The sequence below is a fragment of the Pinus tabuliformis genome, chromosome 8, assembly GCF_031772625.1.
Source record: "Pinus tabuliformis cultivar Carrire ecotype Pingquan chromosome 8, CPIR1, whole genome shotgun sequence".
Lineage (NCBI taxonomy): Eukaryota > Viridiplantae > Streptophyta > Pinopsida > Pinales > Pinaceae > Pinus > Pinus tabuliformis.
Genome location: NC_142294.1, coordinates 1,358,880,165 through 1,358,952,253, shown reverse-complemented (window position 1 = coordinate 1,358,952,253; position 72,089 = coordinate 1,358,880,165). Strand labels below are relative to the sequence as shown.

At 37.5% G+C, this 72,089-nt stretch overlaps 1 protein-coding gene across 1 annotated transcript; it reads right to left on the bottom strand.

Annotated features, from left to right (window-relative positions):
* Window positions 1-34,585: 34,585 nt before the first annotated feature.
* On the bottom strand, window positions 34,586-53,142 carry LOC149240531 (uncharacterized). Its single transcript, XM_089370202.1, has 3 exons — window positions 52,939-53,142; window positions 36,501-36,710; window positions 34,586-34,933 (listed from the first exon to the last, which is right to left on the bottom strand). Exons 1-3 carry the CDS (start codon window positions 53,140-53,142, stop codon window positions 34,736-34,738), a joined length of 612 nt encoding a protein of 203 aa, XP_089226328.1. The 3' UTR covers window positions 34,586-34,735.
* Between the last annotated feature and the right edge of the window lie 18,947 nt (window positions 53,143-72,089).

Sequence of the window (72,089 nt, the reverse complement as noted above, 5' to 3'; positions counted from 1 at the left end):
TTGAAGCAAAACATAGACATCAAAGGTTTATATGGCTTTTATCGACTGCTAAAAAATATTTTGAATGGGTACAACAATCCAAACCCAAAATATCCTCTAAGCTTATAGATGATAGGTAGACCAATGTTGTAGATGACATATCCACTAAAAATAACCCACACCAGAGACATCTCCACCAATATCAAATGTCATTATCACCTCCTCTTAGCATATTTCAAATACGCATATCGATATGGATACACTCTAATGTGATTCCTAATAATGGTAATATTTATCTGCATAGATACATGTTTGTTGTTTCATTCCAATAATACAATTTTATTCATGTTATTTATCTTTCGAATTGCAGATAATATAAATGCATTTTCCTTCATCACACCAACAAAATGTTTTTTATATACCCTAAGTTTCCCTTCACATACATGATTAACTTGTCCCCCTTGCAAATTCACACTTACACATCCACTTTTGAAAAATTTCCTTGCTTGATTAGCTATGCAATCCACTCTAAAGAATAATGCAAAGAAGGCATGTCAACAAAGGTGCTATGCACTTAATAATGACAAAATTAATGCACGTCAGTTCTTGCTCTATGATAGTCAACGACATAACCTTCCTTCTCAACCCAGCTCCAACCAAATAAGCCCAACTTTCGGAATCCATCTTTCTCCCTTTCCATGCACATGTTCACTATCGTCCTCCCATCCATTCCCACCTGCCATCCACACGCCTCTTGAGCATGCACTTTCTTCATGGCCTACCCTCCCTATCCAACCATCCCCCAACATTTCCTCTACTCCAAATCCCCATAATTCCAAGAACAACCCTCTCCAACATGCAGATTGTTGTTTCCATGAAAACGCTGATGCACTTAGCCCCTTACAAGTTTGTTCCTTTTGTAGTGAATCTTACCCATCAATGAAAACAAAACCTCACAATGATCTTCTCACCTACTGTAATTGTGCCTCAGAACGATCTATCAACCTCTTCTCCTTATTGAACAACATGGATCCAGAAAAGCAACCACATGTCCTCTCATGCCTAACCCAAGTTGAGGAGATGCTAATTGCACGTGTCAACCTAGTTCTCCAAGTGGCCCATGCACATGGAGGCTAGTACAAGTACTTTGACCATACCATCATCTTTCCTCAAGATATAACTAATATTGTCACCTCCCTTCCTTGCATGCTCTCAGATATATATATCCTTGATGTCAGGAAATGTAGCTTTGATCACAAAACCTATGAATTATTTGTCAACAGATCACGCGTTCTAGCAGCTTTGCAGTACAAACTAGCAAATAATTTGTACTACAAGGATGCCCATCTTAACCCATCTGCATTATCTGCTTTTCCCGTTCTCCCTACAGATGTCTCCCCCCTTATACATCATGTCACAACTACTTCCCCTGAACCCCAACAATGTCCTTTTGATCTTTTTGACCTTGACCTTATCCACCATTGCCCATCTGACCTCCAACCATCCTCTTTCGTATCAACACTGCCAAATACTCAAACCGAAATTGATGAGATATTTTCCTACGTGGAGTCCTTCAATTCGACACCCACCCATTCACTTCAATGGCCCATTGTTGGCCTCTCACTAGTCAATGAATACAACACTGAGGGCCTCTTCTCCATGGCCTTCCCCACCCTCTTCCCCATAGGTTCTGCCATGATAAACCAACCAAGAGTTGCAAAGGTTGAAATGCAAGAATACACTTTACACCTAATGCACTACCATGATAATAGATTTGGAAAACATCCCATATTTCACTATTACATGTACAACCTTATCATGTACCATCGTAGCCAAGCAAGAACTTCTATCTTTGTTAGTTTTTATAACATCAAAGCTGTTCTAGTCTCAAAATTTTGTGGAGAGGCTAAAACAAAGGAGTTCTCCAAAACCCAGAAACTGTTTATGGAAATTCCACCTAGAGATGGCTCAATTAGATCATTAGCCTATTTTCAATACTTCCTAAGTCTAAACTTAGGAAAAGTGGTAAATTAACCAATATTAATTGAGATAAGGTGTGAATCATCTAAAAACTCACACGGATCGACATTGATATGATCTTAGCCCTTGATTAAGTTTTAATATTGGTTGTTGGAGGTCCAATAGAAAATTATTAGAAGAAGTTGATGGGTAGACGAAGAACATAAACATACAGGGATCGATTTCCTTAGAGAGTTCAATTTTCTAGAGAGTAGCAATAGTTGCTGAAAGAGTTTAAGCTAGAGAAGGAAGTAGAGATAGAGAGGGGCAGGGACAGTGAAGCTGGATGAAGATTTCCAGATCCGGTGAGTACTTTGCAGAGAGGTCGATATTTTCTTGAGGAGGCTGCATAGAGGTAATGCAAAAGCCTCAAAGGGCAGTTTGATTTTGTTGGAGGAGAAGACATTTTCAGTTCCAAAGGCTAGGAAAAGGTTCCAAAGGGCCAGAGAAGCGTTTTCCTAGCCAGGGGCAGGTAGGACGGCTAGATTGGCAGTTAATTTAGGCAGCACGTGTGGTAGGCAAGTCTAGAGTGACGCAGAGCCTACATAGGCCAAGTTGGACGACTAGATTTTCAAGGGTAGTCAAGTGATGAGATTGCTTGGAGTGGGGGTAATTTCCCTCAGATAAATTTTGCTAGTATTTTCTCTGCAGGATTGTCAATTTTGAACATCTAGATTGTACTCAAATGATTTCACTGCTGCATAATAATTAAAACCATCGGTTGTTGCACTTGTTTTCCTAAGGTGGGTTTTTTTGGAGACATTTGTCAAAAAATAATTGTGCCAATTTTTATGTGTGTGTTAGCATATTTCTCAGTTTCCAACGCTATCATTTTTTGAAGTATTTTTGTGAAGAATGCAGTGTGTTTATTTCATTGTTGTCGTAGCAATAAACTGTTAATTTAATTAATAGTTAGAAGAAATAATACCAGTTGTTGCAATAGAATTTTAGTAGTGAATTTTTCACATGGTATTAGAGCGAGATTGATCAGGCAGGAAGCTTAGAAGTGAAGGGAAGAAATCGTCCAGATTCAGAGGGAGTATGGCAGCACGATTTCTAGATTTGCGCAGAAGTTGGCTTAACAGTTCGAACTGTTGGGTAGAGGGTTTGATTTTCCCATGGAGGTGATAAGAAAAAATCGCAAAGCCTAGGTGAAGTTCCAACAGGTAGTAGCAAAGCCGAAAAGTAGTTCTGGTGAGTCAGATCATATTTTCGCTGAGCAGATTCCTTGCTTTGACACAAAAGCGTTTTGCTGCAGCATAATAAAGATCGGGCAGAAGAGAAAGAGTACACACAAAGGGAAATTTCTCTTAGGGGATATCAAGTTTTAGAGATATGAATTTTCGAGTTGTATATTGGCAGTAGTTGTGAGAAGATTTTCTCATTCTATAAGGGAGTGCGAGTAGCAAATTTAACAACCGAGCAGAGGGAAAGGGGGATATTTTCGACCAGAATTAGAGATGGCCATTGTTGGGCTTAGAGATTAGGATAGGTTTGAGGGAGCCTCCAACTTTGTCATTTGGAAGGCAAAGATGACCTTCTTATTGGATGAACATGACTTGAAAGCCTATGTGAACAATGTGGTAGTAGTATCCTAGGATGTTGATCAACTCAAGGAGTAGAAGAAGGAGATGGTCCTAGATGGAGTTTGGGACCATGTAGTCTCACATGTGGCAAAAAAAGGAACAACCAAGGAAATGTGTGATGCTGTAATAGACTCGGGTTAAAAATTCATGTAATAAAAGTTAATAAAGGCAAAATAAGACCACGGTTAAGGGACACTTATTCAAAGCTGAATGTTGGGAAAAACATTCTAGTGTGGGTGTTCATTCGGTTTATTATGGCTAAGTAAATTGGTAAAGGCAATCGTAAAGGATTTGAAAATGAAAAAAAGGTATTTTGGCACATTATTTATGAAAATAAAGGAAATTAGGAGAAAAGGAAGGTGAAAGGTCACATGTTGCATGTGAGGAGGAAAATGAAGGAAAATAATGGAATATTGAAGAAATTAGAGGCATGAATGATTCAAAGGATTCAGAGCATCAATTTGTATCCTTTTGTTTGTTCAGTTTTTGAGTTAGTATCAAAGAGGAGAAGAGCACCAAGAGGAGAAGGAAAGAAAGAAAGCAAAGGAAGGACAAGGAAAGTTAGGGAAGGATAAGGAAAGCAAGGAAAAGTTGGATCAAGTAGCTTCAGCAGGAATACTTGTAGGTAACAGGTTTCATGTATGATTTCCTATTTGGTTTTGATATGCATGGTATGTGCATGTTGGTATTTGGTTCTTTTATTAGCATGATTTTTTTTCGAGTTTCGACAATGGATTTTAGCTTATCCTTGTCATTTTCGGATAGCCATGGTGTGATGGGACTTTTCTCGGTTTGAGCTTTGGATTGCCAGAATATTTTGGATCCGGATAAGGTGATCTCGAGAAAATTCCCAAAGGCCGAGGAATCCCTTGACTGCTAATGGCGGGATACATGGTAAATCTTAATGGTGGAGATGGGAAAATTCCTCAAGTTATTGGAGAAGAAATTTAGAGGCATCCAAGCTTGGTTTGGTTTTGTGATCTCGGGGTTGGTTTAGGTGAGATCATAGGATGGTAAGGGTGGAGGTGGTTTAACCTCTAGATTCCCTTGGTTGTTTAAGGATTGGTTTATCCCATGAGATCCCACATTCATGCTTGGAATATGGCAGGGGGGGTGATTGGATGAAAGAAAGATTTGGCCCATCCAATCTATGGTCGGGTGGTTCGTGGAAGTCCTGGACCTAGTTGGATATTTCCTATGTTTAATAAAAGATAAATTTCTCTTTCTTTGACCAGTAAATGTACTTGTTATTATGTGGCTTTAATGGTTGTTCTCTCATTGTTATTTATCTAGTTATATGCTAGTTATAAGAATGATTATATGACAGTTCTTAGTCATGGCTCTTTTCATGTTTTTACTTGTAACTAAATAAATAATGGATGTAAGACCTAATTGATGTTATGATAGCTAATGTGAGAAGGTAGAGACCCTTCTTGTTAAACCTCAGATAAGTTTTCAGTCCCTTATGTTCAGACTTGCATTCATGACCTGTAGGTTGCATATCTACCAAGTGTTTGAAATAATGTCAATCCCGGTTGGGGATGGTCAGGTCAAGTCTTGGTTCTAGTTTTTGGTTTACAAGAATTGTCTTCATGTCTTTTATGAGTTCTGGAAGTTTCATAGTTTTCTGGGTAGAGGCTAAGCCCCAGCCCTAGAAAATAACCTTAATTCTCATAGTCGTTGGCACAACACTGGTAGAAAAATGGCACAACCACACTGATACAGGCCTATGGGAGAAATTGAGAACCCATAGTCGCATGGAGGCCTTGGAAAGGGAGCGACTGGGACTCTAGGTCAGGGAAAAAGTGAGTTGTCTCAAGGGTTGGACACCTGGAGGGGTTGGGTTACTCTTGGAGGTCCTGTGGCACATGAGGGAAGGCAATAAGGTCTTGTTGTGTCGAATCCATTTGCTTAAGGTTATATAAGAGGTTGAGTTATATCATAGTGGCCCATCATCTTATATTTACCTCGGGTAAGTCGGTGAAAGTGGGTAGATGTGAGAGGAGGTGGTTACAAGGTGGTATAAGAGCGGGTTCAATTCTCTTTGGGGAATGTGTGGTTTTCATTCTCTTTGGGTGGTGTCTGGTTTCTGTTCTCCTCGTGTGATATGATTTGATACCACAGAGTGGTATCAGATCATGGTTCAACACTTGGACGAGATGCGCTGAATGCATGTTGTTATTCATGGATTGTCATGGTTAAGGTTTTCATGCATGAGTTTATGATATGAAGGATATGTCATTATGACGCTATTGGTATGTTAAGACGCTGACATTTTTCTGAGATAGAGCAGGAGATGCAGATCACCAGAGCAAGGTTGTAGCACTAAACTTTGAGGTAAGAGCAGATCATCATACAAGTATTGTATGTTTGGCATGCAAGTATGTTGGTTAATGATTGTTATAAGCATTAGGGTTGTGTACATGTATGTTAGTGTATGTTTGTTGTGCTTACATGTATGATAGATGTTAGTTAATCAGTGTGATCATATGCACCTGTGTTGTTTTTTCATGAAGGAAAATAACTTATTATTATATGCATTGTGGTCGTATGCATGATGGTTATGGTCATTGTATTTAGGATCTTGAATTTATATGTATCATGCTAATTTGGATTGGCCTATGCAGATGGTTAGGTTTATGACATTATGGTATGGGTTGATATGCATGTGATATTGTGTCATAATAATCTAGACTGGCTGTGCATACATGATTGTTATGCATGAATGACAATTGTTTATGATAGCTAATTACTGTTATGGATATCATGACCTTAATTATGTTTGGGTTGATATGTTGTGAAGTTATATTGTGCTAATCTAGATTGACTATGCAGACAAGATAACATCTCCAAAGATACATTGAGATATGAGTTTGATTATATCATCTATTTGGCGGTTAAGTGTTTGATAATGTCACCTATTCGGTATGAGTTTGATTATGTCGTCTACTTGGTGCTTGAATGTTTGATTCTGTCGTCTATTTGTTGTTTGAGTGTTTGACTAGTTGCATGATATGAGTCTATATCTATAAGATTTCATGAAGGAATGATCTTATATGAGATGTTTTCACTAACACGTATGTGCTGAGAACAACTGATATGTACTTGAGTGTAAGTAGGTGATAGTTGTAGCATTATGTATTATGACTAATGAATATGAGTTGACTGTTGATTATGACATGGTTGTTAGACTTGGTAAAGGTTTATTTCAAATTAATATATATGATACCTTGATCTTTGGAACATGTGGTTGACATGTGTGCTCAGTTACAAGGCATCGTGCTTGGCACAACATGGCAAGATAACTGGTATATTGTTATATTTATTTATACACTGACAATTATGTCTTTATGGTAGTATGATAGAGCAAATTGCATGGCAAAGAGACTTCCATGAAATCTTGGAGAAGGCATAGGTTGAGCTTTCCTTTGGAAGTATTGGGAAGCCATGGGGATTGAGTCATGGTGTTTGTTGCTAGTCTTATGCTTTTGGTCTTTTGTGATTTGTTGTGCTTGATTGCAGTTTTGTTTATGTCTAGTGTATGGCCATACCACTTTGTTTGTGGTGTTGTATTGTTATTGATTTTCATCCATTTCCATTGGTTTCTTCTTGGTTGCTTTTGGTTCTTTCCTTTTATGTTTTGAGGGTCTTAGGGATTGGTTGGGGAAAGAGGAATGTTAGTGGAGATGGGGAGAGATGATTGAATTCCAACATGTAATATAAGACCTAGATGAAGCCTGGTGCATGTATAAGGGTAGCTGAAGGCAAGAGTACCACAACCAGTTGGATTAGTGGGGTCCATTGGGGTAAATGGACAGTGGTAGGACAATCATGAGAAAGGTAACATGAAAGGTAAGGTAAATGGATTTGAGGTGTCAAATGCCTTAAATATTCTAGGAACTATTGTTGTTAATGTTGTGCATGAATTGCACAAATAAATGGAGTTCTCTTAACGTAGACCTTATGATATCTGGTAATTATGTGGTGATAATGATTATGCAAATGTGTGTGTGTGTGTGTGTATCTATATCTATATCTATATCTATATGTCGTTGTATGACATGGTCTGTTAGGTCCCTATACTACTAGTATAACCCCTTATTGTTATTAGTACAACCCCCTTATTATATTGTTGTGTCCATGTAGTCCCCATATTGTTATTATTGTACCCCATAGAATCCCACTATTGTTATTATTGTGCCCTTACAGTATTATTGTTATGTCGGCTTTGATTATATTATGACCCCTTAGACTCATATATATAGAAAGGAGGTCTTGTCATTTGTATCATAAAAGAATTGTTCATTTGTGTAATGTAAAGGAGGTTTCCCCCTTGAAGAGGCTTATTTTGAAGGCTTTTATCTATCTTTTCTATCTTTTTGTGAGCTAGTTTCATAACATTTGGTATTAGAGCTTTGGATTCTAGGGTTTCGCTGCTCCAAATAGGCCATCGTGGAACGTTCGCTATAACGTTTTCACTACAAAATTTTAGAAGCTAAAACAAAAACTCATTTGAGAAGAAATCGGTCTGAATCTTGGGTCCAAATTTCAGATCTTGTCCCACTATATTTTCGGAGATATGATTTGAGGAAGTTAGGGTTTTTGCAAACTCCAGAATTCCATCTCAAATAGGTCATCGTGGAATTTTCACTATACTTGTTTTTCTGTAAAGTTACAGACTCTGAAATTAAAACTTATTTTGAGCCGCAATTTTGGTGAAGCTCAGGGCCTGAATTTTAGATCTTGGTTTGCTATATGTTCGGAGATATAGTACAAGACATTTAGGGTTTTTGCAAGCTCCCGAATTACATCCTAAACAAGCGACCTTGGGAAAATCGTCATAACTTTCTCTCTGAGCATCAAATTGAAATTTCGTAAGAATTTTCAGAAAGAGGACTGACTGTAGTGTTCTGTGTATAGGTTTTAGGTCCTAAGGTTGAAACAATGACACGTGGAACTTTGTACAAGTTCGCTCTACTCAACTAGTCTATAATCAGGTCACCATAGGAGATTTGACATAAATCTTCCTTGCAGAATCTAATATTGAATAGACTTGCGGGTTAGAAAGAGGACTCAGCGGGCTACTGCAGGACACAATTTCAGAACTTGGAGATCTAAAATTATAGAGTTACAATCGTTTCAAGATCGAGCTCCTAAAATCAAGAAAAGATAATATGAAGAAGTTTGATGGAAAGGATCCGGTAGATTGGATACTACAGATGGAGAAATATTTTTATCTACATGAGGTGCAACTCTTACAAAAGGTATGTATTGCATCTTCATATTTAAAACCAGATCAATTTTTATGGTATAAAGGGCTTTGTTCTCATAAACCACTTGTTACGTGGTCAATTCTCACAAAGGAAATGATAGCACATTATGAAGATACAAAGAGAAACACCTTCTTTAGCCAATTAATAAATCTCAAACAAAAGTGTTCAATGGTAGAACTTATTGAGGACTTTCAAAAATTGAATATAAGGGAAAATGATATTCCAGAGAAGCAAAGGATTGATGTCTCCATGGGGACTTTAAAGGATAACATTCAACATGAGGTTCGTCTTTGGGAACCTGATTCATTGGAGAAGGCATTCAGGTTGGCAAGAAAAGTGGAAATAAAAATTATGGAAACAAGGAAGTCTACCCCTCACAACTATAAAGATGAAAGTGTTGTTTCTCTTATCCTTCCACAACCTACAAGGTTGACACCACAAGAATTGGAAGAAAAAAGAGCAAAAGGGCTTTGTTACAATTGTGATAACAAATACATTAAAGGTCATAAGTGTGCTGAGAAGAAATTATTCTACATTGATTGTGGACATGAGGAAGAAAAGGATCAAGAAACATCAAAAGAAGAGGATATACACTAGGAACCAACTCTAGAGAAAGAAGAAATTAATCTGACCATATCTTGTAAAGCATTGGCAAGAATTACCACTCCTCAAACTCTCAACATAGAAGGACATATCAAGAAGAAAAATGTTCAAGAAGTGAAAGATCACATCGATAAAGAAGAAATGAATCCAACAATATCTTGTAATGCATTGGCCAGAATTACCACTCCTCAAACTATTAGGATAGAAGGACATATCAAGAAGAAAAATGTTCAAGAAGTGAAAGATTACATCGAGCATCAAGAAATGAATCCGACCATATCTTGTAATGCATAAGAAGAAATTACCACTCCTCAAACTCTCAATATAGAAGGACATATCAAGAAGAAAAAGATTCAAGCAGTGAAAGATCACATCGATCATCAACAACAAGTTCCCCAACTTTTAAAGGATAACACCACTTTGGTGTATAATCAAATGAAACAACAGGAAAATCAACATCGTAGTGAAAGAAGTTTTGATGTAGACGATTGGGTATTTTTATGGCTACATCTCAAGAAAGCTATTTATGAGAAGAAAACTTTGGCAATACTACGTGCACTTAAGAAATGGCGACCTTACCTAATGGGAAGACACTTCAATGTAAAAATGGATCATGATAGTATTAAATACTTTTTAGAACAAACATTATCTTTAGAAGAACAAAAAAAATGGGTCCCAAATATGTTGGGATATGACTTTGAAATCATCTACAAAAAAGGGAAGCAAAATGTTGTTGCAGATGCACTCTCAAGAAATGATGAGGATGTGGAAGCATTGTTTTGTGTTATTGCTATTATCCAACCAGATTGGATAAAGGGAGCAATGGATGAATGGAAGAAGGATGAAGAAGTGTGGCCACTCATTCAAAAGTTGCAGAAGATCCTAGTTCAAACAATATTGCCAGAACTTGATGAGGAAGGAAAAATCATATTGGAACCTGGAGCAGCCACAAAAACAAGAACCCGATAGCTACAAAATCAATCAATTTCAGAGTATCTCATGAAGTGGAAGAACTTACCCGCTGAAGATTCCACATGGGAAGAAAAAAATTTGATACAGAAGCATCAAGAACTACTAAAGTGTTGAGTACAACACTTTTTGAAGGAGAGGGGCATTTTAGGTCCCTATACTACTAGTTTAACCCCTTATTGTTATTAGCACAACCCCCTTATTATGTCGTTGTGCCCATGTAGTCCCCATATTGTTATTATTGTACCCCATAGAATCCCACTATTGTTATTATTGTGCCCTTACATTACTATTGTTATGTATTATGACCCATTAGACCCCTATATAGAAAGGAGGTCTTGTCATTTGTATCATCAAAGAATTGTTCATTTGTGTAATGTAAAGGAGGTTTCCCCCTCAAAAAGGCTTATTTTGAAGGCGTTTATCTATCTTTTCTATCTTTTTGTGAGTTGGTTTCATAACAGGGTCATCAAGGATCATGATTGCTTTATGATAATTATTATATATATGTATGTATGTATGCCATTTTTGTAGGTTTTAACCCTGTACAAAAATTACCTACAAACTAATTCTTAAAAAACAGAAAATAAACAATGGTGAGAGCATAAAACATAAAATATATATACACGAAGATTTTCCCCTAGATCCCAAAACCAGGACTACCATATTGATTTTTCATTATATTCATTTCAATGTTACAATACATATATATACATGTCAAAGCATCCATTAACCCTAGATTAGAACATAATCGTAGTTCCCTTGACCGGATATACAAGATACCATGGGTAGAAAACCATCATGCCCAAAACCACGTGCAAAACTCTTGTAAAAAACTATACGTAGGTCTTCCCACCTAATATAGGGTAAAAAAAAAAATTATGGGGCGCTGACCCAGACCCGGTAGAGGGGGGTTATCGCCCCCCTCAAACCCCTCAACAAAAGGTGCTACCACCCTGCCTGTGAACCCCCTTCTATGCCCGACACAACAAAAGGGTGCCTGCTCACCCCCCAAACCCCCCGACTTTGTGCTTGGGGCTAGTCATGGAAAGAATATAACACACACCCAATATTCTCTAACTTGTTGTTTTATTTTCCACACAAGGGGTCCCAAGAGAGCTTACTCATTGGTTCAGCCCTGCAACACCCATTATTTATCTACACTAAGAAAACTTTGAAGTACTCATAGAATTTGTCAATGCATCTGCAATATTCTTCAAAGTGTCCACCTTTACCAACAACACCATTTTGTCCTCAACAACATCCCTCCCAAAGTGATACTGAACATCAATGCACTTCGTCTTTGAATAATAAGCACGGTTCTTTGCCAATAAAGTTGCACTTTAGATGTCATAGACTATCCTTATAGCTCACTGTACTAACCCTATACTTGAACACAATCTCTGCAACCAAACTGCTCCCTTGCTTGCATGAGTGGCTGCCATATATTCTACCACTATAGTTGAAAGTGCCACTACAGACAGTCTCTTACTCATCCAACTGACTGCGCCTCTAGATAGGTTAAACACATACACACTTATGGATCTTCTCTGCTCTACATCTCCAGCCTAGTCTACATCAACAAAGCCACATATGTCCAAAACTTTGTCCAAAGATGGTCTTCCTTGGTAGCACAAACCATAATCCCTAGTGCCACACAAATAACTAAAAATGCTCCTTCCCTGGTTTTGACATAAACTTGCTCAATACTCCCACTGCATGTGCAATGTCTGGTCTAGTATAAACTATTGCATACATTAGGCTACCGACTGCACTTGGGTATGGAACACGGGGCATGTGCTCTTCCTTTTCTTGTGTCTTAGAACACTGTTCAATAGATAACTTTACACCTACAGGGATAGGAACCTTCACTGGTTTACTATCCTGCATATTAAACCTCTACAATATTATCTTGACATACTTCTTTTGGTTTAACCAGAGCTTCCTCTTTTCCCGGTCTCGTTTAATTTCCATGCCCAAAATATAGTTTGCAGCACCAAGATCTTTCATGTCAAATTTGGAAGACAATTGGGTCTTCAATTCATGGACAATTCCTTTGTCATTTCCAATCAACAACGTATCATCCACATACAAGACCAGATAAATAACACGGTCACCAATAAATTTAAAATACACACAGTGATCTGCTTTTCTTCTGGTGAAGCCAGGTCCCCATATAAATGTATCAAATTTATGATACCACATCCTTGGTAACTGTTTTAACCCATACAAAGACTTTTTTAACCTGCATACTAGTTCTTTCTTACCCTTCACTGCAAAGCTTTCATGTTGCTTCGTGTAGATCTCTTCTTCCAGATCCCCATGAAGAAATGCTGTCTTCACATCCATCTATTCTACCTCAAAATCAAAAGCAACATCAATAGATAAAAATAATCTAATAGAAGCTACCTTAGAAACAGGAGAAAAAAATATCACCAAAATCAATTCCTGGCACCTCGGAATAACCTTTTGCTACTAACCGATCTTTGTATTTCTCCACCTTTCCTTCTACATTCATCTTCTTCTTAAACACCCATTTGCTTCCAATGGGCTTCCTTCCAACCTATAACTCCACTAGATCCCAAGCCTCATTTTTGTCCAAAGATTCCATTTCATCAACCATGGCCTCTTTCCAGAGTTTACCATCCTCTGAATCTATTACCTCCCTGACAGTTTTGGGATTATCATCAGTAATTGATAAAACAAAATTTGAACAAAAAGTAGATGGACTATACCTTTATGGTTGCCTTCTTTCTCAAACTGACCTTCTCATGGTTGGATTTTGTGGCTCTTCATCTTCCGATTCTTCTTCTATTGTGGAGTCTGATTCTTCCTCCTTTAGCTCAAACTCTATCTTCTTAGGTTCATTTTGTAGGAGTTCATGTTTAATAACATCTTTCACCTCTCCAAACACCACATATAGGTTGTGTACAACCTTTCTTATTTCTAGGTTCCAAATCTTATAACCTTTTAAACCATCATTGTACCCAATAAATATGCACCTTTCAGATTTACTATCCAACTTGGTTCTTTTCTCCTTTGGAATATGTACATATGCATCACAAATAAATACCCTCAGATGTGAAAGAGAGGGTTTCTTACTAGTCCATACCTCTTGTGGAGACTTATCCTCTAACACTGATGAAGGTGATCTACTAACCAGGTAATACGCAGTCTCCACCGCCTCTACCTAGAATTCCTGTCCTAACCCGACACCACTGAGCATGCTTCTTGCCTTTTCCATCAACGTCATGTTCATTCTTTTTGAAACTCCATTTTGCAAAGGTGTGTATGCAGTAGTCTTTTTCTGTGCTATACCACACTTCTTATAGAACTCTTCAAATTCCTTCTTGTAGAACTCTCCACCATTATCTGTCCTCAACACCTTTATCTTCTTCTTTGTATGGTTTTCCACCAGAGCCTTAAATTCTTTAAACCTGTCAAAGAATTCAGATTTCTTCCTAAGGAAATATATCCATGTATTTCTTACGAAGTCATCTATAGATGATACATAGTACATAGAATTACGCAATGATGGAACTGACACAGGTCCAAACACATCACTGTGCACAAGCTCTAACATCCCTTTCGCACTCTTAGCACCATAGGGGAAACTCACCTGATTTTGTTTCCCATATACACAATGTTCATAGAAATCGAAATCTAGAGAGAAATTAGACATACCTTCTACCATACCATTACCATGAAGTATTCGAAGTCCCTTCTCTCCAATATTTCCAAGCCTTTGATTCCATAACATGGTCTTTTCTCAAGAGACCACAAGGTTTTCTATTCTAATTTCAAAAACCACAAAACTGTTGCACCCATTAATAACAATGCCACCCAGAAGCTTGTACAGAGTTCCAATCCAAACTCCCTGCATCAATACCAGTGCTTACCGAACCATCTTGTAGGTATCTTTCTCGAACACTGTTTTAACATCTGCATCATCCATCTTTCTTACATAAATAAGACTTCTGGCAAATGCAAGAATACGTAGAACACCTGGAGGTGTTCTAATCCTTCCACCTAAGAACTTCAACTTGAATTTTCTACAACTGACGATTCTAGCCTTCCTATTGTTATCACTCAGGTTTCTTCCTTAGAAGTTATCAAAGAAGGAATGGGCTGAGGTAACCACAAACCTAATCTTTTTGACTTAGGTTCTAGCCAACCTAAGTCCAGAGAGGGCTCTCTCTTTATGATTTAACTTGGTTTAAACAAGATTTCATGCTAGTTCTTAGTGTTCAAGGTTGTTTTGTTTTGATTGGTTGGTGGAATTAAGAAAACAGATGGGCAGAGCAAGTATTTAGGCCATTGGGCTATGGAGTCAATCAATAAAAGTTTAATTGGATTTGATCTATTAGTGAGGTAAGAGTCCACAGGGAAGGCTATCACAACTAGAGAAAATCTGTAGGTTAAATGGATGAAAATCCTAACCATGGCTACGGGCAATGAAGAATCCTTAAGAGGATTAAGATGAAGAAAGGAAGGATGGCCAATAGCAAAGGGGAATGAAGAATCCTATACTATGGGCCGAAGGGGGGATAAACTACGGAAGTAAGGAGGCAATTAAGAATCCTTAGACCAAGACAGTTTAGTAGAAAACATAAATAAAAACAGTTCAAACAAAGAGCATTTAAGCTAATTCTGATGATATCATTCCTTGTTTGCTTTTAAGATTTTATAAGAAACACATGTAAATATTTCATAACATAAAGAGAAAACGGTATTTAAACATGATAAAATAATACTTATTTGTTCCAACTGTGCACAAGAATCTAGTGAAATGTCCTCAGCTTTATTTCATTTCCAACAAAACCAGTGCAGTGTCGAGTACAATAGCTCCTTGGCTCAAAATAATATGTCTACAGAAATGTATTTTAATCCACCCTAATTACTTCAATTTGTGAAGTAGTTATACAAAATTTGATACAAAATATCTCATAACTATATGAGAATTATTTTAGGAAACAAAAGATATCTTTAACATGAAGATAGAGATAGATAGAGAACTGTTTGTTTGCTGTCCCTTTAATTGTGACTGTGTTGGCTGTTGTTGCTCTGATTTGGCTCTTACAGTTTGCCTTGTAGTTATGTGCTGGAATCACTTTTATCTTTGACCTACTGATACTCTTTACCTGTGCTGTTTCATCCTATCTTACTTGTTTTACCTGACAATTATCTTTCAACTTATGGATTTACTATGTTAACTTATAGTAAATCAGTCAAACTTGTCCACCATTCACTGTCAGGTAACTTTATTCTTATCATCTTCCTGTAAATTTCATCAACTTCTGTGTACTTCTCAAAACTTGGTTTTCTTGTGAATAAGTGCTTGATTTCATGTTCTATGTAGAACAGATTCTCAAAGCTGTCATAAATCACTCTTCCAGTGGGCAAAGATTTCACCTCTGAAGTACTAGCTTGGCTTATGGCCAGCTTGTTTATTTTATCAGTGTAATCTTCTTGGGTCATCAACTTATCATGTATTACCATAGGACTGGGAAGTCCTTTTTCTCTTAAGATGCCATAGTTCAGCATGAAGCTGTCAATGTCTACTTGGATGCTCTGACATCTTTTCTCCAGGTTTAGCATTAAATTCCTTTTAGTGAGGACCTTTTTTTATTTCTATGATTGTTGCAGTTCTATCCTTTATTTCCAATTCATCCAGTTCATAACTATTTTTGTTGTTCAAAAAGGTGATCAACTGATTAGCTTCTTCTGGTTTATTTCCTAATTCTTCCACTGTCTTATGGATTGCCTCTATAGCCATCTTGAACAATTTAGTTTGCTAAAAAATAATCTGAATAGAAGGCCAAACATCATTGATGGAATCAATGATGTTGGCCCAAAGGATTTCTCTCATGTTTCCGGATGGTTCTTGCAGTGTTAAATCCTTTTCTAAGGCTTTAATCCTTTCTGCCATCCTTAATTTCCTTTGAGTTTCTTCTTTGTTATGTATCTGTACAAGTTTACAGTTGGTTTCTAAATCAGACACTTTTTCTCTGAGCTTCTTAAGCTCAGTGGCCTGTGTTAGTGCCTAATTCTGCCTTAGGCTGAAGGAAGGCAAAATTCAGGGTAACCACAAACCACACTCAGTCTGGTAGCTAGCCTTACCAGAACAGGAGAGGGCTCTCTCCGGGTCACACTCAGGAAAATAAACAATAGGGTCTGAGATGACTCAAAAATGAATACGGATTTTAGGCTAGGTAAATAAATATGATGGAGGTATTTTGACAAATGACTGAGTTTTCTAGGATGTGTGGGGGCCAAGGAACATCATGAGCAGATAATTTAACTCAAAGACGCAGGTTATTTCGTGAGGCAAGATAGGTGGAAAGTCTAGCAATTAGATTTGAAATAATATGAAGTGGAGAGATTGTTTGAGAGTGTGAAAAGGGCATAAATACATGAATCCTTTTCAACAGAAGAAAACATAGAACGTGAAAACTATCCCAAGGCAGAGCAGTACACTGAAGTCTACCTTTTTTACTTAGAAAGCTTTCACTGGAAATGAATATGAATGAAAATACGAAACATAATGAAATACATATGAAACATAAAGAAGATACATTTTCTAAACTCACGCCACAGGAATCTCATGAACCAGAGTTGCAATCTTTCATTAATTCTCTGTCAAAAGGTACAGTGAGTGACTGCGTTTCTCTCACACAGTTTCCCAGAAATTCCAACCCTTTACAAAATGACTCTCAATACAATAAATAAGCTTTTCCATGAGAAATTTGATCAACCCAGGAAATGAAGAGCCAACAATCAGCAGTTACATTTAATTTTATATGAAGACCAATTAGAAAAAAGCAAATATGAGCGTAGATTTTTTGGGTGGTTGTTCGCCTTCATTTGGCCACTTGAATAGAAGCCAAAAATGTTTTTTAAACTTTGCCTTTGATGCTGGGAAAAATATATTATAAATGAGGGGGCCCACTTGGAGAAAATTGCGAATCGAAATTTTACGAAGCGGGAGTGATTTTTGCCTTTGGGTCCCTGTGCGCCGCGCCAAAAACTGTATGCGTCACGCTACTTTGGAGCTGGTTTTGAGGCACATTCTGAAGTCCAAATTCAGCCCAAGTGTTCTTGTGGAAAGCCCTACCTGTCTACTCTCCAACCCAAGTGAAATTTCTGAATTTGGTGCCCATTGGCCCCTCCAAAACTACAATCTCCCAAGACAGCTTCCTGTGTGTCAAAATAGGGGCAGAGAGGTCATTTTTTGGGCGTTTTTGACATCCTGAGGACTAAAAATTGGCCCAAACTTCTTGGCCATGCACCAACAGTCATGATTTTCCATGGAAAATCCAAAAATGTAAACCTTTTGTCATTTGGAGCTTCCTATTGTAAGCGCGTGCCATGTGGCGCGACGCACAGGGAGAAAAACCCTGTTTTTTGCACAAAAATTTCCAAAAATACCAAAAATGCCCCAAATTTCTTGAAATTTGGGCTGGAGCTTCCTTATCAAGTGTTGTGCTGGGCTAAAGAGGCTTCGGCCAATATCTGAAGTTGATCAAGCTCCCTTTGCCTCTTTTGCTTCTTGATTGCCTTCCTCAATTTCACCTTCAAATTCCTGATGCGGGCCTTGCACACTTTGTTTCGCGCCATGTAGTGGAAAGCCATGTGTCTTAGCAATGCATGGTCCTTGTCAGCCTTGTCTAGTAGCCTCTCTAAGTGCATGTTAACTCTTTCGAGATTGGCCTCCCGATCCTCATTAATCTCTTGCTCCAATGACGTGAGCTCAACTCTTATCCTTTGCGCAGCTTGGCGATTCTCGCGAATGTTTTGTAGCTCCATGATAGCTTGCTGATCCTCAAGCTATTTGTTCCTCTGCTCTAGATATTTCATGTTCCACTTAGCCCTCTCCAAGTCAAGGGATAAGGCTTCGATATCTGATTGCTGCTCCTGGATGATCTCTCTAATTTTGGCGCTCTTTGGACCCGTATCTGTATCATCATCATGAAGGAGAATGAAGTCGGTCTCTCATTCACCTGATGGCTCACCTGAAGCCCCCTCGTCCTGCATTGGATCCTTGCCTTTGTCCTGTTCCTGTGATGCGGATGGAGGAAGTGAGGCCCCTTCCACCCCGGGTGGAGATAACACTCGCTTTGCCGCTGCAAACAAACATTTGGTGCCTTTCTGATACGTGATGAAAACCGGCACACTAGCAGTCTCATGTCGTTCATACCGATGAGAAGGTTAACCCTCATGCTTAACCTCTGATACTCCTCGTGAATCTCTGAAGAAATCACGCAAGATGAAATCATCCCAAGTGATGCCCTGCAATCCAAGTTGATGAACCACCAAAATCTTAATAAGAGCAAAATGATAGACACTGTTAAGTTGCTGCTGAGGTGTTTTGCGCTGTATAAAGGTGGTCATCCTCTCTATGTTGCGGAAAATGAAATACAGAATGTTCATCATCCGTACCCTGGTGAAATGCATGAGCAACCTGATTTGATAAGCATAAAGATGAGAGAATCGCCCCTCACAGCTGAAATATTTCATAATCAATCTCATTAGTGGAGCATATTCGTCTTTCAGATACCGGAATGGAAACACTCTCTTGAGTTGCCTTAAGAAACTGGTTTTGATGTATGGCTCATAATGTTGCCGGTCAATCTTCTGTTTCTTGTGCCATGGTTCACCAATGTTCGGTATACCGGTTGCTAATGAGACAGATTTTGGTGTAAGTGTGAAGGTGACGCCAGCCAAGATAACTTGATCTCCATGCAAGTGCAGAACAAAAAGACGAGCCAACTCATGATGAAATTGGACACTAGCCACCTTTTAACAAAACTCATAGCATGACTGATGCTGAAAACATGACATAGCAAGAGGGTAGGCCTGCAATTCTGTAAGGGTGGTCGGTTATTCTCTAACATGTCTGCCACTTTTATGAGGCCTCTGGGGTGCCTATTCTTCCAAGGGAGAGTCACTTTGGGTTTCCACCTCATAGTCCGATGAATGCTCAGATGCCATGAATGCTATACAAAATACCTTGAAGACAAGATGACTTCTGTGTATGAACTGTGCTTGAATTGCTCTTTTTGGTGTTGTATTTCAATTTCTGCCACCAAGGGAAAAAACATATGCAACAGGGACTGTTAGGGATTGTTAGGAAGGGGAAACAATATTGAGGAATGAGAATTATTGGGATAATTTTAATTAGGGAGAGGAGGGAGATTCTATATATGGGAATAAGGTTTAGGGTTTGGGATTAGTTATATAGGGTTGAGGATATTTTAATAAGGGCTAGGGTTTTGGGATGTTGAATGTAATGTAGGATTGATCAACTTGGTGGGGGGGGGGGGGGGTAGGCAATGAGGCAACAAGGTAGGATGGTGAAGGAGGAGAGTCCTTGGTGGCAAAACTGTGAGCTCCGAAACCCTGGCAGCAAATTTGTTTGTGTTGGGTATGAATTTTTGTTTCAACCTTTATTCACCCTTACACCACCATCTCTTATCATAAAATCTGAGGCAATGTCAAAATAGAAGGCCCTACTTGACAACTCCACGCAAGGGATGAGCAATTTGAAAAGATTTGACACAATTTCGGGCTCTGAACTGTGTGCGCCGTGCCCTCTATGTGTGTCGCGCCCGTTCAAATTAACATTGGGCGGAAATCCCTAGTGCGCCGCGCTCCTCCACCTGTGCACCGTGCTCCAACCTTTAACACAGTCACGGCCTTTCAAACTGCGGTTTGTTCTTCAACCTCCAAATTCGACTTTGCTGTAAGATTTCATGAATATAACTTGGTACAAATGATTTATATACTTGGAGAAATATCTTGCAAGAGTTGGATTTGATTTTTTCTTTCTCCAAAACCCATTTTGTAATGTTTTCACTTTGGCACTTTTTCACAATTAATACAACTCTGCTTTTCACACTTCCTTTTGATTTCTTTGACTAATGATGAAATTTTTGGCAATTTTTTGCAGAGGTAACCGACATGGAATTTGGCTAAGGAGACCAGGGCTGCGCTTGGAGAAATCCACTGAGAAACTTTTGAAAATTATTACAAATGACAAACTGTTGACTTTTCTTCAAAACAGAGTTTTGAAGAACAGTCGTAATCTATCGATATGACGATGAAAATATTTGAATCACAACTTTATAAGAGCCTCCCTCTGGCCTTGCTGGCTTTATTGGACATTGTTTGAAGACCAAATGACTAATCCTTAGACTTAATGACCAAAATTACTCTCGTCCATTAAAAGATAAAACATCGACTGTCATGGACTTTAATACACATTAATGAAAAGACCTAAGCCAGCAGGTACAAGACATGAGGGGAATGAATGATAAGGCCGTTCCGTCAGCTAATGGCATGCCCCTAGTGGAATGCAACTGAGTGAATGGAGCGAGACACCTAAAAATGAAATGCAGAAGGAGTTTTGATCTCTGACGGAGGACTGACAAGACCGACTCTAACATTGACTCCAATGGGGGATGGTAGCTCCTTGGAGGTACCAAGAACGACAGATCTTTGGGAGAGCAGACAATGCCTTCATCCATTGGGCTATGGAGTCATTATTTCGACAAACAACACTAGACTCTGACTCATTTATTGACTAAAACCTGACTCAAACCAACTCGATTATGAAACCAAAATGACTGAAAAACTGACTCAAATTTGATCTTAAAATGACATTGAAGACTAACTTGACAAACTCTAACCAAAACTGAACTAAAATGGTATTTACAGTGACAATGGAGATAGTAGAAACAACTCAGAAGTGGTACCGCTTGAGCAGCTGACCATTGATCGGCCCTCCTGGACAATCTTCCCCGTTCATTTCCTTCAGAAGAAAGGCATTCTGACCCCGATATGCTGCAATCTTGAAGGGACCTTTCCAGAGATTCTCGAACTTACCGTGCTTACCCTTCTCCTCATTCCTTGCATCCCACTTCAGCACTACATCATCCAGCTGAAATTTGTCCGCCTTTGCTTTTCTGTCATAAATTTTCTTAATCTTCTCCTGCAACTTGGATGTGTTTTGGAAAATTTCTTCTCTGGTCTACTGCAAATAGATCATTTGATTCAATCTTCTTTGCGTAGGATCATCTTCATTGCCGGCTTCCTGAAGAAGTTTGACTACCGGGGCTACGAGAGAGGTAGGAAACAAGGTATCAACTCCATACACAAGCTCAAAGTGGGACATACCAATGGATTTCTTCTGACTGACCCGATCTGCCCAAAGTGCATTGACCAACTTCTTATGCCAGCTCTTCTTGTTGATTTCCAGCAGCTTTTTAATGATGTTGACCAAAGATTTGTTAGAAGACTCCGCCAATCCATTGCCTTGCGGATGATAGGTAGTTGAGTGACCCAAAATGATGTGATATTTATGACAAAACTCTACCATCCTTTTCGATTTGAAATCTGTTGCGTTATACGTGATTAATTTATTCAGGAAACCAAAGCGAGACAAGATGCTATTTCAAGGAATGAAATAATTACCGTATCTGTAGCTTGTCTGGTGGGAATTGCTTCGATCCATTTCGTGAAGTAATCTATTGCCGTGAGAATCCATCGATGCTGACCGGAAGAAGCGTGATGAATTTCACCAATGAAATCCAACCCCCATTGCTGAAAAGGGGCACTCACCTCAATGGGCTTAAGCGGCAAAGGCTGTAATTTCTGCCTTCCTTCAAAAATCTGGCATTTATGACAGCTCTTGACAACCTTATATACATCAGCAAACAATGTTGGCCAATAGTATCCCGCTCTCAGAACTTTATTTGCTGTTGTTTTCTAAAAAGGTGACTACCACAATCTCCTTCGTGGAAATCCTCCATGACCTGCTTTGCTTCTTCTTCCACCAAACAATTCAAAAGAACGCCACCGGGATCTTTCCAATAAAGTGCAGAATTTAGAATGCAAAACTTGGCAGCCTTTAATTTGAGAGTTCTAGCTTTGTTTCTAGTCATGTCGGGTGGTGGTGACAAATTTTGAAGCACATATATGATGTCTGAATACCACGGAGAAAGAGCAAACATTTCATATACCTGATTTGACGAACCTTCCTCATTCTCATCGGACATAGCAGCGATGAGATTTATGTCTAAGGCGTGCAAGTTTGATTCGGCCATTAACTTTTCCAATCCCTGTCCTTTAACCAGCTTTCCGGGCTTTATCTCCACATCATATTCCAACAAAGCTTCAATCCACTTGCCTCGTCTTCCTTTCGGATCGGTCTGCATTAAAACATCTTTGACAGCAGCGTTAGGAACATAAGCCAAAATATGAGAATGCAGAATGTATACCCGAAAATCTTTCAATGCTTTCACAAGTGTGAGGGCTTGCTTCTCAATGATGTTGTACTTTAAGACTGCATCTCTTATAGTTCGGCTGAATAAAGCAATTGGTCTTTCGTGATCATCCCTTTTCTGCATCAACACTGCTGCCATAGTATGCTCCGAAGCCAATGAAAACAATATAAAATCTTGAGTGTATTCTGGGTTGATTAGAATTGGAGCTGAAGAAAGAGCCAATTTGACTAAATTGAAAGATTTTACAGCCTCTTCCGTCGACTTCACTTGGTTGTCCTTCTTAAGCATGTTTGTGATATCTCTTAGGTGCTCAGCAAGATTAGGTACAAAGCGGTGTAAAAAATTCATTTTACCATTGAAGGACTGACTCTCCTTCTTATTTCGGGGCAGATCGATTTGCTGAATAGCTTGTACACGTGTAGGATCGATACGAATGCCATCTTTTGAGATAATGTGCCCAAGTAGTTTGCCCTCCTCCATGGTAAACAAGCTCTTTTTCGGATTCAGTGATAGACCATATTTTCTGCACTTTTTAAAGACAATTTTCAGATGATACATGTGTTCTTCATCGGATTTGGAAAACACCGTCAGATCATCAAGGTATACAACCAGAAAGACATCCTTCTCATTTGCGAAAGCCAAATCCATTTCCTGCTGAAAGGTGGCACCCGCATTCTTTAAACCAAAAGGCATTTTAGCGTAATGAAAAGTTCTCCACAGAGTGGTGAATGCTGTCTTGTCTCGGTCATCTTCATGGACAAAAATTTGGTTATATCCAGAATAACCATCAAGTAGTGACATACGAGATGCCCCAACTACTCGCTGAAGTATATGATCCATTTTGGGCAATGGATAGTTATCTTTCAATGAAACTTTATTGAGATTCCTAAAATCAATGCACAAGCGAATCTCACTTGTCTTCTTCCGCACGGGCACCAAATTGGAGATCCAATCCGAAAATCTGATGGGAACAATGATTCCTGATTTGTACAACCTGTTTATCTCCTTTTCAATTGATGGCAGCAGTTTTGGATTTAGCCTTCTCAACTTCTGTCTAAAAGGTTTCTGATTAGGCTTAATGGGTATAGTGTGCTGAATTATATTGGTATCATATGTCTTCAAGTCAGAATAGTCCCAAGCAAACACGTCAGCAAATGAAGACAGCAAACTGATATATTTGGCTTTCATCTTTTGTGGCAATGCTTTAGACAGTTTTACCATTTTAGGATTAGCAGCTGTTCCGATATTGACCTCTTCAACACCCTTCTCTGTTGGTTGCAATGTTGGTTTGCAGGCTACGTCATCTTGATCAAAGAGTTCTTATAAAAGTATCAAGCCTTTGGGAATAATGTTATCCTTTAGCTGCAACACGTCCATTTGATTGATCTGCACCTCATCTTTTCCATCATCATTTTCTTCATCAATTGAGGTCTCTTTGAACTTACCTTTGTTTTGCAGAAAATCATTAATCTCTTCATCATCTTGGAAAACTTGCCAATATCTCTGATTGTTGGGGACAGTCGGACGATGCTTGACATGGATTTCGAATTTATTACTGGAGTTCATTGGAATCTTCAAACTACTGGCTGCCTTAGCAAGAGCATCAGCAATGCTGTTTTGAACATGAGGCACACATGTCAAGGTATATTCTGAAAATAATTTCAGAATGTCTAGGACTGCATTCCGGTAAGCCCGCATTTGAGGATGTTTTGCTTGATATTCGACTCTGACCTGCTTAATCACCAATTCGGAGTCGCCATATACTACAATCCTCTTAGCATTTAGCTTTCTTAGAATCTTTAGGCTAGCAATCAGAGCTTCATACTCAACCTCATTGTTCGAACAATCGAAAGCTAATTTGTAAGAGCATACCCGCACATTACTAGGCACCATGTTCGGGGCAGAGAAAGGACTGCGTACCCAAATACCAATTCCAGCACCATCATTTCCCACTGCAGTGTCAAAATCCATGGTCCACAAACCTTCTTCCTCTTCTTCCAAGTGCTGAAATTCTGTTGGCTCTGTTTTTCCTGCTTGCTGTCCATTATCTTCAGCTGATTTCTCAATGGTGTTTTGCTGTTCTCGTCCTTCTTTCTTCAAAACTTTTGTGAAATTTTCTACTATTTTTGGAATACTTTCCGCTTCAACTAACTGACTATCTACATCATTAAAACTATCTAAATACAAAACAAAAGACTCTAGATCTGTATGTACATAATTAATTGGATGATTAACGGGTTTCTCCTTTCTTGTAATCATGTATTTCATTTTTTGTTCCTGTTACAGTTTTCTCATTTGACCAAACACCAGAATTGTTGCATAGGAGAAATCTAGTTGTAATGTCCCTTTCAATTTTGCTGCCCAAGATCTGGAAAGAAGCATGCCGAACCTGGGAGGAATATCCGCTACCACAATATTCATCAAAACATTCTTCACTGGGATTTGATCCAGACTTACAACAAAGTATTTGATGATCCCGATACATCTTACTTTGCTGGAATCAAATGAATAGAGATCATGGTATTTCCGGGTGATGTCCAAACCCAGCTTATCCATGATAGCCTTGGGCATGAGATTATGAGAAGCTTCGGAATCGAACATGGCATTGTGTAACACAAAATCATGCAATCTTAAACTGATATAAAAATGCGGCACATCATTATCTGGAGACTCACCATTCAATGCTGGCCCAAAAATCATTTCGGGTTGATCATCTTCGACATTCACCATTTCAGACATTGGATCACAGTTTAAAATTTTAGAAACCTGCCCTCTATAACTGCTGTTCTTCATTATTTCAATCAAGGGAATAGATACCTTCAATTTAGAAATTTCATTCTCTAAACTAAAGACGGAAGTTTTTTCTACCTCTTTGACCGAGACTTCTTTCCTCTCCTTTTCTCTTGATACAATTTGCTGATTTGATTTTTCTGCTGATGGTGAATTGCTGCTGTCAGGTCCAAGTGCCTCTTTGCCTTTCTTTTGTGCAACTGATGAATCATTCTTTGATGCCGAAACTTCCTTCCTCTTCTGAATTGGGTTAACTGGCACATCTCTATTTCTAAGTGAATATTGCCGCTGCTGAGCGGACAGAGCATTCATATAGCCTCTTTGATACTCCTCTGATTCTTCTTCTAAAACTGTGTCACTTGCTAGAATGAAATCTGCGTCTTTGTGTGCAGCTGAACTTTCCGCATACTCCTCCTCTTCAGTAATGTAAGTGGGCAAGTCATTTGGAGTAAAGAAGTGGTTCTCTTCCCCTATTACCTTCCCTTCCTCATCAGACTCCGGTCCATTCACAAAATTTTGCTGCAGAGGTGGCTGTTCTGGCTACTATGCTATCTGATCTTGGGCTCGCTGATCTCTCTGCCTTATCCTATATTGTGGCTGTTGCTGGCCACAGAAGTTAGAATTTCTAACTTGTGGCTCAGGTTTGTCAAGTTTCACCCTTTCAAGCATCTACTCTACCTTCCTGAGTAATTGATCCATCGAGGAAGACTCTTCCTTTACTGTGACCTTCTTTTCTGCTTTTTCTCTAGCCCTCTTGGACAACAGATTTGCTTCAATGCTGACCGCGATTTTCTGCATGTCTTCCATTGTGGCTAGCTCTCTTTCTCTTAGTTGATAAGCCATGTCAGCATCAAAACCATCCAGGAATTTCATCATGGCTAGTCCCACAGGTGGCCTTAGATGATCAGGAATTTCATTATAAACGGAATTGAATCTAATGCAGTAGTCTTGGACCGACTCACCAACGTTTCATTTGATCTGCTCATATTCAGCCAGAATTTGAAGAGGGTTCTTTTTCACTTCCCAGCGGTCTAAAAATTGTCTTTGCAGTTCGGCCAAGGTAGCGATACGTGCAGCCGGCAGACCTCTGAACCATTTCCTAACTTCACCGGCAAATGTCTGTACAAAGAGTCTCATTGTCACATTCTCTGCATCAATCTCATGAAGGTCACAGAAATCTGCCATTATGTCCACATGTTGCTAAGCGGTAATGCTGTTAGGAGCGCCATCAAACAAAGGGATTTTGCTTTGATAATCCGCGGGCATGTCATCTAAAACTTGAGGCAGCACAAGAGGTGCAAAACGGGTAGCCATCACTCTTGGTGGGTTTGGTCTTGGAGGTGTTGGATGGGTGTGTGTAGTTTGTAGGGAATTAACAATTTAAGTTTGAAGCTGTGTCGCAATATAATTATCAATTGACCAGTTAGCCCTTTCAGTTTCTAGGTCTACAAGAAACTATGGGTTGGGGACAATATAGTCAACAACCCTTTCGGATTTGGTCTCGAACAATGATATTTCAAACCGCTCATCAAACTCAAGCTCTTCAAGATACTAAAAAATGCCAGGACATGAATGGGATTTGAACACGGGAGTTATAGTGCTCTCTTGACGAAGGAGTCTTGGAATCAAATTGGGGTTTTCGTAGATATGAGGAGGATCAGGATCTGGATTGGCTCTGGTATATCTTCTTGAAGCCAGTGTGCTATTTTCAAAAAATCAATAGGACATGAACAACTTACTCAACCTATCAAATCCTAAACTCATCATCCGGAAGCTTAGAATTATCAGAAGTATGGGGTGTTTGTAGGTTAGACCTGCCGTTTACGCAACAGAGAAGGCTAACAAACAAATAATTCCTTCCCCAGTGGAGTCGCCACTATGTTAGTGCCTAAATCTGCCTTAGGCTGAAGGAAGGCAAAATTCAGGGTAACCACAAACCACGCTCAGTCTGATAGATAGCCCTACTAGAACAAGAGAGGGCTCTCTCCGGGTCACACTCAGGAAAATAAACAATAGGGTCTGAGATGACTCAAAAATGAATACGGATTTTAGGCTAGGTAAATAAATATGATGGAGGTATTTTGATAAATGACTGAGTTTTCTGGGATGTGTGGGGGCCAAGGAATAGCATGAGCAGAGAATTTAACTCAAAGACGCAGGTTATTTTGTGAGGCAAGACAGGCGGAAAGTCTAGCAATTAGATTTGAAATAATATGAAGTGGAGAGATTGTTTGAGAGTGTGAAAAGGGCATAAATACATGAATCCTTTTCAATAGAAGAAAACATAGAACGTAAAAACTATCCCAAGGCAGAGCTGTACACTGAATTCTACCTTTTTTACTTAGAAAGCTTTCACTGGAAATTAATATGAATAAAAATATGAAACATAACGAAATACATATGAAACATAAAGAAGATACATTTGCTAAACTCACGCCACAGGAATCTCATGAACTAGAGCTGCAATCTTTCATTAATTCTCTGTCAAAATGTACAGTGAGTGACTGGGTTTCTCTCCCACAGTTTCCCAGAAATTCCAACCCTTTACAAAATGACTCTCAATACAGTAAATAAGCTTTTCCATGAGAAAGTTGATCAACCCAGGAAATGAAGAGGCAACCATCAACAGTTACATTTAATTTTATATGAAGACCAATTAGAAAAAAGTAAATATGAGCGTAGCTTTTTTGGGTGGCTGTTCGCCTTCATTTGGCCACTTGAATAGAAGCCAAAAATGTTTTTTAAACTTTTCCTTTGATGCCAGGAAAAATGTATTGTAAATGAGGGGGCCCACTTGGAGAAAATTGCGAATCGAAATTTCACGAAGCGGGAGTGATTTTGGCTTTTGGGTCTCTGTGCGTCGCACCAAAAACTGTATGCGTCGTGCTACTTTGGAGCCGGTTTTGAGGCACCTTCTGAAGTCCAAATTGAGCCCAAGTGTGCTTGTTGAAAATCCTTGCCTGTCTACTCTCCAACCTAAGTGAAATTTCTGAATTTGGTGCCCATTTTCCCCTCCAAAACTGCAATCTCCCAAGACTTCTTCATGTGTGTCAAAATAGGGGCAGAGAGGTCATTTTTTGGGTGTTTTTGACCTCCTGAGGACTCAAAATTGGTCCAAACTTCTTGGCCATGCACCAACTGTCATGATTTTTCATGGAAAATCCAAAAATGTAAACCTTTTGTCATTTGGAGCTTCCTATTGTAACAGGGAGAAAAACCATGTTTTTTGCACAAAAATTTCCAAAAATACCAAAAATGCCCCAAATTTCTTGAAATTTGGGCTAGAGCTTCCTTATCAAGTGTTATGCTGGGCTAAAGAGGCTTCGGCCAATATCTGAAGTCAATCGAGCTCCCTTTGCCTCTTTTGATTCTTGATTGCCTTCCTCAATTTCGCCTTCAAATTCCTAATTCGGGCCTTGCACACTTTGTTTCGCGCCATGTAGTGGAAAGCCATGTGTCTTAGCAATGCATGGTCCTTGTCAGCCTTGTCCAACAACCTCTCTAAGTGCATGTTAACTCTCTCGAGATTGGCCTCCTGATCCTCATTAATCTCTTGCTCCAATGACGTGAGCTCAACTCTTCTCCTTTACGCAGCTTGGCGATTCTCGCGAATGTTTTGTAGCTCCATGATAGCTTGCTGATCCTCAAGTTGTTTGTTCCTCTGCTCCAGATATTTCATGCTCCACTTAGCCCTCTCCAAGTCAAGGGATAAGGCTTTGATCTCTGATTGCTTCTCCTGGATGATCTCTCTAAGTTTGGCGCTTTGTGGACCCGTATCTGTATCATCATCATGAAGGAGAATGAAGTCGGTCTCTCGTTCACCTAATGGCTCACCTGAAGGCCCCTCATCCTGCATTGGATCCTTGCCTTTGTCCTGTTCCTGTGATGCTGATGGAGGAAGCGAGGCCCCTTCCACCCCGGGTGGAGATAACACTCGCTTTGCCGCTGCAAACAAACGTCTGGTGCTTTTATGATATGTGATGAAAACCGACACACTAGCAGTCTCATGGCGCTTATACCGATGAGAAGGTTCACCCTCATGCTTAACCTCTGATACTCCCCGTGAAGCTCCGGAGAAATCATGCGAGATGAAATCATCCCAAGTGATGCCCTGCAATCCAAGCTGATGAACCACCAAAATCTTAATAAGAGAAAAATGATAAACACTGTTAAGTTGCTGCTGAGGTGTTTTGTGTTGTATAAAGGTGGTCATCCTCTCTATGTTTCGGAAAATGAAATACGGAATGTTCATCATCCGTACCCTGGTGAAATGCATGAGCAACCTGATGTGATAAGCATAAAGACGAGAGAATCGCCCCTCACAGTTGAAATATTTCATAATCAATCTCATTAGTGGAGCATATTCATCTTTCAGATACTGGAATGGAAACACTCTCTTGAGCTGCCTTAAGAAACTGGTTTTGATGTATGGCTCATAATGCTGCTGGTCAATCTTCTATTTCTTGTGCCATGGTTCACCAATGTTCGGTATACCGGTTGCTAATGAGATAGATTTTGGTGTAAGTGTGAAGGTGACGCCAGCCAAGATAGCTTGATCTTCGTGCAAGTGCAACACAAAAAGACGAACCAACTCATGATGAAATTGGACACTAGCCACCTTTTGAAAAAACTCATAACATGACTGATGCTAAAAACAGGACATAGCAAGAGGGTAGGCCTGCAATTCTCTAAGGGTGGTCGGTTCTTCTCTAACATGTCTGCCACTTTTATGAGGCCTCTGGGGTGCCTGTTCTTCCAAGGGAGAGTCACTTTGGGTTTCCACCTCATAGTCCGATGAATGCTTAGATGCCATGACTGCTATAAAAAATACCTTGAAGACAAGATGACTGCTGTGTATGAACTGTGCTTGAACTGCTCTTTTTGGTGTTGTATTTCAATTTCTGCCACCAAGAGAAAAAACAAATGCAACAGGGACTGTTAGGGATTGTTAGGAAGGGGAAACAATATTGAGGAATGAGAATTATTGGGATAATTTTAATTAGGGAGAGGAGGGGGGTTCTATATATGGGAATAAGGTTTATGGTTTGGGATTAGTTATATAGGGTTGAGGAGATTTTAATAAGGGCTAGGGTTTTGGGATGTTGAATGTAATGTAGGATTGATCAACTTGGTGGGGGGGTAGGAAATGAGGCAACAAGGGAGGATGGTGAAGGAGGAGAGTCCTTGGAAACAAAACTGTGAGCTCCAAAACCATGGCAACAAATTTGTTTGTGTTGGGTATGAATTTTTGTTTCAACCTTTATTCACCCTTACACCACCATCTCTTATCATAAAATCTGAGGCAATGTCAAAATAGAAGGCCCTACCTGACAACTCCACGTAAGGGATGAGCAATTTGAAAAGATTTGACACAATTTTGGGCTTTGAACTGTGTGCGCCGCACCAAGAACCCAGTGCGCTGCGCCCTCTATGTGCGTCGCGCCCGTTCAAATTAACACTGGGCGGAAATCCCCAGTGTGCCGCGCTCCAACCTTTAACACAGTCACGACCTTTCAAACTGCGGTTTGTTCTTCAACCTCCAAATTCGAATTTGCTGTAAGATTTCATGAATATAACTTGGTACAAATGATTTATATACTTGGAGAAATATCTTGCAAGAGTTGGATTTGATTTTTTCTTTCTCCAAAACCCATTTTGTAATGTTTTCACTTTGGCACTTTTTCACAATTAATACAACTATGCTTTTCACACTTCCTTTTGATTTCTTTGACTAAAATGATGAAATTTTTGGCAATTTTTTGCAGAGGTAGCCGACATGGAATTTGGCTAAGGAGACCAGGGCTGCGCTTGGAGAAATCCACTGAGAAACTTTTGAAAATTATTACAAATGACAAACTGTTGACTTTTCTTCAAAACGGAGTTTTGAAGAATGGTCGTAATCTATCGATATGACGATGAAAATCTTTGAATCACAACTTTATAAGAGCCTCCCTCTGGCCTTGCTAGCTTTATTGGACATTGTTTGAAGACCAAATGACTAATCCTTAGACTTAATGACCGAAATGACTCTCGTCCATTAAAAGATCAAACATCAACTGTCATGGAATTTAATACACATTGATGAAAAGACCTAAGCCAACAGGTACAAGACATGAGGGGAATGAATGATAAGGCCCTTTCGCTAGCTAATGGCATGCCCCTAGCGGAATGAAACTGAGTGAATGGAGCGAGAAACCTAAAAATGAAATGCAGAAGGAGTTTTGATCTCTGACGGAGGACTGACAAGACTGACTCTAACAACCTGGATACTGATTTCTTTCATGGCTTTGATCAACTCTGCAGTTTTCTCTATTGGTGTCTCTGAGCTAGTTGATGTACCTTATCCTGCTGTAGTATCTCTCACTGGTAATGTTGTTGCTGGTGGAATTGTTGGTGCCAAGGCAACTGCCAAAGTGGAGGGTACTGCTGTGGAAACTATAGGTATTACAGTCTGAGGAGCGGTGGCCAACTCACTCTGCTTGGACTATATCAAGTTGTCCAATTCTTTCTTAGTTTCCTTCAATTGGTCATTTAACTTAAGGACTAAGTCCATAAGTTCTTCCTCCTTCTGTGTCTCTAATACTTCAGTTGTTTGAGGATGATGAAGAGGTGGAATCTTAAGATGTTTCTTCAGTGCAGCTATGTCATCGTTTTTCTTTTTTTATCAACTGCTCTGTTGCTTTAACATCCCTGGGATTATGTCCTAGCTCTATGACTAAGTCCTCTAAGGACTTTATTCTAGTGTCTTTGGCCTGAGAAGAGGCCTTTTCCAACTAGAATTGGGCTGAGATGTTGTTCAGTGAATTCTGAAGTTGGTGAGCTGCTATGGCCTTGCTGGTCAATGTGAAATAGATCAATTCTCCAGTTTGTTTATGCAGCTCAATTTGGTCAATAGAATGGATATCCTTTGCCATGACCTCGTAATCTGTTTTAAGGTAGTCTGCCATTGATTTTGGTTGTTGTATGGTTGGCTTGAGAAAGCTCATCTGCATCTTTCCTTCTTTTATATCAAACGCTGACATCAACCTTGTTTGATATGTTGGGGCCATTCTTAGATAATGTGCATAGCTCTGCACTTTCAGCCTTTCATTCCTTGCCTTTTTCTTTGATGTCCTGGCTCTGTCCTGTGGGAGCCTTGAAGGAGGATACTTCCACACTCTGCTGCCTTTCCAAAATCTGTTTTTGAGAGGTGGAAGGTTCTTGTGTCCCTCCTGAAGGAAGGGTGTGCCACTACAACAAAACCAGTGATTTGCGCCAGATTTAGCGCCAGATTTTAGTGCATTTTTTTTGTAATTATGATGAGCAACCTGGCGCTAAATCTGGCTCTATTGTACAATTTTTAAAGCGTCCTTTTTTGCACCTGATTTTGCATCCTTTTTCACGCTAGATTTTGCATCATTTTTTACACCAAACTATGCATTATTTTTTGCGTCAAATTTTGAACCAAGATTTGCATCTTATTTTATGACAGGTTTTGCTTCTAGTTTTGTGTCATTTTTTGCATCTATTTTTCATTCTCTTTTGCTTCCTATTTTGTGTCATTCTTTGCTTCCATTTTTGCACCATCATTTGCATCAAGTTTACACTGTATTTTGAATCCAATTTAACGTCTTTTTATGCATCCATTTTGTGTCAGTTTTTGCATCTGGTCTTACGCCAGGTTTTGTATCTAGTCTTACACTAGTTTTTGCTTCTATTTTTGCACCAGCTTCGGTGCCTATCTTTGCACCATGTGTTGAATTTGATTTAGCACCAAATTTTGCATCCATTTTTGTGCCCATTTTTGCATATTTTTTTGGACCATTTTTTACATCCACATTTACGTTTGATTTGTCTCCATTTTTCCCATCTCATTTTGCACCATATTTTGCGTCATTTGTTTCATCCAATTTTGCATCATTTTTAACACCATCTCTTGCATCTAATGTTACATCATTTTGAGCATCCAAATTTGCATTTATATTTGCATCTTATGTTGAGTCATGTGTTGTGTCCACCTTTGCATCTTATTTTGTGTCTAATGGTACATTCAATTTAGAGCCATTTTTTTACGTCTACTTCTGTATTTGTTTTTGCACCAAGTTTTGCATCCAATTTTAAGCTATTTTATACCCCTTTTTGCACCATTTTTTTTGTGTCTACTTGTGTCCAATGCTGCACCATTATTTACACCGACTTTTTCATCCAATTTTGCATTTTTTTGGTGTCTAGTTTTACATCGTTTTCACCATCCAAATTTGCATCTTTTTTTGCCTCATTTTGTGTCCACATTTGCATATAATTTTGTGTCTGAGTTCGAGCCTAAATTTGCATGTGATTAGGAATCATTTTTTACATCCAATATGGCATCCTTGGTTTCACCTTTTTTCAGCCCCATTTTGCATCTTGTTTTATGTCTTTTCTTACATCTTTTTTTTTTTTTCCTTTTTTGCACCCAAGTTTGCATCCCAAATTTACACCATTATTTGCATCATCATTTGGCATATTAATTTGTAACGTTTTTTGCTTATTTTTAACGCTCAACTTTGCATCTTATTTTACATCTAGTTGTTGTCTTTTTTTGCATCTAATTTGGTGCCCATTTATGTGTCCTTGTTTTTGCCCAATTTGATATCCTTTTGTATGCCATTTTTTGTTCCCTTCTTTGTGTCAACTGTTGCACAATTTTTCACTTCTAATTTAAAACACTTTGTATGTCAATTGTTTGCATTTTGTATTAATTCCTAGTTTAACATCCAATTTTACTTTCAATTTTGCATCCATGGTTACATCCGCATTTGACTTCTTATATAGAGTATATTTTTCTTTACATATATGACCCCCTTTATAGATTCATAGTGAAATATATGATAGTTTCTAAATATCATTAAAGCAGATATCACAATTCAAAATCATTTGTAAAGAAATTTAAGAGAAATTGACAACATCCATCCAAAAAAATAACAATGTGTCATTAACAATTTTCAAAACATGTATAAAATAGCAACATAATACTAATAAAATCAGTACTATTTTTAATCAAAACAAGTAAAATTCAAATATGATTAACAAATCAAAATATTTCATGAATATCGTTATTCTACGATAAATTAACATACATAAATCAAACTCATCGTATGACTACAAAATCAAAATGTCTCATTGATATAGGGTAAATTCACAACACCCATCTAAACATAACAATGTCATTCTACACAATAATTTCTTCATAAAAAACAATGCATGTGCATGCCTAGCTACCACCACCAAGATCATCCTCATGATCATCTTGACCATCCTCATTACTCTGATCCACATCATCACCAACACCGCAACTATCATCATCATCTCCTCCTTCACCACCATCATCCTCATCCTCATCCTCATCATCTCCTGATATATGTTGAACATAATTTGGATCATCGTCTTGGCAATCATTACCTATAGCATTCTGACAAAAAAAATCAATATTACATGTTAGTATTAATTACATAACACAACGCATGTTTTTGTTATACAATGTTAACCATAAAATGAGGTAAGATATACTAGCATTTGCACCAGATGTTGCAAAGGAAACGCCGTAAGGCATAAATTGAAAAATACAAATACAACAAAAGAATACTTTGATAAAGAATAAAAATATATTGAATGCTCAAATCAATGCCCCATTAACTGGAAGCATTTAGTAGACATATCTATCAACATTAGGATTATACACAATGATCAAGAAATTTTCCATATACAAACAACAACTTCCACAACAACCTTTTGTCACATCCACATTTTAAGAAATGCCTTGGAACGTGATCAAAATCTTCCATATTGCCTTTTTCATTATGCAGATAAATCTTCCATATTGCTATTTTCATCATGAATATTGTTAGTTCATTGTTGTAAAGTGTTAGTGCGTTAAATTCAATACTATAAGTTCGACAAGTGAAAAACATTCATCAATTAGCATAATATACATTTTTCTCTCACCGTGTATTTTTCAGTCAAAGAGCACAAGTAACATATTAACATGTATTTTCCCTTCATTATTTTCATCATAGAGCCAAGAAATCTACGCCTTATCTATAAAGTAACAAAAACATTTTGAAATAAGTTTAATATTTCAAGCCAGTGTCTAACCTATAAAGTAACAAAAACTTTTTGAAATAAATTTAATATTTTAAGCAATTGACTAACCTACTTTAATAATTGAAAAATTCTCAAAGATGAATTATACTCCATAATAAGAGAGCCAACATTGGAGCCCATACAACCACTTGTTAAGAAGAAATTCAAGTAATAATAATAAAACAAAAATAATAAACCTTAAAGTATAAAATGGTATTTCCAACACACAAGTATAAATATGCATGCTCTATGTCCATTGTTAGATTAAATGGGTGTGGAGAAAATTAGTAGAGAACCCAAAATTGTATTTCTAATTAGGATGGGTGGAGAAATGCTTTAAATGCGGGTTGTTGTCATTCTAATGAAACCCTTTGCAAAGGGGATGTTAAGATTCTGAGAGAAAAGCTAGGCTTGGTAGAGAACACCTTCCTTGTTAAACATTCCCCTACTATAACCAAAAGGAAAGGGCAAGAGAAACAATAATTAGGTTTTTGTTCACAAGTTGTACAAAATATATAGGTGCTATTGATGTTTGAGTGAATAATGGGAGAGATTATTTATGAAATTGTGATAAGGCGCACCTAGTTTTGTCAGAAAGAGGCATATTAATGACAAGTACATCACATTTAGGTAGCATTTCGTCAAGATTTGTCTCCAATGTTGCTCCAGTTTCCTTTTCCAATTCGGGTCCAATAGAAAGACGGTCGTGGTCAAGAAGCTTACAATTGAAGGGCTGTACAAAGGAACGCAATTCAATTCAACATCATGTAATGTTTATTATTATTAGATTGAAATTTTGAAACAAACAGCATGCATGCGTAAGAATTATGGAGCACTGATTTTTGAAAAGAAGTTTGCAACATCATGAAGTAGTACTAGATCCTAAGAATGAATACCTTCAAACGCTTAAGTAGTTCTTTGCCAATACGCCCTGCACCAATAGAACCAATAGTTTTCCCTTCTAGATCATATGACCTGTAAGAAATTGCTGCCACTTTCCAATCACCCTCAACAATTTGCTTATATCCAGGCACAAAGTTTCGCATCAATATGAGAATGCGCATTAGCTCATCTTCTGCCACGGACACCACATTACTTTCACTGATCTTCAACCAATGATGATACAAACAAATCAATGGAATTAAAAAATATATCCAATATAAATAAAATGCGTTTAAAAGTAACTCTCTGTTTTATTTACAGGAAAATAAAGAGAGTGTTAGTCTATCTGTGTTTCTCGAGATATAATGCCCCATATCCAAAATACGAAAGCTACAGGAGAACAGTTATTACATAGTACAATCTCACCACTACAAAGGAGTCGATAAAAGACCAAATGCATTAAAGCTTTCCAAGAAATTGCAAAAACATACAATAACATAAGTGAAGATCAAGGTAAATCTGCAGTACATGTTGGATTGGGGATAAAGCCAATATCATAGCATGAGATTGACAATTAAATGATTTGTAAATAATAATGGAATTGAATAGCCTACAGGCTGAATATAAACAAGAGAGTTATTATTTCATTGTTATTAATTTATTATAAAATCACATTTTTTAAAACAATAACTATTTTTATTTCAATACCAACCATTAACTAATTTCTAAGAATAATTCTAATTATTGTTGTCCACTTCATCTTCTTTCCATTTCTGTACCATGAGGGAAAAACCCAATACCATTCCTATATCTTAAAATTAACATTAAATATGTCAAAATAGCTCAAGCATATTTTGGAGAACAATCATTACAGACGGATTAAACAAAGAAGAGCGCTTTGAGATCTTCCGCAAATCTTTCAGGAATGTAATAAGAGAAAAATAAAACCCATGGGTAAGTACAGCCAAAAGGATAATGAATCAATCTAGTCACAGTAAATATCAATATGATAATCCAGGTAAGATGTATTGTCACTTTTCCTGATTTCAACCCTCTTGGCACCGGTAGGTTACCTATATCCTCACCCAAAACCAAAGTAGAAGCAGGCCTGGCTGGGAGACTATCTTTCAAAATTGACAAGGTATTATTTCTATCAATTAGAATGCACATCCTCAGGTGTTCAAGAATAATTAATAGAACAGTCAGCTAGATGAGCAGATCCAATTTAGAGAATCTCACTCAGATCTACTTGACATCACCTCCATGATTTAAATAATGATTGGAGGAGTCTTAATACTCCAGATTCCAGATCACTTAACATACAGAAACTAAGGCAGCCAAAGAACAATATCCCATCACTCCCATGCCACATATATATGTTTAGGTATAGTTGGAAGGACACATACCTTTCCTGTAACTAATTCAGCAAGGTTGTCATTACAAGTTTTGGGCTATGTTCACTGCCTTGGTATTGAAAGGTATACAGGTTGTTCACCTTAATTACACACATCAATGCATATGTATGTTCAGGGTTTAAGCTCATAGGCCTGTAGCTATTACAACAAAACTACAAGTGTAAATATATAATACAGTGAATTCATTTCTGAGCAAATTCCAAGTCCAGCGTTTGTTCAAGCCAAACAGTCATAAGGTTCTGAGTATCTTATGGTCAAGCATCTCATCAAAAATGCATTCCATCACATTTTATCAATACCCATGCACTATCAAAAGACACGACTCTGTTCCTTCTCCTTGTTATCAAAGGACACGACTTTCTATATGTTAATTTATACAATCTTAATTCTTATTCTATTCTCTATGTACTTTCTAAATCCTAATCCAACATATCCTAGATCCAGCTTCTGCATATCCAAGGATCTTCATATTTCCACCTTCTTACGTTTCTCACAACGAGACCCAAATATAAACCAAGGCTCTGGAGGAGAAACAAGAAGAGAGGAGTGTAGTGACCAACCTGATTTGATCTGCTAATAATACTACAAACTAAAAGATAACTCTCACTTTATTGTTTGTAGCTTCTTGGGGGTGAATGTGACAATGCTATATATATCATAAGGATCTGGAATCTGATATCTCCTCTTTGTTGTGGGCTGCTGGTTCCAGGGTGAGAAAAAGTGGTATAACAGTCCTCTAAAAACGAAGGTGAAGGGTGTCATAGTGAGGTGGTTTTCCAGTTGCTTGTATCTATATAAACTATAAATGGATCTTTACTATAAAGTATTCTAAAGAGTTTCTTCAACTTACTTTAATATCCTTTTAAATTAACTCGTCCTCTTCTCAAAGACCCATATATAAATAAAGCATTGTTCATCTTTTCAAAGCTCATGTCTTAAGCATTCCATTAATACCAATAATAAAAAGAAGGATGATGATTCCGATGTATGTAATTTGTAGTTCTTGTTGCCTATGAAGTCTAAGGAGCTTAATCCCTCAAGAGTAAAATAGTAAAAGGAATTTAAGTCTCGGTCGTATTGTTAGTTCCTAATCTCCTACTAACAAAGACATTCCGCTATCTTTTTTCAGGAGTCAAGACTAAACTGTATGTAATCCAAAACATACTTTCTTTGTCCAAGATTTCCCTACTTGTAATAGATTACTACAACCACATATACTACAAAAAGAAACCAATAACTCCTAATTATTATTCTGATGCCTTTGCGAGTTACTGATTAGATAATATAAACAAAGGAGTTATTCTTTATTCCAAGTGATACTAAACTAATAAGAAGACTAATCATACTATTCTTGTTTGTATTATCTCTGTATCTTTTCTATCTAAAGTAAATCTAAAGAGGAAGAATTGCTTGTCCTAATCAAGTGGGGTGAGGATCTAGGGCGACCAATGGGAGAGGAAGGCCTAAATGAGGCACACACTTCTTCTGCTGCTAAGGCCTGGTTTTTTAATAGGATAACCACAGGGATATGTTGCAAGGACAGGGGAATAATTGGTTCTATGCAATGCCATGATCTTCTTTACAAGAGTCGCTGCTAATCCCTTGAATATATCTTGTTTTTTTTTTTTGCTTCTAGGATGGACCTACTTAGTCCTTCAACAACTAGAAGAAATAAATAATAAATAAGGAGACAAGGTACAACCTTGTTTTAAGTTTTAACCCTCTTGAGGGTCTTAAGAAATTAGAGGCTGAACCATTTATAAAAAATGCATAAGAAGCTTAAATTACACATCCCATAATCTAATTTACCAGTGGTAAGTTGAAACTAATATGGATAAAAAGAAGTATCAGAAAGAGCCAAGACACCCTTTATAAGCCTTGGAGAGGTTCAACTTGATCACCATTATTGTAACATTTTTGACTTGAATAATATGGAGGCCCTCTTGTGCTGAAACAATTGCTTCATGGATCTGACGATCCTCTAGAGAACCAAGCGGTTCTGTTATATGAACTTACAAAGTAGTGCTTTCAATCTGACAGCCAAAACCTTAGCCATTATCTTATAAATACAATTAGACAAAGAAGTGGGTCTAAAAGCATAAAAAGACTCAGGTTGATCCACCTTTGGAATGAGTGCAATAGACGTCCAGATGAAGGAGCCAGGGAGCCTTACTAAAGCTTCTCATTTCTTCCACTACCTGAAGTAAGTTGTCTCCCAACACTTCAACAAATCCCAGGTAGAACTCCACAGTCCACCCATAGGGATTGGGACTCTTGTCCTTATGGAAAGTGGACAAACACATTCAAAAGTGCTTTTCTGGATAGATCACCATTGCTGGAACTTTGTTGACTTGAATAGTGTAGAGGCCCTCTTGTGGTGAAACAATTGTGTCATAGATTTGACAAACTGTTCTGGTTAGATGAAGTTAGAAAGTAGTGATTTTAATCTCACAGACAAAACCAGTGGGTCTAAAAGCATCAAAATGTTCAGTCTCAAAACTCTGAAGTAAATTTGTAAAGAATGTAGCATTAGCTTTATTGGCTTAGTGAAATCCCTAATTTTCTATCCTATTTGCATGTCTTAAAAATCTCACGAAAACCTGTAAATATTGTGCCAAAGTGTACGCTTAGCCTCTAAAAGCCCTAGCTTTCTATCTTCTTCTGTGTAATTTGAATAGAACACCATCAAATACCGGAATTATCAATTCCCATTCTCCAAAACTTTTAAATGTGCAGAACTGAGACAGAAATCATTCAATCAAACCACTCGAAATGCATCTGAATGCTGATCCATTAACTTAAAGAACTTCTTCCCAAACTCTGCCATTTTTTAAACAAAATTTTGAGCACAACCTTGTCTAGTCCATTTATAGAGAGCGTTAGTTTATGAAATCTTGCCTGTAAGCCAAAATAGAGTCAAAATTTTCCATTGAAAGCTCAGAATAACTGAACCAGAAATAACCCTTGTGAAATTTGCTGCTTAAAACATTGTTTTGAGCACGGCCTCTTTCTTCAGATTTATTTTAGATAATACGGTAGCTTATTTAATGAAATATTTCCAGAAAGTTGAAATATGGCAAATTTTTCCAATCAAGAACTCTAAATAATTTCATTAGGACAAGGCGTAGAGGATTCATGATGGCGACAAGAAAATAATGGCGCTTTGCAATTTTAGCACTCTCTTGCAGAAAAATACCTTTTCTGAAATCGTTTTGACCATGAAGAAACACAGATGAACTGTTGGAAGTCGTGCAGAGAGAGATCTGGTGGCTCGTGGATCGATTCTGGGGCAATGTTTATGCGATTGCAAACCATGATTGTTCATAACTGAGCTCGTTGAGAGGGATACGCGCAATGGCGCCAAACTACCAAGAGGATTTGAATTTAAAGGCGGGATAGAATATCTATCGTCCGATCATGTCATCAGCCATATATTTGTGTTTCAGTAAAACGGATTTTCAAAGAATTTGAAATATTATACATTTTATAGAATTTGAAATATTATACATTCTATTATTTAAGCTGAATAATAGTTTTACTTTGGAAAAATAATTGGGCACATCAAATAAAATATTGATGCGACGGACATAGAACTCCGAAACAATAATGCACCCTTCTCTTACTCCAAAACAATAATGCACCCTTCTCTAGCTGATGTGTGAATGCTTTCTTTGAAGTGGAACTTAAAGAATTAAGTAATTATTCATTATTAAATTGGGATTTTATATAAATTAATTGATTATTTATTAATGTTAATTTCATTTTATAATTTTATAGTAATTTTTAATAGATTTTTGTTAAAGATAATTATTTGAGCTATTATTGTATCAAGATTTTTGTTGTGTCTTTTATTATTATATTTTAATCCACTTTAAACATGCTCAAAATATGTTTTCATCTTCATTTGTGGAGATTATCTACTTGCATATTCAAAAAGTTTTGATGTAGTTTTTGCCTTGAAAAATGATTATTGTGATTGTAATGGTGAGAAATTATTCTATAAACAGTGTTAAGTGTTATTTAGAATAAATGAGAAATTCTTTTTGAATATATAAGACTAATCTTTGAGAGAATAGATATATATTCCCTAATTATCACATAAACAAGGGGTTAAACTTGCATTTAGTGCTTTATCTCTGTAGAGTTTCGCTAAACAAAGGGAATACCTCCTCCTGCGTGACTTTGATTGTCCCTCCCTCTTACAGGATTGCAAAGCATTAAGAATTGAATCTTCTTTATTTTAAAGATGTAGTCTTGTCGAATATACCAAAAACATAGTAGGATTCTTTCATTATTGACAAAATCAAGCACATGTGCAAGGGAAGTATTCATCTATGGATGGTTAACAAGTTCATTAATAACTACAAGCAAACACTTCAAACTATGTATTTAATGATCTGTAGTCATCATCTAAAGAGTTCAAGAATCAAATCAATTCCAACCTAAGTTCTAAGTATATGGTAAACCTCTACTCTAGAGGTTCTATTATTGTAAAATTTCACAACTATGGAAGTTGTGGCAAGGTCTCAAAGGAGGGACTTTCTTTTTGGGGCAAAACTAACCTTTTTTCAAAAGATAGTTTCTATAATTGAATCCATCTTCAATATCCATTTCTTCAACCCCACTTTGTCGGATTTGAATATTGAATCCCCCCTACTTATTTTGGGATGAGATGATCTTTCAAAAGCCAACATAAATATATTGGGGACTTACAACAATATACAAACTAAGCAAGGAAGGGTTTACACACATGTGTTAGAATTTGAATTGAAGTTGACTTGAGCAAAGGTATAACAATGCATATTTAATTAAATATTGGTGATTTTAAAAACCACGTCCATTAGATTAAAATAATGATACTTTATGTGTATCTATATGCAAAGACAAAATACTTGAAAGGCACCTTCCCAACAACAAAGGTCATTATAAGAAAAATGGAAAAATAACAAGTTGATGGGTGGTATGATTGAATGAAGAATCAAAGGGCAAGAAAGAAGAGACATCCAAGTTTAGTCCTAATAAAAGATTTTATGGCCCCTTCCAAGGAGTGCGTTATTAAGAGGGACACAAACATGATCATGGAGTCTGTGCTAAAGTCTTATGGGAGAAATAGGAAGCATGTGAATGAGATATTATGGATTTCAAAAGAGAAATCATGTTATTCAATCCAATAGAAGCAAGGGGATTGGTGCTACTTAAGACTCCATAAGCTCTAAATCAATTGGTGAAAGCAAGAAGTCTAAAAGATAAATGCAAAGAAAGGAATATCCATCTATGTACAAATCTACAATAAATAAATTCAAAATTATACAGTGTTTCCATATAGACAATGTTAGGTCCCTATAACACTAGTGATTCCCCCATTACTAGTGTCATTGTGGCCCTTACTGTTATTGTTGTGCCCTTATTGTCCCCACATTGTTATTATTGTGCCCCATAGAAGCCCACTATTGTTATTTTTGTGCCCTTATATTATTATTGTTATGTTGACTTTGATTATATTGTGACCCCTTAGACTCCTATATATAGAAATGAGGCTTTGTCATTTGTATCATCCAATAATTGTTCTTTTGTGTAATTTAAAGGAGGTTGCCCCCTCGAAGAGGCTGATTTCTAAGTTGTTGATCTATCTTTTCTATCTTTTTGTGAGTTGGTTTCATAACAGACAACCTAGGTTCGAACCCTAAAAAGTGTAGGGTCTTTGTGAGTGTTTGTGAGGGAATGTGTTTGACATCACATAATTGGATTCCCTTCATCATCAAAGAGACATGTGTCCCAAAAGTCAGTTTGGTTTAAGTGGATGTTAATATGATACATTGTATATTTTCTGAGGGTAGTAGCACAATTGGAAAAAAGCATGTTGGCAAGCCCTTGTGTATCCAAGTGATCGAAAGTTCAATCCCCCAGACATATCTCACCAATTGAACTTAAAAAAAATATGATACATTGTATATTGCAAAGCCATTAAGTTAAGTAATGACCTTGGCTAACCCAAATATTTAATTAGAATTTAAGCTCAAACACAACATTAGAAATGAAACCTTCACTCTAGATCTAAGGATATAGGGGTCAACATTGGATATTGGATACAAGACAAGGTGATCAAATGTATCTCTTGGACTAGCATTTTTTACAAAGGAATACAAATTTTAATGCTTATATTAACATATATGTATAATATAATAATGAAATAGTCACTCTTTAGTTCATGGATAAAAGTGTTGGTGTGGAAGGAAATCTCGAGGGATGTGTCACTATAGTCATAAAAATTGCATTTATTGTGGCACATGGAGAACTTATTAATTGGGTGTAGCTTTAAAAATGGATAGGAGTGCTATCCTCCCCACCTAACTGCAATTCCTACAAATGACATATTTAGTGATTAATGAGTATATTGTTGTAATAATTTTGAACCCTGTGTTAAGAAATCCCTATGCAATCCAATTTAACTTAGGTACCATCCTCAAAATGAGGAGAATTCATTTGTGGGTTTCCTTAGAATGTGTATTTGAAGGAAGAATGTGTACTTTGTCGATATGTTGAAAGGTTTTACGGTCTTTGTGTTTTAGTGTACCATGTCATGTTTGGCATTGAGCGTTGGGTGTGTTGGAAGCCAACTCTTGGTAAACTCAAATACACTTGTCCTAAGGAGGGAGTTGGGGTTTTAAGGTTCTCCGGTTGTAAAAGCTTTCAAAGTCAATGTTTTTCATCCTCTTCTTGCATATTGCAGCCTCAAGGCCATTCGATGAGTTGGTGGTCATGCTTAAGGTTTTCATCCTATTCTTGCATTGTGCTTAAGGTTGATTGGTACCTTGTTCCATGAATTATGATCAACTTTGGGTCCTCTTTCAGTAGACACCTCCTAGCCACAATATTAAAGGCAAAATATTGGTTTCCTTTACTAATTTTAGCTTGTAATAAATTTAGATGTAATGGTTGTCACACGCGTTCATATACAACTACCTCATAACAAAGCTAACACAAGCACTTCTACCCATGCCTACATCACATCACAGAGGAGGAATCAATCAATATTATTCAATATCCCGCATTCGAGTATCCCTCCTTTGAGGATTCAATCCAACATTTATGGAGATCAGGTCATCCATTTACAATAACTAGCTTTGCCATATAGCATGTTCATATTCCTATTGTCATGGCCGAAAGTACCACCGACATATATCTTATGCAATACGAATAAATAATTAGAACGCCTCAATGGATGCAATTCATCCTATAATGCATAATGCATATATTAGATAACCCAAACCATAGGCTCTACCGTTTCAAAACAAAATCATTTATCATACATAATCAATAATCCGTTTGCCACAGTTGCATGACACGTTAACATGTGTATCTTAGGGATTATGCACAATTAATCAGAAGCGCAGCATTGGATGCATAGCACAAATAACTTGTACCATAGTTTATACAGTCGAGCCTTAACCACAGTTAACAAATTTGCATAGCGGCTCAAGCACGACTATTCACTATCTTAACAAAAGACAGGTTAACACCAATTCTACATAAGATCCACATACTGTGACTGTAATTAGAATTTTATTTATGTGCATCCATAAAATCATCTCATTAACGCCACATGCAGTGCATTTAAAACTCAAGCAAATTCTCTCATATGCTAAGGAATTTATAACATAGAGGGTAAGAAACCAACATACAGAACAATCCACGCAAGTGAGTCAAACTAGATCAAAAGAGAGAACGACACTTGGAAAATAGAGCACCGCTACCCAACCTAGAAATGACTCTTCAGTTCACCACCGAGTCGAGGTTCTTGCCATGGATCAACTGCCTCCAATTGATCTATGCAATGGGTATTTAATACCTTCTTTCATGATATGGTTTCCATTAGCGGTGTCTCGCTTTTATGGATCTTTTTATCCATTTGCGTAGGCTTATCTCATAAAAGCTCACCTTTCTCTCCCATGAGGATTTTCCTCATAGAAGATTTCCTTTCTCTCCCGCACAACTTTTATGTTTTTCTCAATGGATATTTATCTCCAATCCATCCAACTTATCTAGAATTAAATCAAGAAGCTTTACCATGAAAGAATTATCCTTTCCCATTCACCAATGTGATTTGGCAAGAATCTCATCTCTTGGTGTCTTGCTTTTCCAAGTGATTAATTTATTAATAATGTATTTACTTTTTATATTACACATCATACCTAGCTTTTCTCAGCTTAGGTTTGAAAAGTTTGACACACAAGGGAGGGGTGTTACATTTTGGATCCCTCTCTTTCCTTAAGATCCCTCCAACTGCAGCTAGAGTTCTTAGATGACTGTAAGGAGGAAGCCCCTATTGGAAAGGGACAGACAGTTTGAAGGTGTCTATCTTGTTGGTAATTCCTATATCGAAAAGTTGTATTTTCATAGTCCAGGGGTTGGGAATACACAATTCCCATCCACTTGAGCTCAATTTTATCTCGCAAAACTTCATTGCGATCTACCTAAACACATATGCAAATATAGGTGAAAATGCCTTTCAAAAGTCTTTCCCTGTCTACTTTGACGAATCTTCCAATAAAATTGCCCACTTTTTCTAAGAGATCTAGATGGGTAAAGTGAATGGGAAGACTGGGAATCTTACCCATACTAGAGTAGTCATCGGCAACATAGTGAGAGGATTGAAGTTGGGAAACCATGGCTTCACTAGAAGACCAACTCATCCCCAAAACCATGGACCTTGGTCAAGGATTTTTTTCTTATCCTCAAGACATTTGAAGATCACCACAAAAAAACATGGGTCTGCATCCACCCAAACCGGCGTTCATCCAATCCTATCATAATTGAACAGAAAAACGCTAATTTTTCAATAGAAAATGGGGAATAAAAGTATCACCCAAGGATAATGACCATCGCATCAAGCGCTCAATCATAAGGGAGGAGCAATAATTTGACAATCACACATCCTTGATTTCTGTTGATTTAACTCTGAACACTCACGTAATATTCTCTTGCTTGGCGAATTAAACACCACTGCATGGAATGCACGAGGATTGAGCCGAACCCTGGATGAAGCCCACTTCATTCTCATATAAACACAAAACTATATATACGTCAAAGCTATTACAATAGATTTTGACTGTTAACACCTCGAGGTTCTGTTTATATGTGGCTACCTTTTATGGTTACTATTGAATGTGTGATTGGCAATAGTAATGGCAACTTAGGGCTGCCAAATTTCCTTTGATTCCCTCACTACATCCTAACGCAAATAGTTGTTCAATGCCTTGGTTGTCTTTCAAAACTGGTAGGCAACGTCTTCTTTGATATTTCTCGATGGTTTTAATTCCACTACAATCACAACTTTCATTTACATAAACTTCGTGTTTTCGCACGAGCGACGATTGTTCCAAGGTGAAATGTCACTTGGATGGTTTCAATGTTGTTGACCCATCATAACTAACTAACGGATATGCCCATTACAATTTTATACCACCCCATTATCAATATCAATTATGCATGGGAACCAATTAAAGCAAATTTTCACATTAATTTTATATGAGCATGAGAACATGTGTTAACAAGCAGCCCATAAAGCCTCATTTTGAATGCCATAGTCACTTAGAAGGAACTCCTCTTGTAGTAGCATCCTCCCTACTAAACTTTGCTAGTGCTAACATTAGAACCACCATTACAACAAGATATCTTTCTAGTGTTGACAACACCATTATAGTAAGATACCTCAAGAGAGACAGAAAATTTAAAAAGTATGATAGTAATACGTATCCAGAAGATGGTATTGAAACTAGTAATTGTTCACGAATCCATAAGATTGTAAGGTCATTCTCATTATCATAATCATTATCATCATCATCACCATCATCCTTGTCATTGTTATTGCCATCATTACATTATCATCATAATCACCATTCATGCCATCATCATCATCATTATGGAAATTGTTTGCAATTGTTCATAATTGTAGACGTTGTAAGAAATATCATCAACCCAAAAAATGTGATCAGTGCTAGAAAAGGGTTGTTTAGGACACATTGATATACGTAAGAGAAATAACAACTCTATTTTTGACAGATGATCGATGATGATCATCATCACCACCATTATCATCGTCATTGTCATTTTTATCATCCCCATCATCATCATTAATGTAATTTATATCGACATTGTTGTAATCATGCATCATCATCATTCATGCCATTATTGTTTTTTATGATGACCTAGATGAAAATGATGATCATGACACCAAAGATAATGCTTATGATTATGACAATGACAACATCTAAAATTGGGAAGATTCGCCAACGTCATTAGCATCGTCATCATCATAATCATTGCCATCATCATCATTGTCATTGTAACCACTATCGTCTATATCATCATAATCACAATTCATGTCATCGCCATCATCTTCATTTTCATCATTGTCAATATTATTGACATTGTCATCAATTGTTCATAATTGTCAATGCCATAAGGAATATCATCAATGCAGAAAATATGATGAGTGCTGGAAAAGGGATGCAAAAGCGAACATAGAAATGGGGGCAACAATAGAAGTAAAATTGGATGAAAAGTGGATACAACATAAGTAGATGCACAACAACATGAAAAACCTGACACAAAAGTGGATACAAAAGAAGATGCAGTTGTCAATGCAAACTTGGATGCAAACATGAAGGCAAAAGTGGAAGCAAACATGGGTCCAATGGTAGGTGTAAAACTTAGCACAAATTGTGGTGAAACAAATGTGGATGCAACAACGGAAACAAAAGTATATGCAAAAATGGATGAAACAAAAGTGGATGCAATAGGGGATGCAAACGTGGAAGCAAATGTGGTTGCAATGGTAGGCACAAGATATGGTGCAACAAAAGTGGATGTAACAATAGACAAAAAATATGCAAAATAAGATGCAAAAATGGATGTAAAAGTGGAAGCAAACATTGATGCAACAGGCAAAACAAAATTGGATGCAAAAAATGGATATAATGTAAGTAGATGCAAAAGTAGATACAAAACGAGATGCAAAACCCAATTCATAAACCTGAAATAAAAGTGGATGCAAAAATAGATGCAATATTTGATGCAAAAGAGGATGTGAACATGGATGCAAAATTGGAAGCAAACGTGGATACAACAGTGAGTGCAAAACATGGTGCAAATTGTGGCATAACAAAAGTGGATGTAATGATAGATGCAAAAAAAGAATCAAAGTATGATGCAAATGAAGATGTAAAAAGGGATGCAAAAAGTGAAATTTAAAATGGGTGCAACAGTGGATGCAAAATTGTGTGCAAAAGTGGATGCAATAGAAGTCGATGCAAAAGTAGATGCCAAACGAGACACAAAACCCGATGCAAATCCCGGTCCAAAATTGGATACAAAAAGGGATGCAAAAATAGATGTAGTAGTTGATGAAAACCTAGACGCAAATGAGGATGCAAACGTGGATGCAAAATTATAATCAAAAGTGGGTGCAAAAGGAGGTGCCAAACTAGGCGCTAATTGTGGCACAAAAATATTAGATGCAATAGTGGGTACAATAATAGATGCAAAAGAGGATGTAAATATGGATGCCAAACAAGAGGGAAAAGTGGATGCAACAAAAGTAGATGCAAAATTTTATGCAAAACTAGACACAAAACACGATGTAAAACTTGGCGCAAAAGGGATGCACAAATGGATGAAAAAATGGATGCAAAAAATGATTTAAAAAAGGATGCAAAAAAGGATGCAAAAGTGGATGCAAAAGTCGATGCAAGTGTAGGTGCAAAAAGTGGATGCAAATGAGGATGCAAAAGTATGTCAAAAAAAATTAGGTGCCAAACTTGATGCAAAACCTGGAACAAAACCTGGTGTAAAGGATGACACAAAACTTGGCATAAAATTTGGTGCAAAACGTGGTGCAAAACCTATTGCAATACCTGGTGCTAAACTTGGTGTAAGATTTGGTGCAAAACTTGATGCAAATTTTGTGTCAAGTTTTGCACCATATTTGATAAATGGATGCAAATAACACCAAAAATGGGCTCTAGATGCAAAAAAAGAAGTAAAAAGGGACGCTAATCGCTGGTTTTGTTGTAGTGTGCCCACTTTCTGTCCTCTCTGCTCTTGTAGTCCCTGCTATTTCCTTAGTACATTCTTGCTCTGCATATGGATTTAACCTCTGCCTCTTAGCAGAGGTTTGAGTAACATGCATGCTGGAAGGAGTGGCCTCCTCTCGATTTCTCTTAAGGTTTCTTTCCTCATTGAGAGGAGTCTACAAAGTAGGAGGATTGCTCATGATTTGTTCCGGTTGTCCAGATTCTTCTTGTTGTTCTGAAAGCTCCTGTCGTTTTGATGGCTCTGCTTGTTCTGATGATTCTAGTTGTCCTGATGGTCCTGCCTCTGATGATGGACCTGCTTCTATTTTCCCACTGTGGTCTTGTGCTTGTCTCTGAGACTGAGACTCTCCTGGAACCTATACAAAGGAATCCTCATCAAGTCTCCTATCTAAGTCCATTAATACATTATTAACAACAACCTTTGTACTATCTCGATCTATTAGAGTGCCTTCCACCCATTCAGATTGATTAGCATATTGTTCAATTTCAGGGATTCTGTGGTGGATGTAAGGAGACAGTTTATTCTTTTGTCTCCTATTACAAATGAAACTGTAGGGGTCATAAGTCTACTTGAAACTCTGTTTCAGTTTCAATCTTTGGAGGATTTCATCTGCCTCCTTTCCTGCTTCTCTACTGTTACAAATGAATGGGCCTGGCTGATCCTTTAGCCTGAGTTGGGCTCTCTTCTTGGCTCTTACAAAGTGCACCTCATCTGAATTAATCATTTTTCTATAGTACTCCAGAGCAAATAATCTCATGGGGAGGTACTTTGGCAATTTTTAAGGTGGCAATTCACATCATAAATTATGATTTCAGTATGGTTTGGTATAAATACCATTCCCCTATTTTGTACTGTTTTGAAAACTGCAGGACTTTCCTGATGTCTGCACTGATTTTGGGTGGAGGGCTTCCTAGCAGCATCATTGTCACAGGATGAACACAGAGGTCTATGAAGTCCGTATAGGAGTATTAAGAATCAAACTGATGAATTAAAGAAGTCCAAAAGATCATTGATCTGGGGTGTTATCACTCAGATTTTCCTTAGAAGTTATAAGAAGAAGGAAAGGGGTTCGAGGTAACCACAAACTAATCTTTTAAGTACAGAATCTAGCCAATTTGTACGCAAAGAGGGCTCTCTCTTTATAATTTAGCTTTGTTTTATGGGATATTAGGCTAGTTATGAATGCTTTTAAGGGATTTTTGGTTGGGTGGTGGAATTTTGGGAACAAATGGACAGAGCAAGGTCTTCAAGCCATTGGGCTATGGAGTCAATAAGAGAAAATGGCTTAACTGGATCAGATCAATCACTAAAGGGATAACTCACAGGGCAAGATAGCAAAACAAAAGGCAAATGCGAGGTTCGGATGGGAGGCTGAAATGGTATTAAACAGGGAGAAAGGGAAATGAAGAATCCTTTAATCAAGTTTTAAAAATGCAGAATAGAGGGTACTCATTAACAAAGGCAATTATGAATTCTTTGTTAAATGAGTCACTGTGATGAACTATGAAAGCAAGGGATCATTTAAGAATTCCCTAACTATGATAGTCTAGAAGAAAACACTAAGAAATATAAACCTTTTAAAACAGATTGCAACAAAGCAAATTCTGAAATATCTTTATTTCATTTATCATTTAGATTTCATGAAACACATATGATCATTAATAAACAGAAGGGAAAAATAGTAAAACACAAGAGATATAGAATACTTATTTGATTTATGTTTGACACAAGTATCCTGTAAACTGTCTCAGCTTTATTCCTTGATCCAGCAAGCCATACAAAGTTTGGTACAATAACACTTCAATTCCAGAAGAAAACTTATATATAAATGTTGTAGAATCCACACTTAATACCTCGAATGAAGAAGTATTTATACAAAATTTACATCAAAATATCTCATAATTAAATGAGATTTATTCTAGGAAAATAAAATATCTTTTTACACAAAAATAGAGACAGATGGTTTTGAATATAGTGACAGATAATGAATTGATTTTTGCTGTCCCTGTTTTTGTTGAAGGAGTTGGAGACATGCTCTATGAAGCTGGATCTTGTTGTTGTCTTAGTAACTCTGTGCAGGACATCTGATTTGATCTTTGTAACTGATACTGTTTCACCTATAATTGATACTCTTTACCTATTCACCATCTTTTATCCTTTTTACCAAAATTTACTATGGTAAATACTTCTGTTTACCTCATTTTTACCATGGTAATTTATAGGATGTCAGTCATGTTGGTCCACCAAACATCTTTTGGTATTGTTGTCCTTATCATGTTCCTGTAGATTTCATCTGCCTCTGTATACTTCAAAAAATTGGGCTGTACTGGGAACAAGTTCTTTACTTCATGTTCAATGTAAAAGAGGTTCTCTAAACCATCGTACAACACTTTTCCTGTTGGTAGGCTGAAGATGAACTATCCTGACTGTCAGCCTGCTGATGTAATTTATTAATGTAATCAATCTGAACCATTAATTTATCATTGATGAATAAAGGACTTGGGAGTCCTTTAATCCTTAAGATTTCAAATTTCTTCATGAATTCATCTATATCTTCCTGCATGCTTTGACACCTACGTTCCAGGCTTTGCATCAGATACCTTTTGGTCAATACTTTCTTTATTTCGAGGATGGTAGCAGTCCTATCCTCAATGTCTAATTGTTCCAATTGTTGCTTGCTTTTTCTATTTAGAAAGTTGATTAATCTGATGGCTTCTTCAGGTTTCCTACCTAGCTCTTCTCTAGTTTTCTCAATTTCTTCAAGAGCAAGCTTCACTAAATCAATCTATTCAAAAATAATTTGAATGGATCACCAAATATCATTGATGGAATCAATGCTATTGGTCCATAATATTTTTCTAATGTCTGTCAAAGACTTTTCAAAAGTCAGGTCCCTCTCCAATGCTTTAATCTATTGGGCTATGCCTTTGCTTTTCCTTACTTCTTCTGCATAATTCATCTTTGATATATCATAATTTTGCTCCAAAGTAGTGAATTTCTCTTTCACTTTCTGCAGCTCTGTGACTTGGAGCTTCATATCTTCCATGGAATTAATTAAGTCCTCTGTATTCTGGGTTGATGTACTTGTTGCTTCTATGGGTGCAGCTGTTGCCAAAGGAATGTTTGGTGCTAAAGCTGCTGCCATTGTTGAAGGGACTACTATTGAGACTACTGGCACTATAGTTTGAGGCTGTGTGGTCGATTCACTCTGCCTTGACTGTACCGCTTTCTCTAATTCCTGCTCTGTTTCTTTTAGTTGCTCATTTAACTTAAGGACCAAGTCCATAAGTTCGTCTTCATTTTTATTCTCAATAAATTCAACAGTGTGAGGGTGAATGAGTGGTGGCAATTTTAACTGTTTTTTAAGTGCAGCTATGTCTTCATTCTTTTTCTTGATTAAACTTTTTGTTTCCTTAACATCTTTTGGGTCATGACCCAACTCAATAACCAAATCTTCCGGTGATTTTATCCTGTTATCTTTTGCTTGTGAGGAGGCTTTCTCTAGCTGCAATTGGGTTGTAGTGTTGCTCAATGAATTTTGCAATCTATGAGCCATCATTGCTTTGCTGGTCAGTGTTGAATATACCATCTCACCCATTTTCTTGTGTAATTCGATCTGGTCTATAAGGTGGATGTCTTTAGCCATGACTTCAAAGTCAGTCTTGAGATAGTCCGCCAAAGATTTTGGCTACAACATTGTGGGCTTTAGGAAACTCATTTGCATTTTGTCCTCTTTGATGTCAAAGGCTGACATCAATTTGGTTTGGTTTGTAGGGGAAATCTTTAAGTACTGAGCATAGGCTTGGGCCTTCAATTGCTCATTCTTTGTCTTGATTTCTTTAAATTTCCCATTTATATCTATAATCTTTTCAGAAGAAGACCCGAGAGATGAAACTTCTATACTCTGTTGTCTTTCTAGTTCTTGCCTTTGTGAACTTGAAGGTGTCCCACCTGTTGGGAATGTTTGAAAGCTGTCTGCACCCTCCTTCCTTATTCTCTCTGTTGTTTCTTCAATGAACTCTTCCTCTAAATAAGGATTCAACTTGTGCCTCTTAGCATAGGGTTGATCAGTGGGTATGCTAGAAGGGGTAGCAACTTCCCTATCTCTTTTTAAGTTCTTTTCCTCATTCATAGGAGTTTGCAAAACTGGAGGATTTCCCATATTAGCTTGAGCTGGATGTGGCTGTGGTGCAGCTAATTCTTTAGAGATTTCAGGTTGCTCTGATACCTATGGCTGTTCTGATGCTTGTGGTTGCCCTGGTGTAGGGGCACTTGTTTCCTGGGATTGTCTTTGAGATGGCTCTGCTCTGGAGGCACTAGGTTCAGGTGTTTGCTTTTGAGAAGTTTCTGTTGTGGAAGCACTGGGTTTCTGTGCTGGCCTTTGGGAAGACTCTGCATGAACCTATACAAAGGAGTCTAGGTCAAGCCTCTTTTCCAAGTCTTTCATTACATTCTCAACTTCAACCTTATCACTATCTTGCTCTATCAATGTCCCTTCCCTCCATTCATTCATATTGGCATATTGTCCTATTTCAGGAATGCTGTGATGGATATAAGGTGACAACTTGTGTTTGACCCTTCTATCACTGATGAAGCTGTGAGGATCATAGGCCCAAGAAAAGATCTTCTTTAAATGCATCTTCCTCTCTATGATCTCTTCTGCTTCTTGCCCCACCTTTCTGTTGTTGCACACAAATGGGCCTAAATGGTCTTTGATTCTCAGCCGAGCTTTCTTCTTTGCCTTCATGAAATGGATTTGGTCAAAGTTGATTATTTGCTTGTAGTACTCCAGGGAAAATAATCTCATGGGAACATATTTGGGCAATTTGAATGGAGGCAGTTCACACCCATAGACTTTGATCTCAATATGATTTTGGTATAAATACCAGTCACCTATTCTATATTGTTTTGATAGTTGAAGGATTCTCTTAATGTCATCACTGATACTAGGAGGAGGGCTTCCTATCAGCATGGTGGTTATTGGATGAAGAAATTGATCAATGAAGTCAATATATGAATAGGGAAAAGAGGGTGTATAGTGAAAAATAGAGGTCCAGAAAATGACTGACCTAGGGTTACCTTTTGTATCAAGCTTATGCACAGAGAAAGGAAACTTGTCAGATTGATAGTAAAGGAAGAGGTGATATAGGACCGTGGAATACTTAAACACTCTCTCATTCTTTAGCCTCATGAACTAGTCATGGATTTTTTTTCAGCAATGAATGCAACATAATCACAGCAGGATGCTGACCAGGGGTGAAGATAGACATGAGAACTAGGGTCAATTCATCAACAAACTCACTAGTATTGAAACCCATAACAACAACAATCATATTAACAATATTTTGGCCCATCTTAGTGAAGAAACATGTTAGGTAGGGAGGGGGATCTTTGGGTTGATGATTCTTATCTATAAAAGTCTGACAAATACGACTGAGTTCTAAACTTGACATTTTGGTGGATTTTTCAAGTAATTCTCTAATGGAAATGGGGGTGAGGTTTTGGCTGGGTTGAAGTTGTAACATTTCATTGATTGAATCAACAGTAATGGTAAACAAGACTGACTGATCTAGGTAGCTACATTGAGGGCCACGGGGGTTTCCATCCTAGTTCTTGTGTTTTCAGAGATGAAAAATGGGGCTTTTGAATGAAATAGGTGAAATAGAGGTCCTGGGAGTCTTTGACTTTAAGCTTTGCAACTAAATTACACTGGAATTTTGGGTTTCAATCTAACTACAGAGGAATTTTAGTATTTAACAGGGTTTCTGGAAGAAAACTGGTAAATACCTGTTATTGAGCCACTGGTAATGGTGTACTCGTTGACAGGAAGCACACAGTGGACTAGAGTGGCGTAAGGCAACAACTTTCAGGGTAGTTGATGGTTTGGGTATGAGATGGTTGATTTCTACGTATAGACTGCATGCATGGGTTTTTCAGGATAAAGGGCAAAAATGGATTATACTTTGTTTTTTATGCAAAGTCAAATTTTGGCAGGTTTGGCGACAAAGACAAGTGGCAACAATCCAAGGAAGTGATGTGACATTTTGTCATTTGTGGGAGGTGGTAAGCGGGTTTCATCACACCGCTTATGGGAGGTTGGCGGTATTGACGGAGGGCCGCGCGATTCCACTAGTTGGTTGACACGTAGCATTAGCGCTTTTGGGGAAACCGCTCATATCGCGCGTATAACGTCCAACCAAAAGGCTCGTGCGATATGAGCGGGGGCCGTCAGATCTCAAAGATCTGATCGAATGGTGATCGAGGATTGGGAAGTGAATGGTGTTTAATGGTGGGGGCTCGACATTTAATTAAAAGCTTTTAATTACATCGAGGGCGAGGTGATTGGTTAAAGTTATTAATTAATCATGAGGATTAATTAATTCTTTGATTTAACAAGGCAGGGTCAGGGTTATTAATTAGTTACGGTTTAACTAATTAATCCCAATTATCAGTGTTATTATGGTTATTTCGCAACCAAGGGGCAAGATATATAATTTATTGGGTTTTTAATAATAATATGGGTAAAGGGTAATTATTTTTTTTCGGGATTTAGATAATAATACTAGTTAGAAGTTAATATGATTATGGAATATGAAGTGCGCTAAGTAAAATGTTTCTGAAAGCATTTCATCATACAACATTACTTAGGCTAATATGAGGGTTTAGAGATAAAATGTTTCAATTTCCCTAAGTAAAATAGGATTTTACTTAGGAAAAGCTTTATAAAGGGAATGAGTGACTTTATGAAGGGGTAATTGTTGATGAAGGAGACTTAAGTACTTTAGGTATTTCAAATTATTGGGCTGAGAGTCCGGTCCCTCCAAAAGTCAGAGAAATGATCTAAGCCCCTCTAACTTTGTAAGTTCCTTTAGTACTTAGGGGAAATTAGTGAAACTTTAGGGGGAAAATGGGTAAGGAAGTTAATTAATTTGACTTTGTTTCCTTGAGGTGCCTTCCATGTGAGTTATGCTTTGTCCAAGTGATGAAAGAAAAAGATTTAAGCATTTAAACTTAACCATTCACCACACATTTATTCTGCAACCATCATCTACTTACCCTACCTACTTTATCCTAGCATTTTCACTTCTTTATTAGGGTGCACTTAGATTGGCAAACCCTTTTCAACTTTCTTTTCTTTTACATAGTGATATCTATCTAAATATAACCTTATTACATCCAAGGGCTCAAATTAAACTGTTGAGCTCCTTTTATTCACTCTACCTATATACTTATCTGCTAAGATTAAACTGTTTGGTCAGATCTTTATTCTCTATCTCTATAATTGAAATTGAAAACATGGAATAACCAAGATTAAACTATTTGGCTACCATGGATTGTGGCATAGGTGACAAGCTGCACACAATAATTATTATGCAGAAAGTAAAATAGTAGTGGCATTTGGGCTTGCACACTTTCAAGGTCTTTTTATTTTTCTTGGGGTTCATTTCATTTCATTTCATTTCATTTTTCTGACCTTTTTATTCTTTTTGCCCTTTGATTTTTCTTTTAGGGCATACCCTCTTTACATTTTATAATTTTTTGTTTTTCACAAATATGGAAAACAGTTGCAACAAGTAAATGTATGAACATATTTTAGAGCTAAACCAAGTCAATCATGATATATGACACCTATTGGTATAGGGGCATAACATGGGGTTTCCTTTAGTATCAAGCTTTTGGAGGGAAATTGGAAACCTATTAGCTTGGTAGTACAAGAACAAATGATATAGAACTGAAGAATACTTGAAAACTCTTTCATTTTCCAACCTCATGAATTGATCATGCATTTTGTCAGCAATAAACTTTGCACAGTCAAACATGATAGCTGGTGGTTGGTCAAGAGAGTAGGTTGACATGATGGATATTATGATCTCATCAATATATTCACTGGTGGTGCAGCCTAGTATACTAGATATCATATCTATAATATCTCGACCAAGGTTGGAGAATATAGTCCATAGATAAGGAGGAGGTTCCTTTGGGATATACTGCTCTTCTCTGATAAAAATATGGAATAACTGGGCTAGTCTGACTGAAGTGAGTGTAGGGTATCTGTTCAGCATGTCTCCAATGGAAAGAGGGGTTAGGTTTTGGCTTGGCTACAATGGAAGCATCTAGTTGATGGATTCAGTAGTGATAGTAAATAGAACAGACTGGTCAGAAGTTTTTACTACCCTTTGGATAGGATCATAATTCATGTGGCAGTAATGTACAATTTCTGGGAATACATGCACTCAGGGGAACTGGTACTTAGGAAAACCTGATTCCCAAAGTCCAATGGAGTCAATTTGGTTTAGGTACTGGTCTGTATACTCGCAGAAGAGTTTCAGAGGGGATTTTGAGACTGAGGTGTCTTTTATTTGGAAATCTTTGTCTGCAAGTGGAAGGTGGTCTAAATCCCTGTGGGGAGTTGTAATGGGCATGGCATTCAGGGAAATTGGGGCTTCCATCCTTGGTTCTTGTGGATTCAAGGACGGGGTGAAGGATTTCAGGGAATTTGGGAACAATTGGTCTGTTTCAGAGTATTTCAGGTTTACCAGGTGGATTAATTGACTAAATTACTTAGCATTTAAATAAATTTAGCTCAGGTTTGGCAAGAAATCAGGGTTTCTTAGTTGGAAATGGGGTAAATACCTGGTTTTGGCTGTTTGAATGGTGAAATGATGATTGTGCATTATTTGCAGGAAGCGTACGAGTCTGAAAGGTGGTCTGGAGTTCTTCAGCTGCGGAAAGTTGACGGTTGATAGCATGTTTGTAGTTGAACATGCTTTGTGCTTTGCATGGAAGCCAGAACATCCTTTTCACGATAAAAACAAAAACAATGAGATTTTTTCTTTATGTGTAAAGTCAATGATATTGGCGGGTATAATGGGAAAACGACAGTTGGCGCCAATTGGAGGACTGGACAGTTTTTCGTGTATTGGAGGTAGTAAACGGGATCCATCGCACCGCTTTTCAGGAAAAATGGTTTTGGGGGGAGGCCGCCCGATGCCATTCATTGGGCACCACGTAGCGGCGAGATGAATAGTGAAACCGCTCACATCGGGTGGGTAAAGGTCAGCCTTTGGAGGCCACCTGATATAAGCGTCAGCCGTTGGATCTGAAGGGGTCAGATTGTACGGTGATCAGGGGTGTGATTTGATAGGGGACTTAATGGAGGGGCCTGACTGGTTTTTAATTGTGGGTTAGAGCGGCTTAATGACATCAGGGGCGATACGATTGGAGGAACGAGTTATTAGTTAATCACAATTTGATTAACTAACCCCTTTTTGTTTGGCGGAGGGTTATGGCTCTTAATTAGTTGCAGATCAACTAATTAATCCATTTAACTAATTTAGTTAATAAGGTTTATATTTCAAATCTTCGGGGTGGGATATTATCATATGGGATTTAAATAAAACATACGGTAAAGGGGGTTTTCTTTTCAGGAGTTAAATAAATACAATAAAGATTAATGTTAATATGAAGCGAAAGTGGAAAGTCAATGCGCTAAGTATAATGTATTGATATTTATTTTAATATCCACATCTACACATCGTTACTTAGGCTAAATGCTTTTTTGTGGGTTTTTGTGGAAAAAGGGGGTTTTATATAGGGTTAATTACTTTCCCTAGGTAAATGATAATTTCACACCTTAGGAAAAGGGGTTTTTTAGGGGAAAATGAATGAATTGAAGGGGGTGAATTTTCATGAGGGGATTGTAGTACTTAGAACCTATAAGTTATTGGGCCGAGTGTCCGGTCCCTCCAGAAGTCAGAGAAATGCTTTGAGCCCCTTCGACTTAAGGTTTTAGGTACTTTTTACTTTTCTTATGGGAAATTAGTAAAACTAAGGGTGACATGAATAGGGAAAATAATCGCTTGACTTTGTGTGAATGCTCAATTATCATCCACACTCTTAGCAACTTGATGATGAAAGTAAATGATATGACTTTATCAAATCAATCACCATAATTCTGCAAACATCCAAATACTTACCCACCTACTCATCCTACCATTTTTTCTACTCTTTATTAGGGTGCACTTAAGCTGGCAAACCCTTATCAAAACTTTTTCTTTTCTTTTACAATAGAAATCTATCTAAATCTATCCTTATTACATCCAAGGGCTCAGATTAAACTATTGAGCTCATTTTATTTACTCTACCTATCTACTTATCTGCCAAGATTAAATAGTTTGGTTAGATTTTATTCTCTATCCCTAAGCATGAAATTCAAAACATGGAATAACCAAGATTAAACTATTTGGTTACCATGGATTGTGGCATAAACAACAACTTGCACACAATCATTATTGTACAAAAAGTAAAATAGTAGTGACATTTGAACTTGCACCCTTCCATGGTCTTTTTGTTTTTCTCGGGGTTCATTTTTCATCTTTTTTGACCTTTTTTATTCTTTTTGTCCTTTGATTTTTCTTTTAGGACATACCCTATTTATATTTTTTTATTTTTTTTGATTTTTTACAAATATGGAAAACATTTGCAAAACGAAAAGGTATGTACATATTACAGATTGGACCTCAGCCATTCAAAAATTATGACACCTATTGGTATAGGAACATAACGGTGGCTCCACTTGGGGATGGCATTTCTTAGTGAAATATCAAGAACTAGCAGATCAATGGCCTTCTGAATTTCTGTGATTTTACTCTGCAGCTTTCCTTTACCTTGTTGCTTTATTGATATTTACTGACAGTAAAACTTTTTGAAGCTTAGGGCCTTCTCTTCGGGCTTCAACTCCAAAATTTACCATCCAATCCAAACTAAACTTTGTGAAGGATATAGTATGTACAAGTGATTAGTAAAATCAGTGACTGGGATCTATATAATGCTTAAGCATTTGAACATTGACTGGTCCTTCTTCTACTTCTACACCATCCAAATCTTTGAGAAAATAAGCATTATTTTCTCTGAAAGCATAAATAATGTAGGGACCTTTCCATAGGAAGTCAAACTTCCCATGTTTCCCTTTATCTTCCCTTCTTGAGTCCCATTTCAAGACTTTATCTCCTAGATAGAAATCTTCTACCTTGGTTCTTTTGTCAAATGCTTTCTTGATTTTCTCCTGAACAACCTGGGACCTAATGTAGACTTGTTCCCTAGTTTGCTGCAGATGAATAGTCTGGTTGATCCTTCTCTAAATATCATTGGGCTCAACCTGTGCTTCTTGGAGTAATTTCATCACTGGAGTTCCCAAAGAAGATGGGAAGACAACCTCCATTTCATAGACTAGTTGATAGGGACTGGTGCCAATAGATTTCTTTGTGGTCAGTCTATCTACCCACAAAGCATTCACTAGTTTCTTATTCCAGGTCTTCTTATTATCTTCCAATAATTTTTTGATAATATTCATTAGGCTTTTATTGGATGATTCTGCAAGTCCATTTCCCTGGGGATAGTAGGTTGTGGAATGGCCAAGGGTTATGTGATACTTGTTGCAAAAATCAATCATCCTTTTTGATTTAAAGGCTGCAACATTGTCTGTGATGATTTTAGTGGGACAACTGAATCTGGACAAAATGTTGGCCTCAAGAAAACCTATTATGACAGTATCGGTGGCTTGTCTTGAGGGTATGGCTTCTATCCACTTTGTAAAATAATTTGTGGCAGTTAAGATCCATCTATGCTGGGCAGAGGAAGGGGAGTGAATTTCACTAATGATGTCAAGACCCCACTGTTGAAATGGTGTTTCCGTTGATATAGGTTTCAAAGGTAATGGCAATAATTTTCTTTTCCCTTCAAAAGTTTGACATTTGTGGCATGAGGTTACAAACTTTTTTACATCAAAAAACAGAGTGTGCTAGTAAAAACCAACCCTTAAGATCTTATCTAATGTTGTCTTCTAATAGAGATGTCCCCCACAGTCACCTGCATGAAACTCTTGCAAAATTTTATCAGATTCCTCCTTTAACAAACAATTAAGAAATATGCCTTCATGATTTTTCCAAAATAAAGCATTATCAATTATGCAAAACTTCAAAGATTTCATCTTTAAGAATCTACTTTTAGTCCTGGATAGCTCTGGAGGAGCTTCAAGGTTCTGTAGAACGTATATTATGTCAGCATACCATGGTGAATCTGTAAAGGCTTGGGTGATCTATGGAGTCGCCATTTCCTCTTTGTTATCTAGTTCTGCAATGAAGTTCATGTCTAGGGCCTGGTAGTTTGATTCAACCATGAGCTCATCCATACCTTGGCCTTTGATCAATTTTGTAGATTTTATTTCTAAATCATATTCTAATATGTTAGCTATCCACTTCCCTCCCTTTCCATCAGGTCCATCCCGTTTTAGAATGTCCTTGACTACAACATTGGGAACATAAGCTACTACATGAGAGTACAAGATATAAACTCTGAAATCTTTAATAGCTTTAACCAGAGCAAAAGCCTGCTTTTCCATTATGTTATACTTTAAAGGTGCATCTCTTAGGGCTTTACTGAAAAAGGCTATTGGCTGTTCAAAACCCTGATCATTTTTCTGTAAGAGGACTGCAACAATGGTGTGTTCTGAAGCAAAAGAAAATATGATGAATTCCCTATCAAACATTGGATTGATGAGGACTGGTGTTTGCGTCAAGGCCAACTTTATATCTTCAAATGAATTTTTAGCCTCTGGAGTCCATTTAATAGTCGAATATTTTTTTAACATGTTGTTTAGTAATCTAAGTAACTCAACTAAATTAGAGATGAATCTCCTCAAAAAGTTTATTTTACCTAAAAACGCTTGAAGTTATTTGATATTCCTGGGATGTGGTATCTGCAAAATAGCTTCAATTCTTGTTGGGAAATCCTGATACCATCTTTGGAGATAATGTGACCTAGTAATTTCCCTTCTGCCAACCCAAATAAAGATTTTTTAGGATTCAGAGAAATTCCATATTTCCTGCATTTAGTAAAGACCTATCTAAGATGATCGAGGTGTTGCTGATCCTATTTAGAGAATACTATGAGGTCATCAAGGTATATTACCAGGAAGTCATGGATTTCTTTGGCAAAGGCTATGTCCATTGCTCTTTGAAAGGTGGCCCTTACTTTTTTCAACCCAGATGGCATTTTTACATACATGAAAGTGCCCCATGGAGTTGTGAATGCAGTCTTCACCTGATCATCTGGGTGGACTAGGATTTGGTTATAACCAGAGAACCCATCTAGCAATGAGATTCTGGAGGAACCTACTACCCTCTGTAGTATGTGGTCCATTTTCGGAAGAGGATAGTTATCCTTAAGTGAAACTTTATTCAAATTCCTAAGGTCAACACACAACCTAATTTCGCCAGTTTTCTTTCTAGTGGGTACCAAATTGGAAACCCAGTCTGAGAACCTGATAGGTGCAATAATTCCAGCTTCATACATTCTTTTGATCTCCTTTTCAATAGAAGGCAACAGAACAGGGTTGATTCTTCTAAGTTTCTGTCTAAAGGGCTTTTGATCTTCTTTTAATGGAATAGTGTGTTGTATTATGCTAGTATCATATAATTTCAGGTCCTCATAACTCCAGGCAAAAACATCCCGGAATTCTTTCAGTAGTTCCATATATTTCAGTTTTTCGTTGGGAGGTAATGATTTTGACAATTCTATCAATTTGGGATTTTCTTCAGATCCTATATTACATTCCTCAATGTCTGATTTCAAATGTTCCATTTTAGGCTTTTTAGGAATGTCGTTTGAATCAAATAAGTCCTCCAGAGGAGTTAATCCTTTGAGTAGAAAATTGTCTTTAAGGTTTATGACTTCAGTTTCTTCATCAATGACTTCATCAATTTCCATTTGTTTTAGGTTTCTAATATCCGATTTTGTAAACTTTGTAGGATGAAATCTATCTATTTGGTCATCTTTTAGTTTGTTAATTTCTACTTTATCATAACAATTGATATCTAATGCTATGTTCGTGTCTATGTTGGTATTTACAAATTCATTATCTAAAGTCAAAAAATTGTTAATTTTCTGATCATTCTCGAATACTTGCCAGTTCTTTAAATTGTCAGGAATGGAAGGTCTGTGCCTAACCTCAGCAGTGTAATGATGGTTGGGCTGAAAGGGCAGCTTACAAGTACTAGCAAACATGGCTAAGCTGTGAGCTTGCATGTTGTGTTTTCTTGGAATAACAACAAGTTTTGTTTCTAAAAAGGTATTTAATATCTCTATGAATGTTCCTCTATAAAATCCTAACCTAGCATCTCTAGTCATATAAACAACATTAATTTATTTAATCACTAACTTAGAATCTCCCATGATAGAGACTCTAATGACTCCTAACCTTTTAACAAGTTTCAAACCTAACATAAGTGCTTCATATTCAGCCATGTTGTTTGTGCATTTAAATTTTAACTTATTGGCATGACCCTTTCAATGATAATTTTCTAAGTTATAAATCCATACACCTGCTCCTGCACCTGGTTTGTTAATAGACCCATCAAACTCAAGATGCGATAGGATTTCATGCTCATAATTTTCATCTGGGGTAGTGGAATCCTTCTTGACTAAGGTATCTAGGTCATCTTTTTAATTTGAAATTTCATGAATTTGGACATTTTGATTTTCTTTTAATACTGCAATTGCTTTTGGTTTTGTTGTTATGTTGCTTGAAGTGTCTTCCTGATTAGTTTCAACATTGTAAAGTATGAAAGAATCAATATCAGAATGTACTGAATATATAGGAAAGTTCTGAGGCCTCTCCTGTGTACTCACTACATACTTCATCAGAGTCTCTCTATATAGTTTCTTGGGATGCCCAAAAACTGATATGGTAGCATAGGACATGTCCAGTTGCAGAGATTCCTAGAGTTTGGCACCCCAAGATCTAGACAATAGCATACCATACTTGGGTGGTATGTCAGCAACAACTATGTCCATAAGTATGGTCTTGGCAGGGTACTAAACTAGGGAAATGCACAAATCTTTTATGAGACCTAAACATTTAACTTGGCTTGAATCAAAGGAGAACAGATCCTTATAAGGCTTGGTGATATCAAAGTTAAGCTTTTCCATTATAGACTCAGGCGTAAGATTATGTGAAGCCCTAGAGTCAAGCATGGCATTATGTAGGATTTTATCGTGGATGTTAAGGCTGATGTAGAAGGGTGGTATCCCTCCTTCAACTGGCTTTCCATTAACATCTGGTCTGAAAATTAACTCAGGGTGGTCATCAAATAGATTCACAGAGTCTTTATTCTCATGGAAGTTTAAAGATTTACTATTTTGAGATCTGTAAGTTTCATGTTTAACCAATTCTGTCAGAGGCACTAAGATTTTGAGTTTGGCCACGTCTGCTCCCAAATTGAAAGGCAGAGGGGCTTCATCTGTTTGAATATTTGGAATTTTAGAGCAAAAGTTCTGAGTAGTATGTTTTCCTTTTTCATTGTTAGGATTGTTTTCAATTGGATTTTCTAATATGATTTCTGGAGGCTGTTCCATTGTTCCCTTGAGGGGGACTGAAGTGGAAGGTTGTTCATTAGATGGTTGGTTATCAATTACATCTTCAATGGTGGGACTGGGAGGATTTTGATGTGGTCTAGAAAGGATTTGTAAGGTTTTTGTAACCTAAGGATTCTGATTTGTAGCTTTTATTTTCTTATGCTGGTTAGGTATTGCTTTTTTATTCTGATCAGGAACATCAATGTTCTTTTTTATTCTTAAGTTGTACTGTTTATGCACTTCGAAAATAGCAGTGTCATACCCTTGCTTATAGTCGAAAGATTCTCCTGTTTGAGTCTGTAACTGTTGAAGCACGTATAATTCTTAATCATCATGAGTTAGAAAAACAATTTCTTCATCATCTAAGCCCATAAGGTTGATTTGAGTGTCTATCTCAGGGTCTTCTTGGTGGGAAGTCTCAGCATAATTTTCTTGGAAAGGTGGTCTAATGTTCTGATCAGGCCCATTTTTACTAGTGTTTTGGTTCTGGTTTTTCCTAAAGTTTGCATTCCTTACTGGATTAGATTGTTGGTTATCCTAGTGAGGTTTTCTTTCAATGAATTCTATTATATCCATTAACCTTTCCATTCCTTTAGCTAGGGCATCCATTTTCTGATCAAAGGGTGAAGATTCATCTTTCAAAGGTGTTCTTCTCTCATTTCTAACTCTATCCCTTTTGGACAACAGATTAGCTTCTACGCTAACCGCTACACTTTTCATATCTTCAAGTGTGGGGGGGATTCCTTTCGCTAAGTTGAAAAGCCATATCTGTGTCAAATCCGTCTAGAAATTTAATCAGGGCTAAACCAGGTGGAGGTCTAAGGTCAAGTGGGATTGCATTATACACGTTGTTAAACTTGGTGTAGTAGTCCTGAACAGTTTCATTTGGTCCCCTTTTAAGGTTTTCATATTCAAATAGAATTTGAAGGGGGTTCTTCTTTTTCTCCCACCTATTTAAGAACTGTTGGTAAAGGACTTCTAAACTATCTATGCTCTGAGGGGGCAAATATCTAAACCATGTTCTCACTTCTCCAGCTAAAATTTGGACAAAGATTCTCATTTGGACATCTCCTATGTCAATCTCATGCAGTTCAAAATAATATGTCATTTTCTTAGTGTGTTGTTGTGCTGTGTATGTTCCAGTGCCATCAAATGAGGTAATTTTACTTTGATAATCTGCTGGTAAGACACCTTGAGGAGCAGGCATTACAAGGGGGGCATATCTGAGTGCCATAGCTCTGAGCTGTACAGGATTGAGAACAGGTGTTGGGGTAACTAAGGGATTTGGGACAACAAGGGGAGTTGGTGTAATAGGGGTGATAGGTGTTTAAGGGGTAGTGGTAGGTTGATGGGGGAGTGAAGGTATGAATGGAGATGAGGGATGATCTTCAGAGGTGTGGGGAAATGATGGTGAGCTAAAAGACGTTGAAGCTGCCTTAGAAAGTTCAGGGATTCTGTCAGTGGTGATGGATGACTAAGGGGAGTTTAGACGGTTCCGGTTAATTGACAAGTTAGCTAGTTGGGTTGCAAGTTCTCTGGTAAACTCTAGATCTAAGACTGTGGTCACAAGTTCACTCTCAGACTTGGTTCTAAACAGAGATAGGTTAAAATACTCATCAAAAGGGAGGTCTGCAATGAATAACCACTCAACATGGCATGAATTGGATCTAAGAAGAGGTCTAGGGCTTATTGAAACTTCCTATCTTCTGATTATTCTCGGAATAAGGTTGGGATTTTCAAATACAGGAGGAGGATTTGGATCATGGTTGGCCCTGGTATAATGAGTTCTCCTTGAAGCTAGATTTCGAGCTTTTTATGATTGTTTTAAATTTTTATGAACTTTTGGAAATAACTTCTAATAACCCTTTAAGATGCTTATGAATAAAAATTTGAATTCCTCAAAGGTTTATTGAAACTGAGGGTTTTGAATCCCTTGTATGGTCGCCACTATGTTATCACTCAGGTTTCTTCCTTAGAAGTTATCAAAGAAGGAATGGCCCGAAGTAACCACAAACCTAATCTTTTAGACTTAGGTTCTAGCCAACTTAAGTCCACGGAGGGCTCCCTCTTTATGATTTAATTTTGTTTAAACAAGATTTCTGGCTAGTTCTTAATGTTCAAGGTTGTTTTGTTTTGATTATTTGGTGGAATTAAGAAAACAGATGGGCAGAGCAAATATTTAGGTCATTGGGCTATGGAGTCAATCAAGAAAAGCTTAACTAGATTTGATCTATTACTGAGGTAAGAGTCCACAGGGCAGGTTAGCACAACTAGATCAAATCTGTAGGTTAAATGGATGAAAATCCTAACCAGGGCTAAGGGCAATGAAGAATCCTGTACTATGGGTCGAAAGGGGGATAAACTACGGAAGTAAGGAGGCAATTAAGAATCCCCAGACCAAGGCAGCTTAGTAGAAAACATAAATAAAGCAAACAGTTAAAACATAGAGCATTTAAGGTAATTTTGATGATATCATTCCTTGTTTCCTTTTAAGATTTTATAAGAAACACATGTGAATATTTCATAACATAAAGAGAAAATGACATTTAAACATGATAAAATAATACTTATTTGTTCCAACTGTGCACAAGAATCCAATAAAATGTCCTCAACTTTATTTCATTTCCAACAAAACCAGTCCAGTCTCAAGTACAATATCTCCTTGGCTCAAAATAATATGTCTACAGAAATGTATTTTAATCCACCTTAATTACTTCAATTTGTGAAGTATTTATTCAAAATTTGATACAAAATATCTCATAACTACATGAGAATTATTCTATGAAACAAAATATATCTTCAACACAAAGATAGAGACAAATGGAGAACTGTTTGTTTGCTATCCCTTTAATTGTGACTGTGCTGGCTATTGTTTCTCAGATTTGGCTCTTGCAGTTTGCCTTGTAATTATGTTCTGGAATCACTTTTATCTTTGACCTACTGATACTCTTTACCTGTGCTGTTTCATCATGTCTTACTTGTTTTACCTGGAAGTTATCTTTTACCTTATGGATTTACTATGGTAACTTATAGTAAATCAGTCAAACTTGTCCACCATTCACTGTCAGGTAACTTTATTCTTATCATCTTCCTGTAAATTTCATCAGCTTCTGTGTACTTAGCAAAACTTGGTTTTCTTGTGAATAAGTGCTTGAATTCATGTTCTATGTAGAACAAATTCTCAAAGCCGTCATAAAGCACTCTTCCAGTGGGCAAAGATTTCACCCCTGAAGTACTAGCTTGGCTTGTGGCCAGCTTGTTTATTTTGTCAATGTAATCTTCCTGGGTCATCAACTTATCATGTATTACCATAGGACTGGGAAGTCCTTTTTGTCTTAAGATGCCATAGTTCAGCATGAAGCTGTCAATGTCTGCTTGGATGCTCTGACATCTTTCTCTAGGTTTAGCATTAAGTTCCTTTTAGCGAGGACCTTTTTTATTTCTATGATTGTTGCAATTTTATCCTCTATTTCCAATTCATCCAGGTCATATCTGTTATTTTTGTTCAAAAAGGCGATCAACTGATTGGCTTCTTCTGGCTTATTTCCTAACTCTTCCACTATCTTGTGGATTGCCTCTGTAGCCATCTTGACCAATTCTGTTTGCTAAAAAATAATCTGAATAGAAGGGCAAACATCATTGATGGAATCAATGATGTTGGCCCAATGGATTTCTCTCATGTTTCCCAATGGTTTTTGTAGTGTTAAATCCTTTTCTAAGGCTTTAGTCCTTTCCGCCATCCTTAAGTTCCTTTGAGTTTCTTCTTTGTTTTGTATTTGTACAAGTTTATAGTTGGTTTCTAAATCAGACACTTGTTCTCTGAGCTTCTTAAGCTTAATGGCCTGGATAATCATTTCTTCCATGGCTTTGATCAACTCTGCAGTTTTCTCTGTTGGTGTCTCTGAGCTAGTTGATGTACCCATGCCTGTTGTAGTATATGTCACTGGCAATGCTGTTACTGGTGGAATTGTTGGTGCCAACGCAACTATCAAAGTGGAGGGTACTGCTGTGGAAACTGTAAGTATTACAGTCTGAGGAGCGGTGGCCAACTCACTCTGCTTGGATTATATCAAGTTGTCTAATTATTTCTCAATTTCATTCAATTGGTCATTTAACTTAAGGATTAAGTCCATAAGTTCTTCCTCCTTCTGTGTCTCTAATACTTCAGCTATTTGAGGATGATGAAGAGGTGGAATCTTAAGCTGTTTCTTCAGTGCAGCTATGTCATCGTTTTTCTTTTTTATCAACTGCTCCGCTACTTTAACATCCTTGGGATTATGTCCCAGCTCTATGACTAAGTCCTCTAAGGACTTTATTCTAGTGTCTTTCGCATGAGAAGAGGCCTTTTCCAACTGGAATTGGGCTAAGATGTTGTTAAGTGAATTATGAAGTTGGTGAGCTGCTATGGCCTTGCTAGTCAATGTGGAATAGACCATTTCTCTAGTTTGTTTATGCAACTCAATTTGGTCAATAGGATGGATATCCTTTGCCATGACCTCGAAATCTATTTTAAGGTAGTCTGCCATTGATTTTGGTTGTTGTATGGTTGGCTTGAGAAATCTCATCTGCATCTTGCCTTCTTTTATATCAAAGGTTGACATTAGCCTTGTTTGATTTGTTGGGGCCATTCATAGATAATGTGCATAGCTTTGCACCTTCAGCCTTTCATTCCTTTCCTTTCATTCCTTGTATTTTTCTTTGATGTCCTGGCTCTGTCCTGTGGGAGCCCTGAAGGAGGATACTTCCACACTCTGCTGCCTTTCCAAAATTTGGTTTTGAGAGGTGGAAGGTTCTTGTGTCCCTCCTAAAGGAATGGTGTGCCCGCTTTCTATCGTTTATGCTCTTGTAGTCCCTGCTGTTTCCTTAGCATATTCTTGCTCTGCATATGGATTTAACCTCTGCCTCTTAGCAAAGGTTTGAGCAACATGCATGTTGGAAGGAGTGGCCTCCTTTCAATTTCTCTTAAGGTTTCTTTCTCATTAAGAGGAGTCTGCAAAACATGAGGATTGCTCATGATTTGTTCAAGTTGAGCAAATTCCTCTAAAATTTTAGGCTATTCAGATTCTTCTTGTTGTTCTGAAAGCTCCTATTGTTTTGATGGCTCTGCTTGTTCTGATGATTCTGGTTGTCCTGATGGTCCTGCCTCTGATGATGGACCTGCTTCTATTTGCCCACTGTGGTCTTATGCTTGTCTCTGAGACTAAGACTCTCCTGGAACTTGGACAAAGGAATCCTCATCAAGTCTCTTGTCTAAGTCCATTAATACATTATTAACAACAACCTTTGTACTATATTGATCTACCAGAGTGCCTTCCACCCATTCAGATTGATTAGAATATTGTTCAATTTCAGGGATTCTAGGGTGGATGTAAGGGGACAATTTGTTCTTTTGTCTCCTATTACAAATGAAACTATAGGGGTCATAAGTCTACATGAAACTCTGTTTCAATTTCAATCTTCGGAGGATTTCATCTGCCTCCTTTCCTGCTTCTCTACTGTTACAAATGAATGGGCCTAGCTGATCCTTTATCCTAAGTTGGGCTTTCTTCTTGGCCCTTACAAAGTGCACCTCATCTAAATTAATCATTTGTCTGTAGTACTCCAGAGCAAATAATCTCATGGGGAGGTACTTTGGCAATTTTTAATATTCTGATTTCAGTATGGTTTGGTATACATACCAATCCCCTACCTTGTAATGTTTTGACAACTGTAGGACTTTCCTGATGTCTGCATTGATTCTGGGTGGAGGAATTCCTAGCAGCATGTTTGTCATAGGGTGAACAAAGAGGTCTATGAAGTCTGTATAGGAGTATTGAGAATCAAACTGATGAATTAAAGAAGTCCAGAAGATCGCTGATCTGGAGTTTCCTTTAGTATCAAGCTTTTAGAGGGAAATTGGAAACCTATAAGCTTGGTAGTACAAGAACAAATGATACAGAACTGAAGAATACTTGAAAACTCTTTCATTTTCCAACCTCATGAATTGATCATGCATTTTGTCAGCAATAAACTTTGCATAGTCAAACATGATAGCTGGTGGTTGGTTAAGAGAGTAGATTGACATGATGGATATTATGATCTCATCAATATATTCACTGGTGGTGCAGCCTAGTATAATAGATATCATATCTATATTATCTCGACCAAGGTTGGAGAATATAGTCCATAGATAAGGAGGAGGGTCCTTTGGGATATACTGCTCTTCTCTGATAAAAATCTGGAATAATTGGGCTTATCTGACTGAAGTGAGTGTAGGGTATCTATTCAACATGTCTCCATTGGAAAGAGGGGTTAGGTTTTGGCTTGGCTACAATTGAAGCATCTGGTTGATGGATTCAGTAGTGATAGTAAACAGAACAGACTGGTCAGAAGTTTTTACTGCCCTTTGGATAGGATCATAGTTCATGTGGTAGTAATGTACAATTTCTGGGAATACATGCACTCTAGGGAACTGGTACTTAGGCAAACTTGATTCCCAAAGTCCAATGGAGTCAACTTGGTTCAGGTAATGGTCTCTATACTTGCAGAAGAGTTTCAGAGGGGATTTTGAGACTGAGGTGTCTTTTATTTGGAAATATTTGTCTACAAGTGGAAGGTGGTCTAAATCCCTGTGGGGAGTCATAATGGGCATGACATTCAGGGCAATTGGGGCTTCCATTCCTAGTTCTTGTGGATTCA

What these genes read in the sequence shown, in the direction of transcription:
- LOC149240531 (XM_089370202.1), bottom strand. Translation starts at nt 53,142, where the DNA reads ATGGCAGCAGCTTTAGCACCAAACATTCCTTTGGCAACAGCTGCACCC. An exon ending in AGATGAATTATGCAGAAGAA is followed by an intron (nt 36,711 to 52,938) that starts GTAAGGAAAAGC and finishes CATTGGTTGAAG; the next exon opens with ATCAGTGAAAGTAATGTGGT. An exon ending in AACTACTTAAGCGTTTGAAG is followed by an intron (nt 34,934 to 36,500) that starts GTATTCATTCTT and finishes TTTTTTTGTCAG; the next exon opens with AATGCTATAGGTAATGATTG.